Source organism: Dermacentor silvarum, chromosome 7, assembly GCF_013339745.2.
Source record: "Dermacentor silvarum isolate Dsil-2018 chromosome 7, BIME_Dsil_1.4, whole genome shotgun sequence".
NCBI lineage: Eukaryota > Metazoa > Arthropoda > Arachnida > Ixodida > Ixodidae > Dermacentor > Dermacentor silvarum.
The window spans coordinates 36,554,110-36,619,875 of NC_051160.1; the positions used below are offsets into that span (position 1 = coordinate 36,554,110).

At 43.4% G+C, this 65,766-nt stretch overlaps 3 protein-coding genes and 1 long non-coding RNA gene across 5 annotated transcripts; all 4 read left to right on the forward strand.

Moving 5' to 3' along the window:
- Window positions 1–3,665: 3,665 nt before the first annotated feature.
- On the forward strand, window positions 3,666–6,247 carry LOC125946681 (collagen alpha-2(IV) chain-like). Its single transcript, XM_049670527.1, has 2 exons — window positions 3,666–3,839; window positions 5,229–6,247. The coding sequence occupies exons 1-2, from the start codon at window positions 3,761–3,763 to the stop codon at window positions 6,245–6,247; spliced, it is 1,098 nt and encodes a 365-aa protein (XP_049526484.1). The 5' UTR covers window positions 3,666–3,760.
- A 1,258-nt stretch (window positions 6,248–7,505) lies between these two features.
- LOC119459459 (collagen alpha-2(IV) chain-like) lies at window positions 7,506–19,545 on the forward strand. Its single transcript, XM_049670526.1, has 6 exons — window positions 7,506–8,674; window positions 11,312–11,515; window positions 14,108–14,296; window positions 17,221–17,397; window positions 18,434–18,811; window positions 18,971–19,545. The coding sequence occupies exons 1-6, from the start codon at window positions 8,575–8,577 to the stop codon at window positions 19,531–19,533; spliced, it is 1,611 nt and encodes a 536-aa protein (XP_049526483.1). The 5' UTR covers window positions 7,506–8,574; the 3' UTR covers window positions 19,534–19,545.
- An 8,531-nt stretch (window positions 19,546–28,076) lies between these two features.
- Window positions 28,077–42,684, forward strand: LOC125946682 (kunitz-type serine protease inhibitor bitisilin-3-like). 2 transcript variants are annotated; one of them, XM_049670530.1, is made up of 5 exons: window positions 28,077–28,201; window positions 30,436–30,618; window positions 32,847–33,029; window positions 39,143–39,316; window positions 42,475–42,684. In XM_049670530.1, exons 1-5 carry the CDS (start codon window positions 28,147–28,149, stop codon window positions 42,585–42,587), a joined length of 708 nt encoding a protein of 235 aa, XP_049526487.1. In that variant the 5' UTR covers window positions 28,077–28,146; the 3' UTR covers window positions 42,588–42,684. The 2 variants fall into 2 exon arrangements, with proteins under 2 accessions (XP_049526487.1, XP_049526488.1); XM_049670531.1 differs by lacking the exon at window positions 30,436–30,618.
- Window positions 42,685–56,546: 13,862 nt separating this feature from the next.
- Window positions 56,547–59,389, forward strand: LOC125946684 (uncharacterized). The gene is made up of 3 exons (XR_007467774.1): window positions 56,547–56,602; window positions 56,898–57,080; window positions 59,234–59,389. It is a non-coding gene; the product is annotated as an uncharacterized LOC125946684 (long non-coding RNA).
- The last annotated feature ends 6,377 nt before the right edge of the window (window positions 59,390–65,766 follow it).

Consider the following 65,766-nt stretch of genomic DNA (forward strand, 5'->3'; position numbering starts at 1 on the left):
ATACACAGTCGAACACGTTGACAAAATTACGTACTCATCAAACATAGTTTCTAGTATATAACTGAACATCCAATGGAATCTCACTTGCTCTGAAATACAGCCATGTAAATATATTAGAGAAAAAGCACCTTCGGAAAAGCTTTATGCTATGAAAAGGCATATGCGTTAAACATGCAGCTATAGAAGGGGCTATAGAATTATCCACCACATTATGAAGCATGTAGAAGGCTACGATCATCTGTCAAACGTTAAAATTATTAAAAAAAAGGAACTGTCTTGTTTATCGTGGCAATGTTTGAAGGCCGCTAGTTCTCTCTAATTAGTACAAATAACGGCAAACACGGCCATTTTTTTCGTGCATGCAAATATTGGACTGAAATATGCGCAAATGGAACTACATTCGCGAACTCAAATGCAGTGTTACTATAAAAGCGATAATAAAAAATAACAGCCAAGTACACTGTCGGCACACTGTAAACTTTAAATTGATTAAGTGGCATTAGTTTAGGCAAGTAAACCGAAGCCGATATACTTTGATACCACAAAAATTTTAGACAATGACAGATGCAATTTCGTTCTGGTCTGCTAAAGAATTTCGTAAATTGAGCTTGTCCGCAATCTCTGTTTAAGGGTGCAAAATTCCAAAGACCGGCTTATGGAAGTGTACGCGAAGAGCCCAATGTCTAAGCGAGATGCAACAAAAATCTCAAATGGCCGAGTTTTATTGATATTAAAAGTTACATGTCAACGTAGATAAGGTTATAACCTTTTCCCATCATTTACATCAAGCTTAAAAAAGCCCCAAACTATCTCCTTTTTGATTGATCTCGTCAAACCATTAAGATATATCTTTATAGACAGCAGAATCGTCGGCAGCACGTTGGATTCAAGAAATCTCACCAACAGCTAAGAACAGCAGATTTGAGAGAAACAGCCTGGCTCCTAACTGATTCACTGTGAAAGAGAGTGCACAGAGTGTCGAGTCATTTTGTTAAGAAGTCGTGATTAGCGAGACTACAACGTCACGGCTGCGACATTTCATGGCACAGTTGCGAAGGGGATAGGCATAACTCCGTACATGTTGTGTTCTTTTCACTGTAGTTACAAGAATAACCGCTTTATTTTTCCTGGTAACAAATAATTTTATTCTGGCTTCAATAAACTAAGAATCAGCTGTTCCAACACACGGCGATTGACAGAATTCTCAGAATATATATTAAAACAACAGGTGCGTCGCTTCAGACAGCTTCTCAATTATTTCTCCCTGCTAAAAAATTACTACATTTAAGACGTCACAGTTTAGAACCTTAAGCCCCAAGATCATGTGAGATCAAAGAACCGAGCTTTCTTTATGCTATCACCTCAGCACTATTTGGGAACAGTGAGCTGTGAATAACATAACATAACATGGAACTCCTAGTTATTGTATGCTTGGGAATTTGCTATAAGAGGAAGTGTTAGCTTGGGGTCTCCTATGTGCATACATGAAAAAGAAATTGCTATTTCCCACCTACTACAGCAAATTTGTTGAAATTGGTTACATTTAAAAGAAAAGGTTAAAACCTAGTGACTGCGGGAATTGGATTTTCGATTGGGCCATCAATATTTCATAAACATTTTAAAAAGTGTAATATCTATCCAACAAAATGAGTCATGTTTACGACTTTGTGTCTCAGCAATAAAGAAAACGCCAAAGACATTCGGTAAACTGCATTTAGCAATACATCAAAACGGACGAAATATATATACTTCATACTCCTGGTAAAGATTACTAGTATCTTTAAATCGGATCTGTTAAGAGCACACCCCTGAGGATCGTGTCCGCGTCTAGAAAATAACTATCATCATCAGAATTGGCTTCAGCATCGTCGTCTTTTTGAGCCCACTCCCCCTCCTACCTCCCGGCCGGCGGAGCCCCCGCTATCTCTCTTGTTTTACGCCAGTCGACCTTCTCTTATGCTGCGTTGCCCCCCCCCCCCCCCCCCCGAGTAGAGTTGGGCCCGGCTGCGAGGCTAGTGCGGCAAGCCTGCTGGAAGCTGCTCCAGACTAGAGTTGAGCCCTGCTGGGAGGCGCTTCAACTCAGCTGCTGACGCGCGCGCTTTCCCTCGCCCGTCCGGCTGCACCGCGTGCGTCTATTGACAGGGCCGCTTATAAATGGAAGGAAGGCGAAGAGGGCGCGGCGCGGCGCTCCGATGGCGGGGGAGACAAATGACGGCTGCCCCGCATGACTGCGCGTGTGTGTGCCCGCTCACCGACTGATGCTCATGCGTGCAGCCCTGCCGGCCTCGGCCACCTGTGCCGCGGACTCTCTCCGGGGTCCCGCCGGTCTACTAAAAAAGTAGGTCAACGGAGGAGTGGGGTGTGAGAGGAGTTCACGTTAGCGTTGGTTGTGTATAGCTTTGTTTGATTGTACCAGGTCCCTTGTCTGGGAACCTGGTACAAGAGAATGAGGAACGTGCTAGGAACGCCGTCGCCCGTGGATGCCGAACCAGAGCTTTCAGAGCCAGTCATTGTATAGCCATCGTCTAGGTGTTAAAAAATACCCCATTGTGCTACTCGGAGCCGGCACCGAAGCCTCTTTCCCGAGTACGTAGCGAAGGGGACGGTTTACCATTCTATAGCCAAATTCAGCATAGCAAATTGCCAATATAGGTAAACCCCAGCACAGCAAATCCCAACAAAGCGCCAGCTTCGCTGGACTTCCCTCTTCACAGGGTGGATGGGCACTGACTTTTGTGACTATATTTTGCAAAATCCCTGTGACGATTTACATAATCATGTCAGCTTAAAACCGTATAACAACTTTGTTCATTTTATATGGTCTAACTGGTACATTTTACAGAACTGCAATATCTGTTTTTGGCGCAGAACGAGTCTAAACTTCGTTTTACTATTTCTCTCCAGTTTGCCGATTGTTGTTAATTTTTGTAAAACATTTGAACTGCTGTTTTGCTTCATACAGTCACTATAATTTATTTTGCCTCTAAAATGCAACAATTATCATTAAAATCGGTCCAGGCGTAACCTTAGAAAAACTTTTCTGCGTTTTATGGGTACGTCTATAGGCGGCATTGAAGCTGGGGCAGTGGTGAAGGTTACTCGTAAGATGACACCTTCACAAAGCAATCGCTATTCTTTATTATGTTAAATTTGAATCAATATTGCCACTAATTACGTAAGAGTGGGCGGTTGGAAATCAGGCTAACAGAAGATAGTTCTCGCATTACTTGATATTTCAAAAAAAGGAACTTTTACGCAAATGAATATTTGGAAGGACCGATATGCGGTATGTTGTGAAATGATGTGGTCACAAAACAAAAACAAAAAAAGAAAACTACTGGCAAGCTTTTACTCGAACAACAATATGTTCACCCACATAAACCAAATGTCTCCTTTTCCTCAAAAGACCAATAACAGCGCGTGGTATTTTTGAAACAAATGTATTCATGATGATATAATGCACGTTCTTACGTCGGAGTAGCGTCTCATATTTGTGAAAATTTGGGAAAGCTGTCTGCCAGATAAACATTAGTCTGTCTAAATAATTGACAATATTTCCGTGTATTACACACGAATATCATCTCTTGAACATACACCTTTGTTCAAATATTTAGGCTCTTTGCAGATTTGATATGTACCCACTATTTTCATATTTACAGCAAAAATGAAACCGGAACCCATTTGCAGCCAAGATCCAATACCTGATCGCTGTTTTCTCCGAAACAAGCGCTGGTTCTTTAATTTTAGAAATAACACGTGTATGGAGTTCCCGAAGAAAGGTTGTGGGAAAGGCCAAAACAGCTTCTCCACCTTGGAGAAGTGCATGAATACATGCAGCTGTAAGTGTGCACTTTTCACATATACTGCGTACCGGTGTCGCTACAGTCGAACGCGGATGCATCGAACTAACATATAGCGAATTATTGTGCATAACAAATGAAAGTAATATCCCCTTGAAAATTTTTATGAAATATTATTTCATATATCGAATGACCTATATATCGAACTTCTTTGTGATCCCCTTCACATTCGATATATCAGGGTTCGACTGTATATTAGGATACGCTACACATTAAATATGTAGCCTAATTTATTGTTACAACGAGTCAGGTACTTAGAGGATGCTTTTGGTTCGTTGCACTTGCCAGCAATTTTTACGGTATGGAAACTAATTGCCAGCAGATCACATACATATTGCAAATTTCACGTACAAGCTCTATGAATGGAATGGCGCCTAGCCTTTCAAACCTGGTCATATGCATTGACTCCTAACATTATTATCGTAGCTCTCCTGCTACCCGCAAATACCTTATGAATGACATTTACACTAAAATATCACCAGACAAACTAACTGGAAACAAACCACCATTCTAACTACACAAATATATAACTACTACTTTCGAATAAGGATATGGCTGCGCAGTTCTTCACAGATAACATTGCTTACAGCTCCATTTCGTTCATCTTCATTAACAAATTTTAGAGGTGCTGCAGGATAACGGCACCCTCCATCAACTTGAATCACCACTGTCTTGAGCCAGCTGACACCATATTTCCGAATTTTATTACACTGCCTATTTTTCGCCATCCTTGACGAAGCTGCGCTTTCCTGTGCAGCCATTCTGTACCTCAAATATACTATTGGTTACCTACCCTGCGCATTTGATAGCCTGGTAAACTTCATATCTTCCACCTCATCTAATTAGAAGTAGAGTATTAACTATCCCCGTCCGCTCAGTCCATATCGCTGTCTTACATGAGTACATGCAACTTGCTTATACACCGCGAAATTGCAACACTAGAATATAGAGAACCGCTGCAGCCCTATAAAAATAGAATTACAACATATATACAGAATTTTCAAAATTTGCCTAAATGTTGGATATACTAACGCTGACAGCTTCCTATTCGTCCAATCTCATGCACTAACGATGTGCGACACTTGCAAAGCAATCGCCGGCGCTTAAATGCTTGTCGCTACCAGGGCACTGTTTCTTCTGCCAACCAGCAGTTACTTTACGTGCTACGTCATGCCCACACTTCACACCTTTGTTCGCTTAGAACGCCAGCCGCAGAGTTTGAGCACAACTCTAAAACTTGCTGCCGATCTTATTAGTTTGCCCTTCGTGCGTACCTGCGAACTTTTTAAGGTAACTATCACTTTCGTTATTGCCTAGCTTTTCTAGCACTTCTAGCATAAGTTGAGGCATTTTTTATGTATTTTTCAGATAATCGAGTAACGGCAGCCTGCCCAACTTGCGAAGAAAAACTCCAAACCGAGCAACGGCCCTTGGGAAAACCAGGATTACCTAGCCAAATCGGTCAACTCAGCCCACCAGTCATTCCCGCCCAACCTAGCATGCCTGTACAACCCGGAAAACCAGGTCAATCTGGCATAGGCTTACCGGTCCAACCAGGCCAACCAAGCAGACCCGGTGTCGGCTTTCCCAGCCAACAAGGCCTACCCCCCATGAACGGTGGACTGGCTCAGCCTGTACAACCTGGCTTAATGGACCGACCCGGCCAAGTCAGCCCTAGTAATCCCGGCCAATACGGCCAACCCAGCGGACCCGGTGTCGGCTTTCCCAGCCGACAAGGCCTACCCCCCATGAACGGTGGACTGGTTCAGCCTGTACCTGGCTTAGTGGGACGACCCAGCCAAGTCAGCCCTAGTCTTCCCGCCCAATCCGGCAATCCCAGCGGAAACAGCGTCGGCTTACCTGGCCAGCCTGGCTTACCTCCCTTCAGTGGTGGACCTCGTCATCCACATAAACCTGACCAAATTGGACGGCCAAGCGATTCCAGTGCTAACTTGCTACCCAATAGATCCGCCCTATCCGGCCAGTCTAATGGGCACCGCGTCGGATTACCGAGCCACAACCTTCCATCCCTCCTCGCTACTCCTAACGCCAGACCTGGTCAGTTTAGTCGGCCGGCCTTACCGGTACGGCCAGGTTATGGCAGTTATGGTGTCCCGCCCAGTACAACCTCTCAATACGGTCAACGCAGCACGCCTCGCATCGACTCAACTGGCTTACCGGCCTTGCCCAGTGTTTCCGGTACAAGCGTACAAGCCACGCCAAACCCTCTTCCCAATTATCCCACCGCACCAACGCCATCCGTCAATCTCGGCATGCCCCTGCCACACGGAGTTCCTGCCCAGAACAACCAGCCATTATTTCCTGGCTCTACTGGACAACCTCCGGTAGAGAGGCAATATCGCCCTTACAGATCCACTAACCGTTAGCGCCCTGAAAAAGCCTACTGTATTTTTTCTTTCAAATTCGTGCTATTTCATCTTCATAAAAAATAAAATAAATGATTCTCGCGAAGAAAACTCCTAAATATTTGTGGCTAGCACACATATTCTTTTGGGTGTCCTGAAACTTTTTCTTCAAAATAGTAAAAAATTGATGCCAATCCGTTAACGAGACCCCTGTGAACAAGTTATCCAAATAATGTTGCACCGCGTGCAGCATAGAATTTACAATCTCGCGTCAAAAGCACCAACAAATCGCTTGCTGTATCGTTCGCAATGGCGTCATGCAGCGGTATCGCAAGTAGCGGAGTCCAGAACAGCTAGGTACTCATTTTGGGATAGCGAAAACAATCACTTTAATATAATCATTGCTTATTTGAGTTTAATTATTGAAAGCTGAATATGTCTGCAATTTGAAGTACACACAAAAATTCATCACATTTTCACACTTCCGTTCTACATACGAGTTGCTCGACGTTGGATCTGCTGCGCGTGGCATTCTAGACAAAAAGAGTAGCGTACATACTGCGGCCGCCACGGAGTGCCGCCACAAGCTGCCTCATCACCGCGACGTTCAAGCTTTGGCCGTTTCCAGCGGTCATTTCTCCTTTGGTGCCCTCTTGCCGCCTCTCCTTTGTACCTTCCAACGCGCTAGTCAAAATGAAATGACAAAGAAAGCTGCTCATTGGTCCTGTAACTACGTCTACCTTGCATTTCTGGTTAACATCCCTGCCTTCTCCTCCTCTCCTCCTCCTCCTCCTCCTCCTCCTCCTCCTCTACCTTCGCTTGTGGTTGAACGACTAGAAAAATTTTTACGGCAGGCGAATCGCGACGTGGCGTAACCTAATATAGATGTCATTCTGCGATTAGTGATATACATTTTTCAGGGCCCCTTAGAAACCTATTGTATCGACAACTACCCCTTTCTATTGCGCTGCCATTTCACCTCCCAATACATGTTCCTTAGTTATCTTCGAGTTGTACCCTACTCTCCGCTTTCCTCCTCGCGTCTTTCATCCCCAGCTGCACTGCGCGTTCGCTTTCATCTTTCGCTGTGCTCGTTCGCTCGGTTACGCCGCCGACGCCGACGCTCACCGGAGGAAGGGGTGCCTAAGAGCTGCACTCTAAAAAAAAGTCGCTAAATCCTTCTTATTTCTAAGTCCGTCGTCCTAGCGCGGTATTTTGTGCTCGGATCCATGAGCTTACTTCCTTGTTGCAATATAAGCCTACGTGATACAAAGTTGATCAAGGAAATAGTCAAGCTGAGTTTTATATGATAATCGCATGTTTCATCGCGAAAGTATACATCAGCAGATCTAACTGTTGGGTGACAAGGTTGTCAAAGTAAACAAATATTTAAGCATACTAAAAAACTCTAAAACAAATAGAGAAACGATGCAGTATTGATAAATTATGTTACTGCTTGTAAATTTAGAAGTATTTCTGGTGGACCACGTTTAAAGGTAGGAATTTTTTTATCATGTAAAAGCTGGAAATACAAATTTTACGATCGCACACCAGCGGTGTGCGTCTTAACGAGCAGCGCAGTATGACTTTATCAGTGTATTTTGTGGGATGCGAGTTTGTTATTTCGGCCTTTTCTCGTAATGCCTAGCGCGAAGGTAAAAGAAAAAGCGAGTTTCTGAAGAATACTAGCCTGCTAATAAATAGATGCCACGGTGCCCGCCTATTTACATTTTCCATGTTCCTGTTTTCGTTGCGAAAATTTTCTTTGCAATTATGACAAATCAATGAATAACGAAATCACCGCAAGGTTACAAGAAATCACCGCAAGGACACGGAAGTAAACAGAACGGATGCTAAATCATTCGTCCTGTTTACAACTTTGTTCTAGTCTTGTTTTGCGCTACCGTACTGATAATGGCGTATTCCTTGTGCGGTTTTCTCGGAACAAGGACTGATGTAAACAAGCCCTGGCAAGTCATTGTCTCTGCAACCTTCTTTAGAAATAGGCATGATGCTATATGTACCCTTGAGGTGCAGGTTATCACGTACCTTTCATAAGCTGTTCTCAAAACGTTCTTCGCAAAATACATGCCTTGATTGACATCCCAAGGATTGTAAAACCAAAGAATCTGTCATACAATTCATCGCACCCGTTAACACGGCAATACAAATGTATTCTTTTCAAGCGGCATTGACCTGACAATGGATTTAAAATGTTCGTCTTAGGTTTCGAACAGAGAATCGACTCCAGAAACGTAGAAAATCCTAGAAGGTCATCATTAAAAAAATGAACTATAGCGGAAGCAGTTCAACATATCTGCTAGGAAATATATTGTTTTTTTTTCTGGATGACATATTCAGTCTTTCAAACGGTCGGAAGCAGTCGCCTAGCAATGAGGCTCCTAAGCAGCTTCCTTCTTCTTTTCGTCTGCGTTACGACTGTACGTGGTAGGTCATGACGCTTGTCAATTTCTGTGGATTATATGCTGTGTGCATTCGATAACTATGTTTTGTGCGCGATTCATTGTGGGTGTGAATATATTTGGTTAGAAACGTCCTGAAGCTACTATGAAATAATTCAAAAAGATTTAGTTAGATGTTCTGAAAATTTTAGGTATACTTTTATTGATAGCTCTAATGAATAGTGACCGCTAATGATTAGTGGTACCTTTGTATAGCACCAAGTTCGTGCATAAAATATAATAAAGTGTCTAAAAAGGTAAGGGATACTTGTGGTTGTGGTGTGCCTCTTGTGGGTCCACGTATTTGGCGCTGTTTCCAAATTCAAGTTGTAAATAAAGTTGGCACTACTTTGTATTCATTGCGATGTCATTTGTTGCATGGTTTCTCTGAGTCGTTGAATGTAACTCTTATCACTCCTGCAGGCCCGAAGTAAATGTGCCAAATACTGCAGGCTCGAAGTTTGGCCTGTAGTATTTTATAAATAAATTAGGTAAATATTATCAAAAAGTATGCTAAGCTTGCGTCTTGCAAGCGCCACGAAGTGGGGCGTGCCTAACACCATAAGAAAACTCCGTGGCCCCTGATGTTTATGACTCGTATTTACGAGCGTCGTCAATCTGGAGCACGCGGGAGAACATTAGGCAATTACACGGCCTCCAAGATTTACGTAGCCGCGCTTTCTGATGTCTCGGTGCTCGAGTGCCCAACCTACCACGTATTTCAAGCGTACGTGCCAGTGCACGATCGTTTAAGTTGAAGTCCCCGATGAGAAGCTGGGGCTATCGCAATGCCGGCTGCTTGTAGCGTTCTTCGGCTATACTATTTTGGAGCGGTTTTTCTTTTGTACAACATCTGACTGGTTGGAGTAGAGAAGCACATATTCCTTGGTGTCAACGAAAACCCCAACCTCAACTTTGTTATCCGGTTAGAAGGACAAATTGACCACAGTTACTAAGGACTGTACATTCGTCTTCAAGAGAAGAATCGTCGTAAGCATTGATGCTGTAAACATTCGTTCCGTCGAATGACTTGCGTTGGTCGGCCTCTGGTAGGGGTGTATTGCATTGGAGCAAATTAAAATAATCATTCATTCGTGGCTAAAAAGCCTGAATGCTTTCTTATTGCACAGGTGGCCACTTTGACTCATTGAGACACTAGTTAAAGGATTACGCGCCTTATTGTTTATGAAAGAACACCAGATATATAAAAATAAAACGTGATAATATGACATTTCTACAAGAAAGATCAATATGCAAGTATATCACAATAAAGTGAGCAATGACTGCATGAATGAAAAGTGCTGCGACATAGATTCAATATTGTTAGTCCTTTCAGAAATCATTCCAGCAGTTCTATACTTCCCAGTTACTGGTGCTGGTAAAGCATTTATCGAACTGCTGTTTTAATTCACTGCAATGGTATTTTAAGGCCATATATGCATTCTGACAATGAGGAATATTTCCAACTTCTGGAGGCTTGGGTAAGTCATCCTCAAGGACGCACCGGTAATTTATCCCTGTTGAATATAACAGCTCACATATATACACGGGCCACGTCCGTTGTATTCTTCAAATAATAGTTACGTACTCAAATATTCATCAAAGTTACTATAATCTTTAGCCTTCGAAGCTAACATAAAAACTACGCTATTCACGCAAATGATGCTTTGTCAGGTTTTTTAAGCACCCCCTTTCGCTGAGACAAGTTTACAATTCTTTTTACGAAGAAATGCCGAATATGCTCAAGTGTATATAGTATGAAATTACTAAAAATCGTCTAAGAATCGTCTTTGCGAATTCACGAAAACTTTGGTCCATAATGTTTCTGTTCAATTTAGACACACTCCACGCTATTATTGCATTTATACGGGGCGGCTTCGAAAACGAAGAAAAACATCCTAACGTAACGAAGCACATTATAAATAAATAGCAAAAACATGTCGTGATATTGCCAGCCTGAATTGGAGCATAGTAGTAATGAGCTTTAGACAGATTTTCCTATATTTTCTATAATATTAAATGTAGCAAGACCGTACACAAAGTAAAACTTCCTTACCAATATGTCGGCAGGGAAGTGGTCTGCAAGCCTTGAAGAAATTAGAGTTGTGTTCGAATACGAATCTCTACAAGTTTATACGATACACGTATGCAAACCTGGCAAAAATAGAAATGCTAATTCAATTGGTCGTTACCTATATATTTGTTAATTTTGCGAGTGCGCAAAAATATTGTCCTCCAAAGCGGACACACGTTGTGTCCAAGCAGCATGTGCTTAACTTGCATAATGTTTTTACTAAAATACCGGCAGTCGTAACCACTGGGGAGCTTGGTGTAAACTTTTACAAATCTTCCTTCATTTATTCTGCGCTTAGCCGCAATTTAAGCGCACCTATTTTATGTATCTTTCTTGTGGCTGATGCTGGCTGTCTGTTCTTGTGATACCCACATATATTTAGCTTGTTGTAAATATATGTGGCGAGAGAAATGATGAGAAAAGCTTTTCTGTCAGCTACGTTCTAAGAATGGGTTATACACATAAATCTCAGTAGAGTTATCAATTCCAGTGAATAACGGCACTGAAAAACCGATGCATATATTTGACGAAACTCTGCCCCTTTTTCAGCCTGGGGCATTAAAGCTTCGAAGCCTAAACCAACAGCGCCAGAATTCTGTGCAAAACCACCATTTTCGGGTAGCTGCCAACCAATAACGAAACCTTGGCACTATGACGCTGCATCAAAGCATTGTCAGCAGATTAGTTCCGGCTTGTGCAGCGCAGGCAGCAACCGCTTTCTCTCGGAAGAAAAGTGCAAGACAGTTTGTGAACGTGAGTACATGCTCTATGAAGCTTTCTAATAAAGTATTTGCCAATTACCCGAGGAGTCACTTTTGCCGAGATTAGTATGTGAAATGTGTGAGAAGAGTGAGAATGCTGCACATTTAAAAATACGTCCTTACGAATTGCCTGAATGTATTTCTGTAATGCCTAGGCCAAGGCATACATTGTTTCGCGCTGTATATTTTCCCCCAGAAATGTAACCTTTGTGACAGAAAATGGAAAATTTCTCAAATGGAGGCTTTATTTGACTTCGTCAATATTCGACTGTGCTGTATTGTGGGTACCTGCTGGTACAAATATTAAGGAACTGCAACTGCCGAAGTACTAGTCTACTACCAACAAAAGAATGCCCGTGCATTTCAGAAATTACCAAATCCCACTCAAACTTTAACAAATTTGCATCTTTGTTGCTCATTTAAGAGATTTGTATCAATCATCCGTTTATGAGGACAACGGTGCTCCTATCATAGAGTTGGACCTGGCAATGACTGTCGCCCAATTAGCTTAAAATTTTGTAATACCGGCCAGAGGCGAAAACCAAATGTCAAGTAGGGATATATATATATATATATATATATATATGTGTGTGTGTTGTGTGTGTGGTGTGTGTGTGTGTGTGTGTGTGTGTGTGTGTGTGTGTGTGTGTGTGTGTGGTGTGTGTGTGTGTGTGTGTGTGTGTGTGTGTGTGTGTGTGTGTGTGTGGTGTGTGTGTGTGTGTGTGTGTGTGTGTGTGTGTGTGTGTGTGTGTGTGTGTGTGTGTGTGTGTGTGTGGTGTGTGTGTGTGTGTGTGTGTGTGTGTGGTGTGTGTGTGTGTGTGTGTGTGTGTGTGTGTGGTGTGTGTGTGTGTGTGTGTGTGTGTGTGTGTGTGTGTGTGTGTGTGTGTGTGTGTGTGTGTGTGTGTGTGTGTGTGTGTGTGTGTGTGTGTGTGTGTGTGTGTGTGTGTGTGTGTGTGTGTGTGTGTGTGTGTGTGTGTGTGTGTGTGTGTGTGTGTGTGTGTGTGTGTGTGTGTGTGTGTGTGTGTGTGTGTGTGTGTGTGTGTGTGTGTGTGTGTGTGGTGTGTGTGATAGCGCTGTGCACAACCGGACGCAGCTGGTCCGGAGCGAGGGCCATCTCCTGCGTAAGTACAGCGCTGTTATCCGGACGACCAGAAGGCGTAGCTAACTTTCCTTGTTTTATAGTTGGGCTTCCTAAAAGGGCCACTGCACAGAAGAATTCTCTGAGTTGTGTGTTAGTAAATTACCCATATGCAGTACCAAAAGGAATGCGACTCTTACAGTGAGGATTTATACATGCCACAACATACAAACGCGAAACACAGCTGACGGCTCATCGCTATCCACACGGCTGTGCGCGTGCAGCGCTCATGCCCTATTTTGAAAGCAATTTCCAACGGGTGTAAAGACTGCGCGAAACGAGACTGATGGGTGCTGCACCTGCGTGGTAGGTCGTGTAATATAAAATTTCGGCGATTTGCGGAAGAGAGCCAGCAGAAGCGTTCGGCCTCCTCTGTTACTGCTCTTCCTCAGGCCAGCGTTGTGACAGGGAGATCTCGCGGTCATCGATTGAGATCTGTTCACGTTTGCCTGTGCTCCCTTGCACCGTGCCTTTTTATTTATCATTTAGGCGAGTGTTTACTGCAAATACGCAATTTATTAACCGAAATTGAAAGTCTTCATAGTCGCGACTGAATATTCCACTGTGTACAGAGAACATGGTGAGCTTAAGTGTATTCAGAGATTGTCATGTACGCGCGTTTGCTCTGGGGTACCTCAAGCAATATTTACGGGGCCATTTTTTTTTCAAAATGAAATGCTCTGGCGCTCATCAATTTCCGACGCGTAATCTATGGTATGGTAATGGCACTTCATAAAAATTGAACATTAGAAAAAAGTAATTCGGTCTATTTTATGCGAGTGCAATAGTCCAATAGGATGTATTGCGACAAGATGCTTCTTGGGATTCTCGTATACCTTCTTCATCAATGCCAATAAATGCATATCCTGAAGAAAAAATCACCTGAAGTTTAACTCTTGTAAACCTAGTTATTACGAGCGAAAGATCTATTTGGCTTGGTTTTGCAAAGACTATGCACACAGTGTTTCATTATTGCAGGCTTCCGCGCTTGGTACGCTTCTCTATGACGTGCAAATCTGGCCTTCCCTGCTCCTGTGTTTCAGCAGCCAAATTGACCTTTGCTTGAGATTTCGCAGCCTGCAGTCTAGCTATATCTACTGGATGATTGGATTCAGCCTGTCGCTCACGCTGAAGCGCAAGCACAGACGGTCCAGCGGGTGCACCATCCATGGCGAGACTGAGCCCACTTAACGACCAAGCGCCGGCGAAGCAGCTGTTTAACCATCGCCTAATCAGGTGCTTCCGCAGTGGTGAGGCTCCGAACGAGTGCCGCTGAGGCACCTCTCTGGGCTCAAGGTCATTTTGCCGCGATGGCCTTGAAATATAACCGTGCGAGAATTGGAGTACTAGAGTCTAATAAATATACTCATGGCTTATTATAAACATTTGCAATAAGTACTTGTGCACCTGATAAATGGATACTAACGTAGTTTTATATATTTCCAGCACTGACTAAGAACATCCCAGGAATGTGCCTGAAACCACCTCTCATGGTCGCCTGTGGACAGGTGCGCCACGCTTGGTACTTTGACCGTAATAGCAATAGCTGCAAAATGCTCAGCTACACTGATCCCGCTTGCGATAGCGCTGGGAATCGCTTTCTGACAGAACTGAAGTGCCAGGGGGTTTGCCTGCGTGAGTATAAACCTTGATGATGATGCTGCCATAAAGCTTTTCCGGTATTTTAGATTTGTTACCAAATTGCCTGTCTTCCTACGTACAATCGATTACATGTATAATACAAGAAATATTAGTCGCAGAACATCATTACGAATTGAAAGATATTGTTCAGTGTTACACGGCTACTTACTTGGCCAATCTACAGCTTCTAAACCAAAGGTGCCTAACACAATGATGAACGCGAAGAAACGAAACCAAGGGCAGATTTTTATTAGTCATATTATAAGAAGCCAACAAACAACACAATTGTGTTCCTTGTGGACTGCGACACTCATGAATGCATAAATAAAATGCAATAGTCACCTATTTATAATGAGATACATTTGAACTTCCCGTTTGTTTCCATAGGCTCCTTATGACGTAAAATACTTCGATGCAACTGTATCTTGTACAATTGTGATGCGCGCGTAGTCATATCTGCGTTGGATGTTTCAAACAGTATTCTTAGAATGTCAGAAAAAATGTACCATTCAACTCGTCCGAAACTGAGAGTTGAAACCTACTTAGGCGTGTGTTATTGTAATGCAATTTTTTCTCAAGTGTTAAAAGCCGAAAAGATGCAGGACAAGAGAAACAAAAGAAGAATCGTAACAAATGATTGGACTCATCGGTAAACAAGTGTGTAGGTCCACGTTAGATGTTAAAGATGTACATAAATTGGTGGGTGGTGTAACACTTCAAAGATTACATAGGCTATGAAATTTTCCGTAGCGGGAGCTAGGGATTCTGCACACGGTTGTATGATGTGGGTTTTTGTAACAGCGTTTTCGTATTCAACCCCCAATGGAATGCGGCTGTGGCGGCCAGGAATTCAACCCGTGACATTGTACCCAGAATCAGAATGTCGTAGTGATTGCGCTACCGTGGTGGGTATCATGAGCCTCCAAATGACATTTCACCCATGAGTTGGCAATCACCAGCAAACAAAATCGCTTGCACGTCAGGCCTAAGGCCACCAAATATCTCCAACACCTATTAAAGCTTGTCTCAGTCTTAGCGAATCGCACATGGCTATAAAAAGGCAGCTTGCGCAACTAATAAAAGACTCACTAGCCGTTATTACCTATTATTCGTACGCAGTAAGCTTTTTTTAGTCATTTGTTTAGGCACGGTAAACTATTTTATACGTTTTAGAGATTGAATCGTTTTACAACTCAGCCTAATACCTAGTCATACTATTTCACGTCCATACAGAAGCATCCCGATGCTTCACTTTAACGTCAGCATCAATACACCTGCCCAAGTGAGCCTCTGGCTCAAACCAGCTTTCCACCGGCTAAGACATAAGAACTAAACACCCTCGACACTGGCGCAATCGCTATTAGGTTGTGTTCTTGATTTCTTTTTGTAACAGAGCAATTGAAATGAAGGGAGAGATTTGCAAGAATTATTATCTACTCAAATTAAGGTGGAACGTACAGAACCCAAACGGGTCGAAATTATTTGGAATCCTCCACTTAAACGTCACTCAACCGCGGAAAGTTATAGAATTGTAAGCCTTATGGATCACCAAAATCTCTTCTAAGTGACTTAAATTACCACTGTGATATCAACAAGCCGCCGCAAAATATTACACTGTAAAATTAGCGCTAGGAAGACAAAATGATCGAAACTTTGATTTCAGTGGAGAAAGAAATGTATCGAGAAGATAGAAAACTCTCGAAAAGAAATATATCTTCTGATTAGAGAGCGCTTCCAAATAGCACAGTTTAGCATTCGTCAGCTAGCGTATGTATAGTTTCGCTGACGTTGTAATATGTGGACGGCTTTTTCTCTGAAAACTACACTGTTGACTGCGTGTGACACCGCAGTCGATGACAGTCTCTCATAAATGCCTGCACAGGGTGCAATAAATATTACCACATGAAACCATCACAGACTCGCGTACTATGATAGCAAGCAGGACCCCAGCAATGACAAGAAATTGCGCTGAAGCAACAATTAAGATAAAGAGGGAAATCATTAACTGGTAATCCCTGTTACAAGACATGTCTTCGCTGCGAGTGCCATAATCTAATATTTTAATAACAGCCATTCAACCCAAATTGGCGAGCAGGAATGAATATATATAAAAATTATGCAAAATCATTTTTACCTTACATCGCTGTATCACGAAAATTGCTAGTATTTGACACAAAATTAGTGTTAATTCACGAGGGTCAAAAGTACCTGCCCTCATTTCATACAATCATTGGCCACTCTTGGTGATGACTGAGTCAGGTAGCGTTAATAATTCTCTGAACTCTTTATTTCTTGCATTTGTTGGGTTTTTCTAACAATTCTCAATGTGCTCTCTTTGTCCTGTTCATTAACACGGTAGCAAAATGTTGACAACTTCCCTGAAATGCATTGCCGCGTGCGTGATGGTTGCACAAATTTGTGACGACCTGTAATAAGCACACCAAAATTGCTACTCTACTATATTTGAGTAATTCTGCGTCAAAACGTCCAATAGCTCTTACTGACAGAAACTATTGTGTCAAAACAGCATTTAGTGTTTGAGAAAGCGAATAACAAAAAGGCATGTATGCTCGTATGGGAAACCGTGACCATGCAAAAAAGAAATGCCGCCTTTGTTGAAAATATATAATTGCTGTAACAAATAGCATTTTTAATGATACCATTATCATCAAGCACAATAAAAATACCGAATCAGGTACATAAAAATTGGCACACAATGGTTGATTACCGAGGTGCATTTATTCCAAATTATCGGAAAGGTAGCGTGCATTTCTCAAGAAGCTGTTCTTATGCAATAGTCACTCAAAGTATAACCTTCGTATTATGTAATCATTTTCTCTTTTAATTGTTTTTGATATGGAATAATTTACATGTTTATGTTATTCATTGCGCAATCACTATTTTCAAATTATTTACAGCAAACGCAACGCCAAAACCAATCTGCAGTCGAGATCCCGAACCAGACACGTGTTTATTAAGCAGAAAGAAATGGTTCTTTAATTTTAGCAACAATACGTGCATGATATTCAAGAATGGTTGCGGAAAAGGTCCCAACAGCTTCGCCTCGTACGGGAAGTGCATGTCGAAATGCAGCTGTAAGTATTTCTTATTTCTGCATATATTCACATTTTAACCACTCCGTTGTGATCTTTGTCAATAAAACACCATTGTGGCAACACTGGCGTCTACATATATGCTAATCAATTTATATGGCGTTTGCATTAAGAATATGAGAAAGTGAGTGACGGTAAGATACCTCGAACCGTTTTAATTTTTCACGAAAGTCCTTACTAGACTATGGACGCATGTCGTCACGTAATTTAGTAACTTATCTTACGCGAAGGTAAAATAAAATTACTCGGGGTGAGACAGCCTTGGAACCTTGCCATGCGTAGTGGCTTACATAGTACACATATTCATTATATCCTAATAATGGCCTTCTCCGTGTTGCTGCATCCCCGTATCGCGAAATAGAATTACGCTACTTGAAATAACTACAAATACTTTCATGGGACGCATTGCTTGCTCAAGTGAAACCAAGAACAAAAAATTCCGAAGGAGCAGCTTTCAAAGAACTGTTTCGCCCATGGGAACACGCGAGAAATATTCGCCAATAAAAGCGAAACTTGTTTCCAGTCCTCCCACTAGAAATGTGTGGTTTTTGCCTCGGTGAAAATTATATGCAACCCGCGATGCTCTTCGCTGCTTCGATGGTTGTAGAACGTATATTGAAGCTTTTGCTCTTTTTCAAGAGTATGTGCAGTCAATATTTGCGCCTGAGCGCTCTATTCTCGTCGGTGTGCCTTATGAGGATATTCTGCACATTCATGCATAAATGTTCACGCGTAATTTTATGGAAGCTTCATCTGATAATATCAGTACAATTTCGTAGACAACTGCGTATGGAGTACAACTAATTCCTATCAGATCAATGATAGGAATATTCCCTGAGATGATAAAATATTTTGAGCCAGAGTACCAAGCCACTGAGATTTTCAGCTGTGAGTACGTCGCCCATATGCGCGCGCTCAAGTAGGCAAAATCTTTTGAGTCACAGATGTAATCAGTATTACATAACTTTTCTAGCAATTGTATGATAAATTTACCGAAATTTTAAAATGCTTTCTCCAGATAACCAAGTCACGGCGGCCTCCCCAACTGGAAAACAAGAACTCCAAAATGAGCACCCACCCCTAGGTAAACCCGGTGTGCCGAACCAGGTTGGCACACTCAGCCCAACAACCCCGCCCGTTCAGCCTAGCATACCTGTACAACCTGGCCAACCAAGTAAACCCGGTTTAGCCTTGCCCAACCAGCCCGGTCATTCCGGCCTGCCTCTGCAAAGCGTCGGATCAGGTCAGCCTGGTCAACCTAGCTTAACATGGCGTCCCGGTCAAGCCAGTTCTACCTTGCCACCCAGTATACCAGCGCAATCTGGTCAATCTAGCAGCAGACCCGGCACCGGCTTACCCGGTCAACAAGGCATATCCACCCAAAGTAGGGGACCAGGTCATCTTGATCAACCTGGCATGATGAGAAAGCCCGGTCAAGTAAGCCATGTCACCCCACCCAGTACACTAGCCCAATCCGGACAATCTAGTAGACCCGGCGTGAGCTTACCCACTCATCCCGCTCAAGCAGGCCTATCCCATCAAAGCAGTGTACCAGGTCAGCCTAATCAAATTGGCTTGATGGGAAAGCCCGGTCAAGTAAACCACATCTTCCCACCCAGCACCTCCGCCCAATCCGCTCATTCTAGTGGAGCGGGCGTGGGCCTGCCCAGCCATCTTGGTCAACAAGGCCGGCCAAGTACGCGTACACCTTCCCTCTCCGGGCAACCAAGTGGTCACGGATTCAGATTACCAGGTCCCGCTGGCCCGCCCCTATTGCCTGGTCCCACCGGCAAAGCCGGTGTATCCATTGGGCCCGGCTCACGGGTACAGCCAGGTTTTGGCGGCAGTACCATTGCACCCAGTACACCCGCCGTATCTGGACCATCGATTACGCACGGTGTAGGAAAGACTGGCCTGCCCGGTGTTTCCGGTACAATCACACAAGCCTCGCCAAACACCCTTCCCAGTTCTCCCATCGCACCAAACCAGTCAGTCAGTACCGGAGTGTCCCTGTCACCCGGAGTGGCTTTCCAGAACAACCAGTCATCGTTGTCTAGCACTGCTAGACAACCTCGGGTAGAGAAGCAATTTCGCCCTTACAGATCCACGAACCGTTAGCGGACTGAAAAAAGCCTGCTGTTTTTTTTTCTTTCGAACACATGGCAGTTTATCTTTATAAAAATGAAATAAGTGTTCTCATCAAGAAAATTCTAAATATATGTGGCTTCTAAACATTTCTGGTGCACCCACTGCGACCTCGGCTGTTCCTGTTCAGAATGACATACCCACCTCAGCTGGTTCTGGTGTACAACGTCGTACAGAAAGAAATCCCGGCATTTTTTCTCCATGTTGGACATTATCACTCTGGAAACGTCACCTGCAACATTGTTTTCGAAGGAAAGTTCCAGCTCATATGTCAAAGCAATAAAGTCAGTGATCCCTGTATGGAGAATTATTTGTACATTGTGTAGCTGCACGAAGATTCTCAATAAATTCTACTGTTCATTCCAACGTTTTTCCTTTCTAAATTATTCTGTTTTTTTATGCGTTAATTTCTTGGAAATGATTCCTCTTACGTCAAAGACGGACGAACGGGTTTCCAAGTCGGGTAGGCATAAAAAGGCTTACGCATTTAATATAGCATGTGTTCACACAGAGAAACCACCCCTCATCACGGATTATTGGATAGACAAACAGACAATTTTTCTCGGTGAGTCGACATAGAAATGCTTACGCATTTAAAAAGCATGGAAGAGAATGATACGATCGGATCCGTTACTGTAAGATCACCGTTATTGTTGCTGTACAAGGAAGATGAATAAGTTTTGAGTAAGAGAAAGGAGATCGAGGTAGTGTAAACAAAAATGCTAGAATGAAAAGCATGTGTAGCATACCTGTATATCTCAAGTAGGCCAGGTGACCATTTGTCAACGCTCCGTTTCAAAGGGGATGTTAATAAATTGTCATCATCATCATCATCATCGAAGCAAGACGGAGGAGCCTGGTTGCCGCATGACGTGTTTCTCAGAGTTCGCACGCACTGGCCCGCGTGCATTTAGAAAGCCACGAGCAAGCGTCGCTGCTGTGGCTCTACAAATCACTGAGTGTTATTAGGGATTTGTGAAAAAAGGAATACCGCTGCAGTACACGCCTCATACATAACTCGTTTTGGCGGTGGGAAAACATTGTGCCGCTCTCTTGATTCAATGCTAAGCGCATTACCATCTACAGTTATTATGAGATGGATTGCGTTCAATTTTTGTGTGTATTCATATAAAGGAAACTGACACGCCATCGTGGCCCTGAGAAAGTGGGTGAAAGCCACCACTCGACCCGCCATGGTTGCTCAGTGGTTACGGTGTTGGGCTGGTGGGCACAAGGTCGCGGCATCAAATCGCAGCCAAGGAGGCCGCATTTCGATGAGGGCTAAATTCAGAAAACACTCGTCTAATTAGATTTGATGCATCTAAAAAACACCAGGTGGTCCAAATTAATCCGGAGTCCCCTTCTGGCGTGCTTCGTGATCAGATGGTGGTTATGGCAGGTAAAACCCAATAATTTAATTTAAAACCACCAATAAAACTGCTGAGGGGGATATGCGATTTATTGCTTTATTGCTTTAGAGTAATGGTAGTAATGGGAGTAATTATGATTTTGGCAGGACGCCACCGCTGGTCGTATTGCTGCTCCTCGTATTAACGCCGCTCCTCGGGAGTCCTAACTATGCGTTCCCTACTCGCAGCGGTGCTGCAACAACAATGAAATCAGTTGCTGGGCAGGTTCTTTTATAGATGAAAGGCTAGTGTAGTTACTCCCCACATCGCAAGCTGCCGTCGCCGCGGTAGCTTGCGCAACAGTATTCGTTACTGGGAAACGTATGTGGGGAGCACTACGTGCTTCGCATTGTTATCAGGAGCGCCTTATCATCAGTGATGTGGTTTGTATGCTTCTTTTGTGCTTGTCCCTTACACAAACGAATGTTGTGCTGTATGATGTATGCCTGATACCAAAGACTTGGGTGGGCAACCTTCTCGGCCCACGCTGATGGCAAGCGCGTGTAGGCCGAGAAGGTTAGGCATTCGGCGCAGTGGCTGGCTTGGGTGTTGATTGCCCAGCTGTGAGAGTAGCTGTTGTATTCGTGAGCGTTCCGGTGTAGCTGTACGACCCAGTATAGTGGCCTTGATTGAGTTTGCGAACGAAAGGGGAAGGTTAGTGATCTCGTCGACGACGGCCGCTGGAAGCGCGTCGACCACAAGGAGGTACTTGCTGGTATGTGACGTTATCCGCGAGAGTTCCTAACTGTCCTCTGCTTGAATAAACCATGCAATGTGGTGCCGTCCCCGAAAATCGGGCAGGCGGATGACGTTCGAGACAACCGCAGCGGTTGAAGCGGGCTCAGCGGCCTCTCGGGTGGTCGAGGCTTGCTGGCGTTCGTTGTCAGTGGTCGGCATAGCAGTACTTACTTTTAGTGTGGCACGTTATTACCAGGCAGAAATTGCGCGTTAACACAGACGTCCGCAGTCACCAATTGTAGAGCGCATGAGAGAGAGAGAGACGAGACGTTCTTGTTGTTGTTGTTGTTGTTGCCTCAAAACATGGCTCGTACCCACGAGGGGGATTGGCCACACTGGATAAAATAAAACATGCACCTAACAGACGTTCTTCCAGCGGCAGAACTCAAACTCAAGTGATCTTTTATTTCTTCGGTTCCCAGCCAACTAGGCTCCCGCGCCGCTCGAGGCATTGCCTGATCTCATCTTCTTTGCTAGGACGATCGCGTCAATGTCGCTGGCGCTAAAAATGTATGCACTTTTCCTTTCTATCCCTCAAGGTTTTTTTGGAACCGCTTAATGTACTCTTGTTTTTTTTTTCGTGATGGCGCGCCGCGAAAAATCCCGACTTACTAGAGGTTAACATCTTCGCATCAAAGCATGCGTGAGCTATCTGTTTATTAGAGGAAACCTGGTCTCGCTTACGGGGCCCTTTCCGGGCCCCATAACACGGGTTTGTCCTTTTGACCGTGGTCCTAGGATTCCCGCTGTTTCTTCGGCGCTGGGTGCACCGTCTGACTAGAGGTAGTGTCCATTTCATCTTACGAGGCGTTCGACGCCCGCCACCTGAACTGGCATGGTAGCCGTGACGTGGGTGACAAGAAGAGACAAAACCCTGGACACCACCAGTCCGGAGGTCAATGGGTCCTTCTTTGAGGAACGACGCTAGTAGCGCTAGCTGCTGTTGCCAATGGGGCTGGTGGTACAACCACGGCCACAATGTTTATGGACCAGGAAGATGCTGGAGTCTCTCATGACGTTGCCCTATTACGCACCTCATCTGCCTACCTTGCGTTATTGAAAAAAAAAAAGAAACACGTTTGCGCAATTCTTAAAACAAGATGTTTTCCTGTTTGAGAGTGATCATGTCTTTCGGTTTTTCCATGGGTCAAGTGCAAAAAACCGCTGTGGGCCCAACTCCAAAGTAGGGAAAGTGGAGCATGCCACTAGCGTTGTCTGAGGCATGTTAGTGCTCACCACATTTGTCGCAGGTTAATAAGCCTCGCCAGCTTTGCAGAACGATGGCAATATCCTTGACACTTGAAATTGCGCTGAAACTTGAAAAAGACAAACACATCGATATTGGGACCGAGCAGACCCCGTCAGCTAAATCAGTTTTCCTCTACTAAATTGTTTACATCTGATGGTTTGGAGTAGAAAGTCTTCCTCGATTTTTTAGGTATATTTGTGTGAAAACTATGTGTGCTGTCAAACGATCCTCGACCAAAGATAACCAAATCAAAGAAATTGAGACTCGCTGTTAATGCTATATCTGCCCTTGTCTACATCCCAGGCAAAACATAAGTATTTACGGAAAAAATTTACATTTCCATACATCCTTTACGGTGACCTGTTAGAACTTTGTTGTGTGCTGTAATCTTACGAAGCAATTTTGTGAGATAACGAACACGACAAAGAAAAGTTTTTCTTGCTCATTTGACTTTTCAGAACTTTAGGGGCGCGATTTTAACCACAAAGAAAGTTGTTTTCTACATTGAGAGGTTATCTTTATTGTGAGCCTTTAAACCTTTTCAGTGAACTTAATTTAAGCCTGTATAACACCACCATTCTTGAAAGCCTAATCATTGCTGCGGTGCTGTAAACCGGTTCCACAGACGTTGGGTTCTCGTTTCAAAGCCACGTAAATGTATTTTTTTTTTCCTTTTTGTCGTGGCTTCGTGCTTGGCAGTAGCCATTATATGTTATAATTATCTCGCAAAACCAGATAGAAATTTATAAGCGCAGTAATCGGACCAGCAAGCAAGATTGGTAAGCCGTGCTGCTGATTGTTTAATTAAGAAATGCATGTGATGGATGGTTGTAGAGGAAACGAGTTCTTGCATAATATACTAGCTTACAATGGAACGGCTTTCCCCAAAAATAGCACGCTTACATGCTGTAGAATGATAAGACCATCACGTACGAGCTAGGTATTTCTTTAACATCGGCGGAGTGTGGATTCTTGGGTGCTTTTGCGCGATGTACGTGTGTGTTTGTGGCTCCAGCTGAAGATTTTTGAGGCAAGAAAAATGATTAAGGTGAGCTGCGATTGCGTGTGTTTCTTTCTTTTATTGCGCTAATTCAATGGCGGCATATACGGGTGGGAAAAACAGTAAAGTCTGATTGCTCGAAGCATTGGCCGCAATTTTGTAGGTATTTTATTACTTTTTTACATCGAAGCTGTTAAGGGCTAGTTCCCCCAGGATCGCGTCCGCGTGTAGAATAAAAAATATCGCCATCATAATTTCTGCCCCATGTGCGTGGTGGTCCTGACGGATCCAGACACTGCCGTGCAGTGTCCCGCGCCTATCAACGCTGTGGCTCATACGTTAGTCTATGACGATGGGGCTGACTTGGCGCAGCAAACGCAGTACTTGGCCATCGCGTGCGGCAGAAAAAGAAACGCCTGTGTCCTTGCTCTTTGACGAACATGCTGAAGACGCTCAATGTAATGAATAACGATAATATATAAATTCACTATAGCAATATGCACTACAGCAGACCCACCATATAGTCACGCTTCGCCGGCTTCCATCTTCACAGTAGTGGAAGAGCTCTGAATTTTTTATGCCTCTTGCCGCCATTACCCCGCTGCATTGGTAGAAAATGTCCTGGCCGTGCCCAATTTGTCTCTCAATCACGCGACGTCAGGAACCCGCAAAAATTGGAAACGTCAATGTGACCTTGACGCATTCATTTAGCGGAGCATAAAGCATTTTTTTTGTCCTCGTCGGAAACAGGGTCATTTCAGGAGGCATAAAGATGGCTTTTCAATGGCATTGGCATTTCAGGAGCTGGCATATGTACTGCAAGATGAACTGCAGCATAATAACTGGCAAATGCGCTTTCTGACTTTCAGAGTCTGTGACCTTTGAAAGTAATGGTAGAAGTGGTAGAGTAGTCATAATAATTGTAGCTGTACAAGTGCTAAAATGCCTTCACAATTGTATATATTTGTTGAGTATTGTGACATACTGTTGCTCATTAAGATGCACTTATGTGTTTCTGGGATTCTGGAGGTTCCAAACGCTAATGGGGGGCACAGAGACAGTGTAGTCAAAACACTTGGTGCCGCAAAAACGAACTAAATTTTCGTTTTTATTACGACGCTACTAGATGCAAAACTAAGTGACGTGCTTCTTCAATTTCAGTACTGTCATCTTAGCGGGAAAGTTACGAGCGCATATTTGTTTCAGTCACTTTCGCACGTGCCATGACGTAACATTGCCCGATTACAGAAAATATACGCGTTTATGTCTGTTCTTCAGATGACCAAGCTGCGGCTGCCGGCTCAACGTATGAACAAAAACATGAAAATGAGCCGCCATCCGCTGGAAAATATGGCGTGCCCGGTCAGTTCGGACAAGTCGTCCAACCTGGCCAGCCAGTGGTACCCACTTCGCCTGGCCGGCCTGGTGAACCCAGGAAACAGGGAAAAGTCAGCCCAGTCGCTCCATCTGGCCAGCCTGGCCATTCTGACCAACCAATCCAATCCGGCAAATGCCAAGTACACCGACCACTCAGCCCAGTCGGCTCATATGGCCAGCCTACCGAATCCCCCACATCAAACCAACCTAGGTTATCGCCAACACAAGGTCAAGGCAGCCCATTTGGCTTACCTGGCCAGTCTGCCCCTGTTGGTCCACCTATCCAATCTGCCCCAAATAAATGGACAATTCAGCTTAGTCGGTTCACGTAGCCAACGCTAAGTCCTGGCCCATCTACACAATCCGGTGACGTGAAGTACGGGGACTGGTAAGCCCATCTGGCCATGCTATACCCCATCCCCACTTCTAATCAACAGGTATTACCCCCAACACACGAAGAAGTCAGCCCCATTGGCTTACCAGGCAATCCTGCCCCTCTTAGTCCACCCGTACAATATGGCTTGCCTCAAATACCCGGCGGGGTCAGCCCAGCTGGGCCAGCTGGCCACCCTACGATGCCTACCACATCCGTGTAGCCTGATCTACCTTCAAAACGTGGAGAAGTTACACCGGTTAAACCCTCCGGTAAGCCTGCTTCTCCTGGCGCACACTTCATGTGCGGCATACCACAAGGTCCGATACAAGTCACCCCAGACGGCCAACCTATCAAGCCTACCCTACATAGCTCACCTTATAAACCCGGCCAACCCAGCAAACCGGGCTTTGGCTTCCCCGGCACAGCTGCCCCCCTCCCCTCCGCCTTAGCAACAAACCCGCTCAGTCCGGCCTATCAGTACAACCTCGCCAACCCGCTGCACTTGCCCTATTCGACAAATTCACCCCACCCAATTCAGTGTTATCTCGCGAACTCACTCTGTCCAATTTCACTGGCGTATCAGCCAGAGCCACGCAACCCATTTTATTTCGCAATCCCGTCCTACCTAACCTGGCTCTCCAAGCTGGCATTTCTGTCTCATGCCAAACGACAAAAAAATATTCTCAGCTACAACGCCGGGTGTACAATGTAAATCCAGATCCTACGGCTAATTTGGCGGTTAGGGCTCTGGGCAAAACAAGATTTTCCTGCGTTGCAAGAAAATTCTCACCTACTTTAAAAAAAAATAGTATGAATGATTGATAGATATAACAACTAAAGCGACGGGGTCAATCAATGAGTGAAATGCATAAAACTCAGGATTATTACGCCGATACTCGGTCCTCTTTCACTAGGCGCGATAGCGAGAAAGCCACTTTAAAATTATATGTCGAGCAGCCAAAAGTTGAACCATGGAGTGGTTTCACTTTCCCGATTGTGTCACTACGACAGCACGCTGAGAGTCGGGTGACGAAGCTAGAATGATGACGATGGAATCGACCACGAAGTTATCACAACAGTGTGACAACCAATGCATGACGTCGACGCAATGATAGCGATCGCATGACGACGATGGGATGACGTGTGTCGGATGAGGAAGATAAGAGTGACGATAAAAGAGCGACCACTACTACATCGCGATCATGGTAGGACAGCGAGTGTATGGCCACTGTGCGACGGCGTGACGACGATGACATGACGAGAGTCAGATGACATAGATGGAACTACGACGGTGTAACGGCTTAAATTGCATCACGACCGCGTGCACATACCTAGTTGGCGACGCTATAAGAGCAATTGAACACTCGGTCGGCGTAGTAAGCGCGATGACAACGACGTGACCAGAGTCAGATGACGGACATTAAAGCTGGAATGACGGACATTAAACTGCCACGACGGCATCAGGACGGTGATCACATGTACAGTGCCAATAGCTGCTGTTTTGGCGTACGAGGCTAGATAGACTGACAGATAGATAGATAGATAGATAGATAGATAGATAGATAGATAGATAGATAGATAGATAGATAGATAGATAGATAGAAATTCATAGATAGGCTCAAAGCACCTGAAGTAGGCAAATACTGCTAATCGGAATAATGAAACATGGTATACGGCAACCGCGCTTCATGGTAAGGATGATATACTGCTTCATGCCCTAGATACAAGCGGGAAATGGCACAATAAATACATGAAAATCCGTTGGCTCCCATGATTTGATCGATTTCCGCAGTCTTTGAAAAAATATATTTGCAGACGCGAATACGGTATATGTCGTTCGTAGCACACGTTTTTGCTCCTTGCTTTAGATCGGAGCATGTGGGCATTTGACAGGACAAACGCAAGTATCCTTTTACAAGCGCTTTCACAGCTGCTTGCCAATATATTTTCGCTCTGCAGCTGCAGACTTCGTTGCTCGCGGGACATGCAACACTCTTTCGCAAAGAATTTGTATATTTTTTCGTAATTCATTCTTGAGGTCTTATTATTTTTCATAGGTCAGCTGAGAACCGCATCTTATCTAGTTTTTCCTGTCATTGGCCTAACACTAGTTGTCAGACCGCTTAAATACTGCCGACGTGTCCAAAGCGGCGGTTGCACCACGTCTTCCCTTGTGCCACGTCCTGTCGATCAATTAAAGGGAGCCAAGCAACATAAACATTGACGAAGCAATAGAACAAGTAGAAACGCTTGAAAAAACAGTATTTTTATGTGAACGCACATACAGTGTTTCCGAAAATAGTGATGTCTAGAAGGTTATGAAACGAAACACATTTGTTGAACAATAGCTGCAATTGCTGAAGTCACTGCATGCAAGATTAGAAACGATGTACAATCGGGCTGTGCTACTCAGGGCATATTTCAGCGTCGCAGAGCGATGAACTGGCTGACGATCTTTGTGGTTCCTGCCATCTGTTTCCCCTACTTGTCTGGTACGTCATCACATTTCTCAGAAACGGTATTGTGGATGCAGTTTATCAGGCAGTGCTAATTATATTCACCTACAAGCTCGGGAAACGTACAATAGAACAAAACCTGTTTCAGTCCAGCGTTTTATAATTTAGAGATTTTATTATTTTGTGCACAAGCTCCAAATTTCATTCTACACATTCTAGGCAGTTCCTAGAGTAAGTATGTGAAGAACGCACCAGTGTTTAGTACTGTATTTTCCTGCTGATGAACCACGTGAGAAATAATTGTGATTTTACTGACCCTGGCATCCAACCGGAACTGAACCGAAATCCGATCTAAGAACGTTATTTTAGCTTGCACCAGAATGTGGAACATGAGCGCTATAATTTTGTTTCACTACGGGGCGAAATCGAAAGAAAGAAATAACGGTTTTCGATTGAGATTGGCCACCTTTTCGAGATAACTTTTCTAGGCAACGCCCACGCGTTGCCTGCACTTGCGGCTGAGCTATTCTACCTCGTTTGCTAATTAATACACAGCACCCTCCCGTGGTCGTGAATGCAGCAGTACCGTTAGTAGGGTATTCAGCGTATCTAGTAAGGGGGCACACTAGGTGTTTTGTTAACAGGAAAATATATGCATCCCATCCGAAGTGTGGACTCACCAGTGTGAGAAGCGTGTAAAGTACTTGAATCAGTGGAGATCATGTACTTGTTGCTTGTCCCCAGTATTATTCCGAACGGCAGACATTGATATCTACGTTAGCGTGAAATAAGAGGATGTTCAAAGACAAGCGATCTATCAAGGCTCTCATAAAATGTTTAGTACACAGGCCCAGATTCAAGGCATTCAACGGGCCCTCTGAACGTGAACATGTATACGTATACATTCGCATCATACTCTATGGATGAATCATTACTCCTCACCTCAGTGCCCTAATTTTTACCTTTTCCTTGAGCAGAGTAGCATGCCAGAGAAAACTCAGGTTAAGAAAATTCGTTTCCCTTTAACAATAGTGCTCGTTCCGGGTGCCAGTATCTGCTATTGTCCTGTCTTGAAACTGCGCTTACCAGTATTTTTTTATGAGAGAAAACTATGTTTCCTCAACGTATTTTCATATCCGTCCTCTCAACAAGGCATCGCTTCACAGAAATCACATCAATCTTTTGTAACGAAGAGAGGCCTCAAGAACACGTGCAATCTTTCAGTGCAGCACAGCAGCGGCACGGAGATTTTGTACAAAGTGAATGTCTGCTAGTTTTTTTCGCTCCGGAGTGGAACCGGATCTCAACCGTTTCCGGTAAACCGCAATGAAAACCTGGACAAAAAAATCTGTGTCATTCCATTCGCGGAAGGTGGATTATCAGCGAAGCTGTGAATGTGGTTATGTACCGTTGCTCCGGTGAATTGTTCGGTGAAAAACTTCTACATGCATTTGCAGTAAAGCTAACAATTATTTTAGCATCAACCAGTCACTATAGCGCGTGTATTAATCAGCTTAGGCTCCGTAAACTCTCGGCTTAGCAATAGCTAGTGCCCTAAATCAGCCGCAGATTTACTTGAATAAGAATTGTCATTCTGCAGTCAGCAATGTAGTATTTTCACATTCCCTTTTTTGGCGCATTGACTAAATTTATAAACATGAGATCAGCAGAAAATAGTGCATACAATTACCCCTCACCAAACCGGCCACCTACGACGTCAGCTCACTCAGGATACGGATAAAGAACTCGCTCAATATGTCTAGTAGGTTAACAATGCACAATGAGATTAAAGGTCTTGAATTTTTTTAAAATATTTCTAATATCGCAGCGCAGACTTCCGATGTGCCTGAACTTCATTTTACCAATCTTTTGTAAATAAAATGGATGCTTACACACAAAATTTATTCAATTCACTTATTTTTTTTACTTTTTCATTCAAAAACTAGGCTTAGAATATGAATGTATATGAATTTATCTACATACATCTCTGTATTTATATATGACTAGTCTTGCACGTAACTATGTCTGCCCGTCCTCCAAGGACCACAATGCGGTCTACAGTATGTACTAAATAAATACATAAATTGCAATGAAAATATTGATAGTGATGCCCAGTCCATGCTTTTCTTTATAATGCCATTTACTAAGATTATGATGACTCTGTTGGCTGAGTGTTCAACAAAGTGAATAGCGCTGACGAAATAATTTATAGTTAACTTTTTTGTTGTTAGGAATAGTGCTTGAACCACCTAATTATGATGCCTTTTCAGCTCATATTAAGGATATTCCAAAAAGGTGCAAGGAATTACCTGTAATTGGCACTTGTCATTCATTGAAAGCAACCTGGTTCCACGACCCTCGCATTCAGCGCTGTAAAATGCTCGAACCTGGTGTTTGTGCTAAAGGCCACAACCTGTTCTCCACGGAGAATGAATGCATAAAAGCGTGCATCCGTGAGTACGAGCTGTGCTGGGAATATTGCCTCTGTGACACTTTTGTTAGTTCGACACAGCATCTTCATGTGAAATACGTATTTCTAATAAAACAAGGCACTAATCTTACCAAGAGAGAAGAACGACTAATACAAATCGATTTATTATATAGGTAAAACAGATCTGAGCAACCTGTTTTTTCAACTCTCTGATATTTATTCTGCAGATATGCATGTTTTATCGGGCATATTTCACCTATGTTTATAAAAAGTACATATTTTCTTTCAAATGCAGCAAACATGAACCGCTAGATTTTTACCCTAGTTCCCGAAACTGACCGATTTCTCATATTCAGTGTCCCGATGCTTGATGTTTTTAATTAGGCGTCACACTCCAAATCTGCTAGTGTGCTGCTCCGCCTAGGTGCTACTAAGCTATGACGCCAAAAACGCAACTTACGTTTTCAAATGCTCGATGTTTATTTTTTTAGCCTAATTAGGTGTGTCAGAAAAACATTTTAGAGCTAAGAATACGCTTCTGCGTTGCCTTTTAAAAAGATATAGCAAAACTTGTCAGCCCACCTCATGTCTTTGAAACCGAGACAGTACCGGCTAGATATGCAGCCTACAAATGCTCGAGTTTTGTATTCTACTCTTCATTATAACGTTAATAATGTGTTCAAAGAAGTAAACAGGCTTGAAAAGTATTTATAGCATGTTTCCATCTGTTATAAACATAAATTCTCAGAAGGTGGATGCATGACGTTTAAGACGTGTTCATCACACTATACGGGCTTTTTTTGTGGTGAGTAAATAGGAAATTGCCTGACTTTGTTGTGTTTATACATTACAGTTTCAGGTTTCTCCACTGTTCGTTACATTATAACAATCCGCCTTCTCACAACTAGTATGCCTGGACGAAAATAATCGCTCCCGGCTTCTTACAGCTCACTACCTTGAAGCGGTGTTCGGGTACGATATCAATAACAAAATGTTATGCAGCATTGCGCCAAATGCGCGCAATATACATATGGCTAAGTGGTATTCTACTCTTTAATTTATAAATTATTACCCGTTTACTGCTGTCATCTGTTGACGCACAGATGTGGATGCAATCTTGTTATTGTGGCATAGTTAGGGCTTGTATGGCAAACTTGAAAATCGTTCAGTTCATTTTTTATATGCATCAGATATCTTCAAATCTTATTGGCTACATTTTTACTAAAGCAGAACCACGGACACCATGGTTCTGCCAATAAGCTCAAACAACTCTTCTAACTTGATCCACTCAAAGCAACGCTTCCTCATAGAAAAACAAGAAAAAAGAAGGAAGTCGCTGGTATTTAGACACTGTGACATGAAAATTCAAGATATGGACACTCGTATCCGCCCGCACAATGGGAGAATAAAGTTAGCCATTTCTACAAACAAGTAGCTGATATGATTCTGCCCTACTGACACAGGTCATTCTAACACATGTCATTGTAATGGACAATGTAATTGTTTTCTCAAGTAAGCAACTGTCAAATATATTTTAGCACTTTGTACAGCTATAGTTATTATCCCTCCTCTACCACTTCTAACATTACTTTCAAACGTCGTAGACTCTAAAGGTCAGAAGGCGCATTTGCCAGTTCTTATGCTATAGTTCATGCTACAGTACATATGCCAGGCCTTATGCTACAGCACAAGGATCAAAATGGTATTATATCGTTGGTTCTCGAGACCACACCAAAAAGACAAACCATACCATAAGTGTTCCGGCAGCTTCCAGCAGGATTGTGCCTTACCGCTAAAAAAGTCATTATAAAAACTCATTATAAATCATTATAAAACAGGCGGCCTTATGAAGCAGTGTAGCGCGTCAGTATATTTTTTCAAAGTATGAGTGACGCACCCTAAAGAAAAAGGAATTGCCCCTAGGCGATGATTCCCTGCCAAAGTGGACGCCTAAAATGTTAACAGCATTATCTCCAGCCACATTCACAAAGTTAATGGCATTCACATCATCAAGGACGCCGCGCAACTAGAAGCACGGACAAGTAAATACAATCCCTCATGTACGTTCAGTGTAGCACACTGATTATATATCATACAACCTATAGAAATTACCACTTCGAGGATTTCAATAACAAACAAAAAACATAGAAATACAGCCTAATCGCTAGAATGTAAAAAATATATTTTTTGCTGTTTTAGTTCTACTATGCTATATCATGTGTTCTGTAACGTCAATGTATACTTTTTCAGCTTTGAATCTAAAGAGCGCAAAAATGTGCCTCAAGCTCCCAGTTCACGGCCCATGCGGACCAGTAATTGTTGCTTACTACTTTGATCACCTCGAAAACCATTGCAAAGTGTTCAACCGTACGATCTGCGCCGATGGTGAGAACAATTTTGTGAGCGAACTGAAGTGCCAGGCGACGTGTCTCCGTGAGTACGTTTGGGATATAAAAAGGGTGTTGAAAAGAAAGTTGCTTTCTATTGCGACACTCAGTGGCTTTTTTTTAGGTACGACTAAAATCCAGACCTAACAAAGTGAGATATAGGTACTTGAATACTTAGCACCAGTATTATACAGATACTTTCATGGCATAATTTTACGCACGCAGATGGATGCCATCCCGCTAAACTGCCGCTAAACAAACATCTAGATTCGTGACCGGCAGATTGTTTAAACTTCCCGCGTTTCATGGCCTGCCGCCCATGTCATTTGATGTCTTGGCAAACATTAAATTTTATTTCACGCTCCGATGTTATTTAGCCATACCCAGTATTTTTTATTAAAGTGTTGCTAATCAAAGTGTGTGACCTATCAGGCCAATAAATATTTTGTGTTCTGTACATGCAAAAAAGCCTGATATGCTTGGTGGAAGTAAGAGCCTGAGAGTAAGAAATGTTTGTGTTCTATTTCATGTGTACACGAATGTTATTCAATATGGGTGCTGATAAGTGTCTTGTCCACTGGCTACGTAATTGAGCACATATAATATATAAAGTATACACCTCCGTATAGCTTAACTGAAAAGAGAACAGAGCTGAAAGTCGGAAGTGATTGTTGGCTAATAGTAACAGTGCTTGCGTGGTATCGCTCGCCTACGTCTTCCACTCACTGTTGTAATTAGTCGCGCTTCAATACCTATTCATAATCATCAGCGTATTTATGCCCACTGCAGGATGAACGCCTCTCCCTGTGATCTCCAATTACCCCGGTCTTCCGCTATCTGATTACAGTTTGCGCCTGCAAATTTCCTAACTTCATCACCCCACCTAGTTTTCTGCCGTCCTCGACTGCGCTTCCCTTCATTTGGTATCCATTCTGTGACTCTGATGGTCCACCGGTTATCTGTCCTACGCATTACATGCCCTGCTCAGCTCCATTTCTTCCGCTTAATGACAACTAGAATATCGGGTATCCCCATCTGTTCTCTGATCCACACCGCTCTCTTCCAGTCTCTTAACGTTAGGCCTAACATTTTTCGTTCCATCGCTCTTTGTGCGGTCCTTAACTTGTTCTCGAGCTTCTTTGTTAACCTCCAAGTTTCTGCCCCATATGTTAGGACCGGTATAATGCAATGGTTGTACACTTTTCTTTTCAACGACAGTGGTAAGCTCCCATTCAGGATTTGGCAATGCCTGCCGTATGCACTGCAACCCAATTTTATTCTGTAAATTTCTTTCTCATGATATGGGTTCCCTGTGAGTAATTGACCTAGATAAACGTACTCCATTACAGACTCTACAGGCTAACTGGCGATCCTCAATTCTTGTTCCCTTGCCAGGCTATTTAACATTACCTTTGTCTTCTGCATATTAATCTTCAACCCCACTCTTACACTTTCTCGGTTCAGGTCCTCAATCATTTGCTGTAATTAGGCCCCATTATTGCTGAATAGGACGATGTCATCTGCAAAGCGAAGGTTGCTGAGGTATTCGCCGTTGATCCTCACTCCTAAGCTTTCCCAGTCTAAGAGCTTGAATACTTCTTCTAAGCATGCAGTTACTGTTCGAAAAAAGTTTGAGGGAACTGAAGCGTCCTGGATGCGTTTGGACTATGCCTATATACTGCATACGTAGTGGCTTCTACAGCTGTGCTGCTATACGCAAATGGGTTGTACGGTGCATCACATTAACCAACAGAAGATGTTATTTGGGTGTGCCTCAGTGCTTTCGTCTACCCTGCAGCTTCCACGATAGTACCCCGCACTGTCTGCACCACCATGCGGTACCAAGCAGCACAAAAATATATTCACTACAAATTTATCTCACAGTAATGTGATCCCTTCCCGGGATGTTCAAGGCGGAAAAATGCGGAACATTGCAAAACAGGGCATGAAATTAAGAAAAACACAGACGTAAATCTTAAATAATCCGCCCCACTAGCAATGCAGCACTCGAGTAGCACTGAGAGATGCTATGGGCTCCCGGCGGTAACAGTTTCAAGGTACTTCTTAAGCGAAACTTTATAGACTCACAAGTTTCGGCAGTGGTGGTGGTGGTGTCACGCTGAAAAGTGGGCCGATCCTGATAATAGTGCGGAAAGGGTCCAAGCTCAATGGCTCATACCCTTGTCGTGTGGGCTGATCCTGGTGATAGTGCAGAAAGGTTCCAAGTTGAATGGCACATAGACCTGTAGTCTCGGGGACCTGTAACGCGCCCTTGAACTACCCTTGTCACACGTGGGACGAAAAGACACAATATCACCGGCCCTTCCCTGTTTGAAAAAAGGGCGGTAAGCGAAGCTTGTCGCCCGATTCTAATGGGAAAGGCTTCCGAAGCCCTGGCGAAACGTCAGCGAAGATACTCGGGCCCCGAGTTGCGGGAGCGCGATGTTCAGGCCAAACGTCAGCGAAGAGCCGCCTACCCTGAGTTTATAGGGCAAAAGCAGCGGAACGCCTCCGACAGTGTCGTCTTGCCACAAGATTCACTTACTCCCATTTTCTCGGCAGGCGAAGGGCTTTGAATTTTTTCTTGTACTCATAATTTACTGATTCCGGTCAACTTATTGCGATGTATACCAGACTGCTGTCATTGACTGCTTATTTGCCGCTGTAGAGCTTGTAGCGTCCTCTTCCGACAGCGTAGGAAGGCTTGCAGATTTAGTAAACATAACAAGGAGAAGATAATAAAGAGGCGGTTCGTGGTGTGCACACGACAACGACGTGGCTGGCAGTTAGGTTTTGGAGGTAGACGTCTTGTCCTGGTGTGCCGTTCCTACAGTGGTGACTCCGGACACAGACATAAGCTCACCTGACTGCACCAGCAGGCGACCTTCCAACCGCTTCCCTCAATAACCAGGCGGACGCGGCGATGGTTCAACGCCGCATGCAGCCGTTTTGCCGAAACACGGGTGTTCGCTCAGCTGGAGGAGAACTTCTATTTTCATCAGATTACTTCGACACCACACGGTACTCTCACTTCATTTCATCTCTGCCATCAGATGTGGCTCAGAAATTGGGCGATGTTAATGCGGAGCCGCTGGGTGAAACATCCGGTCAATGAGTGAATCAGACGGTACTAGAACGCACCTTGCCAACGAAGCAGTACCAGTACTCTCCGTGCCGAAGCCGTCGTTCTCAGCACAATGAATCTTCGCGTAATTCGAGTACATCTTCGATCTGCTTTTACGACAGGATGTTACAGCACAACACAAGAAAATTAATTTCGTCTTCCAATGGCCTGTAACCTTGCTCTTCAACCTCGCCGCCACTTCAGGGTTATGGAATTAATCTCCGGGACGAAGTTCCAAGTAGACATGGGAGAAGAAGAAAGCCTGCTACCACCTACCAACGTGATCGCCGGTCCAGATCCACAGAACGAACGCTACATGCCGCGAACTCTTCGGTGGTAGCCACGTGTGACCTGCATTCAATAAATATTCGGGTAGGTCGGCGTCGTACGTTTTGGTGGGTGTTCGTTTTGGTGGGTGTTGCCCCTCCCATCATTGAATGCGAGTTTCTGCCACACTACAACTTGGACATTACCATGCGACGTAATCACCTTACCGACATCAATAACACATTTGAAACGAGTCAGCTTCTATGTATGGCACTCTGTACTACCACTATAGAGGTGGGCCGATGACTAGCTATGTTGTCTACTGAAATGCGTGTTGAAAGAAACCTTCACAGCGACAACTATATTTATTCAAGTGCACAGTGCATTGGTGTCAGCGAATCGCTTTCTTTGGATCCTTCTCCCGTTTCTGTAGTTCCTATTTTGCGCGAAACCACAAAAACCAAACCCGCCGCGGTTGCCTAGTCGCTATGGTGTTGGGCAGCTAAGGACGAGGTCGCGGGATCGGATCCCGGCCACGGCGCCCGCATTTCATTGGGGGCAAAATGCGAAAACACCCATGCACAGGTGCACGTTAAAGAACCCCAGGTGGTCCAACTTCTTGCGGAGTCCCCCACTACGGCGTGCCTCATAATCATATCGTAGCTTTGGCACGTAAAAACCCATATTTTTTTTACTATGACTGTTGTATTTCTCTTTGTTCTTTTTTGTTCGTTTTTAGCGCAGTTCCGGGAATATATATAGTATTTACCGCTTATGTATGATACTTTCGCTATTTTTTTGTATAAGACTGCTAATTATTGCAATACATTTTTCTGTATTGGACCCATCACTAGCCGCTTTAGGCTATGGGACCAAATATCTTTGTACGCATTTTTTATATTATTGTGTAATAAAATTCCCCCTTTTGATTGATGATGTCAGAGCGTGTGTATGCCTTGAATAAGTTCAGATGGTAGTGCGCCTTAACGTGTTCGGTCTTGCTCTTCACCTTGTGTGTTTTGCTCAATTCGGAATTACGCATCCAAACCAAGTTCTGCGTTTTAATATACATGTTGCCCTACATTACATGGTTATAATAACGTGATAGCCAAATTTTCAAACTCACAACTGTGATTAGCACTGAATCTGATTCGAATTTTACACGTGTCGCAATATAAAATATTAGGCTATGCATGCACCTCGTGCGAAATTTTGAACAGAGTGTTTATCGAACATCTGTTCTTTCTTGCAATAGAACTTGGTCTTCATTCTTACATAGATGTCAATTCCTCAAGAGAGATCCTCAAGAACGCCACTATTCAATGTTGAAATGCAATGAGACTAATGATTCCTCTGCTGCTGCCACCTCTGCATGAATTTAATTGTTGTGCGGTATGTGATAGGACGGCCGCGCCTGGAAGAGTCAGTGTTCCGTGTTACAAAATGAAGATGCATTACATACCTTGGTTTAGTACATTGTAGGAAGGGCTGTATTGAGTGCATAGTCTCATTATGCTATTTCTGCATTCGAGGAATCAGTACAATACGTAATAAAAATTTTCAGAGCCCTTCCCCTGTCGAGAAAATGGCGGTAAGCAAAGCTTGTGGCAAGGCGACACTGTAGCAGGCATTCCGCTTCGTTTGACCTAAACTCAGGGTCTGCTGCTCTTCGCTGACGTTTCGCCTAGTTTTCGGAAGCCTTCACGCTAGAATCGGATGACATGCTTCGCTTACCCCCATTTCTCGACATAAGAGCTGGTGATTTTGTCTCGCCGGGTCCCACGTGGGACAAGGGTAGTTCAAGGGCGCGTTACAGGTCCCCGAGCCCACAGAGGTATATGCCACTCAGTTTGGACCCTTTCTGCACAAGAGAGAGAGAGAGAGAAGTGACTTTATTTGCACCCTTCAAATAGATGACGGGGTAGAGGCTTCAGCCTAAACCCACACTCATCCTCCCTAACCGTCGACCGGGATCCCTTGGGACGCGGCGGCGGTCAGGGCAAGACCGATGACTTGCCGTTGAGCATTTTCTTTTTGTTGAGTAGCAAGGACTCCCAGGATTCTCTGGATCTACCTGGCTCATCAAAGTTAGGACAGGTCCAAACCATGTTGACTAAGTCTGCTATACCATCACAATGCCTACACCGAGGGCTATACACCGAGGTATGCCATTTGCTCAACAGTTGTGCGTTCGGAAATACCCCCGTTTGCAGCTTCCTCTACATAACTTCCTCGCTTTTGGTAAGGTTCTTATCCGCTCTCGGGTAAGCCTTACGCCCCAGCTTATAATGGTTAAGAATTTCTTGAAAAGTGTTCTACTGACCGCTGACGAACTGAACACTTTTTGCTCAATCACCATGATCGGCCCACATGACAGGGGTATGTGCCATTGCACTTTGACCCTTTCTGCACTATCACCACGATCAGCCCGCTATTCAGCGTGACACAACCACCACCACCACCACCCCACCCCCACCACCGCTGCCGAAGCTTATGAGCCTATAAAGCTTGGCTTAAAAACACATCAACGTCACGCAGAAGGTCCGGTAAGTTGGAACGGTAGTTGTTGTTCGGGCTATGCAGTTCATTCTGTTGTCTTTCTCAGAAATGCAGGACCTAATAGAAACCATGCTCACTAAATAAATTATAAAAAATGTTCGATAAACTTGAAGGTAACATTTAGGTTTATTTCATTGGGGAGATCTACATTGCACAAAAGTCAGAGTTTCCTCCTAATTTGACCTTGTTCGTTTTATACACTTTTACAGACAAACACAAACCGTTGTGCAGCTTGCCACCAACACCTGGACATTGCTACGGCAGGAAATCCCACTGGCACTTTCTGGAGACAAGTAATACGTGTCGACTTTTTCCAAAAGATCAATGCGGTGCTAATCCCAATGCTTTTACATCGATGAAAAAATGCTTGGATAGATGCAGTTGTAAGTACCACGTTTTGTTTGTATTACCTACCATGAACAGCGTCGATGGCTTAGTGAGAATCGCTTGCTAATGCAGAACACAATCCTATGTGTTCACTTGCCCGCGGAGGCGGTGGTATTCCAGCAGGCCAAAGATGTAGCAAAGCGTTCTTTCTTGGTCTCACGTTGAGGCATCTGAAAAGATCACATGATTCTGAAACCGCCTGCCACCCGGTCTGGGTTTGCGTCCAAGAATTGAAATGGCCGCAATTCACTTAAAGCCTTACATTATGACGGCACCTATAGCCCGCTGGGCAGATCAAGCCCATTAAAGCCACCATTTAAGGTGTAAGAGGTCTATCCCGAAAGGTATTGCCGTAAATGAGCAAATAAATGGGAGTAGATGTATACGCGCCGCTCTCTCGCTCTGTCCACTAAAATGCACCAGGTTGACCTCTAGTACGAACGAGTACGCTGTATGAGAAGGAATAATTTTATTCAGTGCACGTTATATGCAGCACATTGTTAGTCTTAGTGGGAATGTAAATCGTCTAACAGACGCAACAGCGGATCAATATCAAATTGTTTGTAAAATTGTGCAAATAATGATGCAGATATCAATTATTATTTGCAAAAGGCATACGGAAAGAATATCCTAAAGGAAAGAACTGTCTTATTGTGGGAACAACGCTTTTCGAGAAGCCGTGAAGACCCGAAGGACGATGCAAGATCAAGGGGCACCTCTACCTCGGGAAAATAAGAACAGATCAGGTCGTGTGCGTTATCTTGATCACATCAACCGTCTAACGACTGTTAGAATTATATCAGGAGTACATAATATATATTATTAGAAAGTCAGCCGTCACAGCATTTGAACTGAAGATGCGGAAATGAAAAAAAAAAAACGTGAGCCATTCCACAATGTGATTGTGAATGACCAGCGAAGCTGTATAGGAAACAAAGCGAAGCTGTATAGGAAACAAAGCGAACCTGTATAGGAAACAAAGTGAAGCTGTGTAGGAAACAAAGTGAACCTGTATAGGAAACAAATTTTTTCCACCCAGTGCACGAACTTTAAGACCAACTTCGTACAAAACCTCAAGAACTTTCCTTTATATAACCTACGGATCAATGAGTCACCAACCAATGTGGCGTAAGTATGACCCCTATCAGACTGCTAAAAGCCAGCACTCAGAATGGCTTAGTTCAATTGGGCATCGCAGACACGTCAGGAAATACCCAGAAACACGTTTTATAATGCATTACAGGGCACGCGTGCAAGCACTGCACATAAGAAGCACAAAACGGCACAGCAGAAACGCTGACTCTTAATTTAATGTTATAACAGTTACTAAAAGACAGGGAAACAGAACGTACCTTCGCCCTGCCTAGGTACGTTCTGGCAGGGTACGTAGCCAGGCATGGTACGTACCCTGCCAGGGTACGTGGTTTCCTCTGCCTTCGAATCGAAGGCAGGTCAAACCGGTCACTCATCGACACGTGCGAGTGCTCGCAAAATATAACTGTTCAGGCGACGTACGCCATTCAGTTGTCCATCTAGCAGCGTTACAAGTCTCAATCCATTGCAGTTTTTTTTTTTTACAATTTCTGAGGGTATCTGCGCTCCATCGTTTCAAAAATGCTCGCGTGACACCTGTATCATGGTTTCATCGCGTACTGATGAACGATGAACGTCGGTCATATTTCGTGCACCGTGATGGTACGGCACCTGAACCACCACCACCGACATTCCGGATTCCGCGTTGCGCAACGTCATAATTTGCATACTTTCTGGCAACGGGCGGTTCCTTTATCTCATGAGTGGTTATTTCACGCGCTGCGTCGCTTCGCGTCGTCTCCGGGTACTGTTATAACCTCGTGTGAGCAGCTTAAATGCAATGCTTAATCTGGCTAAACTTTCACTGCATCCAATTTTGGTGAAACTGCAAATTTAAAGCGAAGCATAGTTTTTGAGATCCTCCTAGACTTTCCTTGTATCTGCTGCTGCGTGCCGCTGTTTTGTTGAATAGCTGATATCTGGTGGGATCTAATCTCAGTTCTCAAGCAAAGCAGTCTGATGCTCTAACCATAAGGTCTGAGTCGCACGTATCGTTCTTGAGAATCAACTATCTCTTTGAGATCATCCTCATGTGTGTCCCATTGCGCAGCAGGGCTGCGTGATGGCACATCCACGTGCGTCAGTTTCCTTTACATCAAAGCCGCAGGAATAAAATCGGCGAATTTACAGCATTTGATTAGCCGCTTCACCGAAGCGTCTCTTCACATAGATTCTAAGACGTTCCTTAGATCTTCATACTTTCTTAACTAATAATTTTTATTTTTGGGTAAGAGAGTTTTGAATCAAAGCTACAAATTACAATGGAGTTATGGGCTCTCTAAAAATTTAAACAACGCACTAAATACCTCACATGCTTCTTCTCTTCGCCATGTTTTTGTGCTTAGGGCCGGCTCTTCACTTGACCAACATCTCCTTCAATGGTCACAAGCGCTACCTTCAATGATATTTTCAATTAATCTTTTTTTCAATATATAACGCTTTCTCTACAAATTAGCAGTTTTTTGTCTACTAAGGTAGTCACACCAACTCTAAAAATAATTACAGATGCACCTGCGAAACATTCATTCAAGGGAAGTGAACAAGATTCGTACAGCGAATTACTTTGAAAGCGTAATTCTTTTCGTAACAGCTGCATAACCCAAATGTCAATATTGTGAAACGCAGTAAACAAAGGAAGTTAATGAACTCCTTAAGTGCACTTACTCGTGCGTAAGATAACGCATTTAATCAAATACACAACAGCCCACATCAGGCACTAATTTTGGCTGGCTGATAATGGACTTAATAAATGTGAGTCTGTTGCGCTCTAAGGAAATGACACCTGTACCAAGACAATGAGACTACATAACCTACATGGTTTCTAGCATCATTTGTGCTATCGATGTGTTCGTATAGAGAGACGCGGGAATTGTTGCAGTAGATTTCTAAGAGATGCTTTAGTGGAAGGAAGTATGTAGCACAATGCAAAAGTATTTTTAGGAAGTCTACCTTGCTATCATTTTGGTGATCCTTTTCTGTATATAATCAGTCAGCATAGGGTTATCAAATATAATGTTGAAAATCAATAACTTCGTGAATATTTAGTATGTTTTTTCCACAGATCGCAAGGCTGCTGTGGGCTCTACTCTTCATGCACAAATAAACCAGAATCCGCAGCTGGTGCGGAGCAAATCCGTGCGTTCCAGCTTCAGAAAGCTCATCAGTCGTTCGTAATCAATCTTCTCATAAAGAACACAGTTGTCTTTCGTATGCATGACTGTATGAGTGTTCATAAATAAATGCTATGTTTTGCAAGATCACATTAAAAGTCAGCTTCGGTAAGTTTACTCGTTCACTGTTTCAATTTTATTGTACCAATTTAATCTAATACGGGCGATTAAAAATCTACTCTCTTATTCAATACAAGCTTAAAACAACGCACGTGACGCTGTAAGTAGATAAAAAATTCGAAGCTTATAAATGGCTCACTGCAAGTGGCCCACTGCCTATGCGTCCGATTATTACGTGGCCTATTTTACGCGGTCCGCATTGAAACGGCCCCATTCGTTGCAAAGTAAGGCCGCTTTGAAAACGGCCCGTCAAACGCCCAATTTTCTGCCGTAATTTAAAAGCAAATCTATCCTGTCTATAAGGTGCTCAATTTAGACAGCTCAATGGGACCTTTTTATCGCGAAAGCTGTATATGGCTAGGCGAAACGAAAAACAGTTCATGCCATGTTTCGCTAAACGTCTCCATTGGCTGCGCCAGCAGTTACGTCGTTCGCTACGTCGCACCCAAGCGCGCGCGCCATTGGCAGCGCCGTTATAGTGACGTCGTTAGCGAACGCGTTCCCGCCATTGCCACTTGACGCTGCTCTGCCCGCAAAGCCTCCTCCTCGGCTCACTGTTGTTGCATGCGTTCGATGTCTCAAGTTAGCTCGGCGTCGTGGTTAGCAGCATCCGTCCACCATTGGCGCTTGCATTCCACTAGAAACACAAACATGTAACCAATAATTGAGAAATGCTTCAATACAGGGTCGGGATTAACACTGCTAAACACCGGGGCCGCACGTTTCAGCTTCGCTGGTTAACCATCTGTACGGAGTGCTTGGGCGGTGCTTCTTATCAAATAAAAAATGATTTATTATGGAGATATGTCTATTATGGAGAGGTGCCCCCACTCCCCAGAATAATTTTCAGTGCGGTTTCATACACGAAGCACATAACCACATTATGAGGAAATCGATAACACACAAACACTGGAAATCGAACCCGGCTACATCGCCTGACAACCTAACACTGTCACCACTAAACCTGATCAACTCGCTTGCACGCAGAACTCATATAGCTCTTTGTACACACATTCGTGCTTCTGGGGCTATCGTTTCTATGCGATTGTTCATCGTACGCGATCGTGTGGGGTAGACGTAGTTCGTGTAACTGTCGCCGATGCTGATGGCGTTGGCAGTAGTAATTATGTATTAACAGGAGTATCAACATACGACAACCGCTTTCGACAGGTGTCATGTGGGGCGGAAAGGGTAAAAGAGGCAAGTATACAGAGAGACCAAGGGCGCTGCTCAGAAATACAAACTGCTTAGCGAGGCGAATGTTATTCTTCAATGTTAGCTCTTTTTAATAGCGAAGCTGTTCAAGCTAGCCGCAAAAAGCATGGTGTTTCACAGAAAGCAAGCCGCACCGTAGCCATGGCAACCAGCGACGCCTTAGCTGCTAGAACACCTGGCGCAACCTACCGCCTGTGTACTGCGCATGCGCCGACAGCGACCAACGGTTACGTAAGCCGGTGCGCGGCGGCGCTCTATCAGATTCAGCCATGGGACGTATAAAGATAGTAGTACTCCCGAAGAAGAAGCGGCGATTCGAGAAGCGAGGCTTGCCGCTGTACGAGAGCGGCAACGACCGCGACGAGAAGATGCAGAATACGCGGCCAGGGAAAGGGGAAGGAAAGGGAGCGCCATCACATCGGCCAGCTTCTCTGTGTCTTAAGCCTTGCGCGGCCGAGTGCAAGCTTTCTCCTTTTTATACTGCGGATTGTTCACTGCAGCCGTTGCTTGACCGGTAATTTGGCTTTGTCTGAAGAACTTTCAACCGCGTTCATAATGTTCAGTTATGATTTTCCACCAGCATGCACGCCTGCAACTGTAAGTAACCGCAAATGCTGCCATGTTGCGCTGCCTCGACGGTATTAGCAATAGGGCTGCGCTGTCCTGTGACGTCGAATAAGCGGGTGGGATTTGGCCTGCACGTCGAAGTTTCTTGAACCGACAAATAATTCTATAAACATCCCCTGGCAGCACCAGGGATGCCTTATCCGTAAGATGGACATATAAGATATGGCGAGTACGAGTACATGAGTGGAAAAATGCTCTGGAAACGCGGCTTTTATACTGCTGAGTTGTTAGTGGTTCGGTGTTTATTTTAGAGCAGCAAGCGCGTCGGTATCACCGTTCGTGAGCCGTAGCAGGAACTTGTATTCCAAATATCGGAAGCTTCACTGCTTCGCACACCCTAGGTAGTTTTCACTTCGCAGGCGTGACGTGGCGACCAGCTAGTGAGCCATTCCTGCTGAGGTGTCGAGGTAAAGGCAGGAAGGGTGAAAAAAAAATAAAGGCGAGGTTAAAAAATCATTTTGTGGGAATTCACGTCCCGAAATAGCAGTGGAATATGAAGGACGGTGTAGTGGAGAGCTTTGTATTAATCTTGACCACCTGGAGTTCCTTATCGCGCACCCAAAGAGTGACACAAGCGTTTTTACAGTCTGTTTCTGTCGGAACGCGACAGGCGATGCGGAAACGCCAAACCTACCATGTTACCGCGGTGATCGTGGTCGAAAGAGCAATGATTCAGTTATTACATCGGAGCTGCTATGGCAAGGTTCTGGCGGTTTGTGCATGGAGAAAGAAATTCAACAAGAGGGGACACTCGGCGAAATCTGGCAACAGGAAACACGTCACGCTAGTATTCACGCTGTCCGATAGCTGCCGCGAGCATCGAAAAAAAAGTGAAATTAAGTTAAGAGACATTGTTTTATTTTTTGTAAGTTCTTTTCCGCGAAAAGTAAAAATTTTTGCGTGTAAATGAACTTATACATTGCGACTTATTTTTTTGCGTTATTTAGTGACAGGCCAATGAAAGTCCAGATGCATGCGTAATGCGCCAGACACGCCACCGAAGCGAGCTAAGACTGCTGCGCGTGTGAGTGCTCGCCTGATCGGCGACCCGTATGTCTCTTTTTTAATGTAGCCTGGTTTCTTGGGATCCCGGCGTATTCTTGCCTTCCTTCTGCACTTGGACATGGCACCACTGCACTATTAGACTACGTCAAGGTGAGAAATTTTGTTTCACAGTCTCCGACGCAATTAGGCTTATGGCACGGGACCGAGACTTATGACGCAGTTAGCTAAAAACAGCTCAGCTGTCCTGGCGGTGGTAATTTGAGTTAATGAATCATGCTGGAACATGTTTCCGACACTTCCTAGGGGATTATTGTAACTTATTTCGGTACTGTTGAAGCAAACTGGCCGCACATGGCGCTGTGACGCAGTTAGCGAGAACCAAGCCGGCCGTGGTGCGTAGTGTGTGCATCTTACTAGGAGAAATTTGTGCCACTTTCTCTGACGCCAGACATTACTGAAAAGTAATTTCGTAACTTTTTGGTGTACTTTTGAGGCACGCACAAGGCGCTGTGATGCAGTTAGCGATAAGAAGTTCGGACGTGGTGACAAAGTTAGCTTGGCGTGTAATGAATCTTATTGCGACAAACTTGTGACGTTTTTTGTGGCCCCGCAATAACAGTATACCTACTTTCGGTACTCAGGCTTGTCGAAATGCGATGAGTGATTGCCAAGAGTGATAACATGGGAGTGTGTTGCTTGCGCCGGCAGAACGCGCAAAAGATAACGCCGAGGAACAAAACAGAAACTTGTAATTCGAAAATTCTGTCTTCTTAAGGACTCAAAACGGGCTTTGCACCCACGCATTTGTCTTGAGTGCGAGTAGAAGTCATTCTGCGAGCGTCTAGCATGGTCCGGCTGGGAGCCTCTGTTGCGTCCATCTGTGTACGTAGCGTACCATCGCGTACCCTGAGCCAAGTTTCGGAAACGCGAAGTCGCCCGTGTATTTTTGTTATTAAAGTGCAGGAAATAAAGCCCGGGAATGGGGTAATGCTTGGAAATAAGCTGTTTTCATATTTTATGGTATTGTTTGGTATGAGTCGGATATTTTCTACGCCATGTATGTAAAAGAGAATTCCTTATGTTTGTAATGCCGCCCATACACCACTTTTGCACGTTCCGCCTCTACACGCAGTTTTCCTATGTCTAAATACCAAATTCACACATGCTTGTAATTTATTTTTTTTCAGCTGATACCATCCGGTGAAGCTTCGTACGGAAGCTTACCTGGCGCCGCAACGTTGGATGAATGCGCAAAAAGCCCGCACCGAGTATAATTATATGCAGCAAAATTAAACATTTCCTACTTTTGTGTTGCATAGAACCCACAAAAAAAATTATTTTGAATGTGCGCAGAGCCTAACAACAAGTAATTGTTTGTCCCCCTGCAGGGACACTGGGTCTATCCTTAGGCATTGCTAGAAATACGTATGCATTTTTGTGTATTTGGAAAGGGCCGCAAATAACTGTTTCGAGGATGAACTTTAGAGAAAGAAAGATTAAATTGATTTTTGTTAGTTCTGGTGACACATTTAGAGCACAACAAAATCACTTTTGGGACGTTCTTAACCCCACACACCAGTGAGTCAAGCTATCAGCGCAATTCCTTTATATGCAGCAAAATAAACATTTCCTCATACTACAAGGCATTTTGCGTCTACTTTGTGAAATTGCACGTGGCACGCATTCGATGGGGCTTGTTAAGATCGTTCGCAATAATTTTTGCCAAATAATAAAACGATTCCGCACCAATACCACGCGCGGTTGAGCAATAAAAAAAACAGATAGGCGCAGCCCGCGTAACGCGTGCCAGCTAGCGTTCAAAACACCAGCGTCCAAAACAGTGGGAGTGTCCGCTGTTGTTGAATTTATTTCTCTATGGTTTGTGTGCGTAGGCAAAAAAAGATGGCAGCCACCCCAGAGCTTCTCGACCGGCCGATCCCGGCGATACAAACGGTGATAAAAGCTTATCGCCGGGTATGCTCCAGCTGCGTTTAATCGCGAGAAGTGTCAAAACGTATTGTGATAAGAAATATATCGTAATAAAAAAGTGAAAACCGGAATAGACGTTGCTTAGTATGGGTTGCGGTTTGACGTCACACGCTCTGCAGGCAAACACGTAACATTATCTCAGTTCCCTTCATCCGTGCAATGAGTAGGCCTCATGCGGTGAGGACTGCGGAACAACCGCCCACCTATACGAAGAACACCGTCGTGAACAGAAGCGGGAACATGCACGGCGATGGCTGGTGGCACGGAATACTGACGACGATCGTGCCGCAAACGCCAAGCGTATGCACCTTTGGTTGGAACACCCCTGCCGACTCCACTCCCATATGGCCAGACGGAAAGTTGTTTGTGGCGTTTCTCTTGTAAAGGTTCGGAATTCACTGTAACATAAACATCAGTGTGCCCACGACGCGTCATCGGTCGTGTATAGGCCTAGCGTACAACTCTGCTAGCCATCCACCTTCACAGAGTGGAATGGCTGTGAATTTTCTTGCAAATGTTGTATGGGCACCGTTCACTGTTCAGATTGCTCTACGACATTTCATGTTTCGCCCCAGTATTGCCGACGCCGGCCGCTAGAGAGGCGATGAAAATGATACGCCATTCCAAACGACAACGGCTTCCTTATCGTCGCTCGTTTGAGAGGTATGCCCTGCGCTTTGACGATATCAAGCTCACAATTGTTCCCGCTGCTCATATCGATTGCGAACGCGTGCTATCATATGCAGAGCATGCGCACTTTGATATTTTCACAACTCGGACAGTCTTCTTTCGTGATAAGCGATCGAAAGTATCACGGCGAATGTATACAGCGTCTCTCCAGTTTTGCTGGTTTTGATACTGGCCGTCCCAAAGCTTCACTTGTAGTGGCGCACAGATCGCGCGCAAACTGCAATGCACGGTGCCTATAGCCACGCGGGATTTTGCAGCCTGTCGAAGCGGGCAATGGCTCCATTTCTCGCCTTTTAAGTCGCCGGCTCTGTCGTAACATGAACCTGGAAAAACGGTGATTTTTCTCATTCTGCCTCGTGTTTCGTTTCTATGGTGAGCATTGTCGCACTGCACCCTTTTTGATATCTGGAACGCAAGAAATAGTATATGCAAAAGACAAGCCGTTTTCATGCAGAAAATATCATGAAAGCGAAGCTTTTCTTCGGGAACATCACCGGGTTTTTTTACCTTGGCTATGGCGTTCCTGTTCTCTTGCCGAATAGTCCAAACAATCACAGCGGACACACGCGCCGTGCGCACGGGTGGGTTCTTTGCACCACCACCAGGTGGCTCTCTCCTTGCGTCGTTTCTACATATGTAGTGCTGCTTTTGGAAAACATTAAACTGTACGTGAGATACCACGCAGTCAAAATTTCGCCAGTGACCTAGAACGTCAGCCCTTGCACATTTAAGGAGTGAACTGCTCATCTCAAAGAAATAACGTGGGGAAATTCTGCTTCTGGAGCTGCTGTGTCGTCGGAGTTAAATGAATATTTCAGCTTCAGGCTAACTTCGAGCCATACTCGGCTTGAATTCTAGTGAACTTAACGTTTTGGACACGAAAGCCAGGAACCTACGCAAATCCGCACACTACACATAAATACGTAAATTGCACGAGAACAACATTGTCCCAAATATTACTTTCCTTCAGCAATCTTCAAGTACTAAATGCTAGGAACTCAGTTCTCAAAGTTCAAGGTGATAAATAACACGCAGGATGACTTGGGTAGAAAGCTACACGGTCTTGCTAGCAGCGCCATAGAATGCAAGCGCTAATGAAACTTCGCATATGATGTTTTGATGACTACGACACCTAGCTACGGAAGAAAAAGTATCACCAGCAATAATGCAATTGGACAATGCTTATAGCCCACAAGCGTGTAGCGTATGGCCCACAGGCGGGTCTTTATGAATGGCAGGATAGTCACCCTCTCGGCAATGCCTTTCGTTAACTTCAGGAACTCCGTCTATCTTCATTGTACCCAGATTCCCCCGCAGTTCAAATAATTGCAACATATGCGCGTGTAGATCGAATACTACTATTCGCGGTTATTTATTCCATTTTGTGAGGAATGCTGCAGAATCAATTTTAATTTCCCAACCTGCAAGCACAATCGCTATAGGTGGATGTGTGGTTTGCACAACGGCGTAAATAACGAAGACCAACACCTTGATGGCCTGAAGCATTCACGTTTTCTAGAAGCCTAAAGAAAACGCTACAATAATAGCCTAGATAAGCCACGCTCTTCTCTTTGCAAAGCCACTTCGGCTTTGATGTTATAGCTGCAGTGAATCATTGACGCGTATTTCGTGAGCTTCTAGGTACTGGTGGATTAGTCAACAACGCGGCTTTGTTAATTTTAATCATATCGACAGTTTCATCCCAATTATACAAAATGATCGAATAGAATTTACGGCTGCCTTCTCATAAATATGTTGACTGGAAATTTTAGCGTGAAAAAATTACAGATAGCTTACGCTTGTCCTCATCTGTTCCATGTGCTTTTGTGTCACTCTTTCGCGCTTAGTTTTCCAGTCAACATATAAGACCGAGCCCAGCGGTTATTCCTTCTGGAGTATATTTCTCGTGAACAATTATCACAGATGAAAACAGTAACACTAATTTTCATATAAACAATCAGGATCGACTATTACTACACCACTAAAGCTTGTCCCAATGAACGAAGGACAAATGCAATTTTGAAGCACCGAACCGTCAGTTATGCAGGCGCAGTCCCCTCCTCCCCGCAATAAAATCGACAATATTACAGGAAAGGGAGTGAAACAATCTAAATCGTTCGCAAATAAAACGCATTCATGCAGAACTTCTGGAAAGAAGAGCATTTTATGTCAGACTGAATGTTCTCTTTTTGAACATATTTCAACCGACAGGGACATACGCGACAATACTTTTTTATCAAACAATACCTGCAATAGCTGAACAGAAGGTTTGACAGTACGTGCGTCACATCTCACCATCTTGCAGCTATGAAACTTCGGACCAGCTTCATTTTTGTTGCCCTCTGCTTTACCTGCGCACTGGGTAGGTAAACAGTTTTTTGCCACACTAAGCAATTTTTGCGATAGAACGTTTCATGCGGCTTCCATCTTTCTTCTTTTTTTTTTCATTCGTAGAACATACATTAAACAAACAAAGACCGAAGGTTTCATCGATTCGGTCGGCTCTGAATTCATTCACTGCACAGCATTCTCCCTCAGCAGAAACTGTTACCCTAATTTTGCTTACCTGCTTTTTAGTGAAATAATTGCGTTCAGGCCTCTGTGGGGAAATAGGGAAGAACACAGCGGTAATAGCATAAACATGTAATACATAAATTTGCCGCCTGTTAAAATATTACTATTTATTAAATATTTAGGTGGTAATAATTTTCTGATAGTAAGAAAGCATTGTTTAGAATAAATAAATAAATTCTGACTTTTTCTTTTACAAGATGTGCGCAATTTATTTTCTTTATGATACAGTAATAGATGTTATACCTTCATAGTCTACGTGTCTCTCCATGTCTGGAAGTGGGTTCACGATTTTAGTGTTTAGATATCTTTCAATAGGGTGATCTTGGGGCACAATTTTCATTTCCGTTTCTTTTATGTGTTATCAAGGAGAGCTGGCGTTGTGGTCAGTGTAATAGGTTTTGAGATCTTGTGTAAGACAGTCACAGTTTTTATGTTGCCGTCGATTGAGTAGGGCCATCATTCAAACACATGCCTGACCAGCGTGTAGGTAGAGCGACATTTGATATGGTCTTCAAATTTGAAATTCTCTTACACCATTTTTTTAATTTCAGTGTTTGTGTAGACCAATATTTAAGCCGCATATGGTGTGGTATATGCTGTGTTATAGGCCTCTTGCTTTTGAGGTTTCGTGAATTGTTTCAACTATAAGGCCACAACTTCTACTGCAGCTGATGTCGCGAATGAAGTGACGCACTTTCACCTACTATATTTAGGCGCCTTTAAAGCTGAGCTTCATTTGCTAAGATTCATTTGCCTACCCTCCTCACTTCTGCGTGGCTGTCTACTGGCTTGCTCACTATGTCTGCGGATATATTTGTGGATATATATACGACGGTGTTGCATGATTGACTGATATTGCATGTAGTGCAAATGTACTGGACACCATGCAAACTGAGGTGGCGCGGGAAAGCAGGTGAAATGCGTAAGCGCAGACATGAGCTCCGACACATGTACGCCTCCGGCCCGCCGTCTTTGTGTTGTAATCGTCATTTCATTGCCCAAACTTCGTTGTGATCTTTGCTTCGTTTCATGCTGTCGTCATCGTTCTGCCTTCTTCATTGTATCGCTGTCCTTGCGTTGTCATTTCGTCGTGATCCCGCCTGCGTCGCCACGCTGTCATCACAAGGGTGTCGCCGTCCTTCCATGATCATTATGCCGGCATTTCATTTCGTCATCGCCATACATTCATAATTTCGCTGCCGTAATTATGCCTTCATCATAATTCCATGGTTCGTCTTTAGCGTCGTCATCAAACAGTCGTCGTCGTACGTTTGTTGTTATCCCATGTCGTAATCCTCTCGATCGTTGTCTTTGCAACTTTTTCACTGTTATGTCACCATCCCATCTTCATTGCGCCATCGTCATCCCACAGTCGCCGTCATGCTGCCATATTTGTTCGATTGTTGTATTTTGTCAGATATTCCAGCGTCGGCTTCCCCCTGTAACACCGACATTGTCATTCCATCACCCTCATGTCATTTTCGAAATGGCGTGCAGTCGTATTCATGAATTCGTGTTCGTTCCATCGTCGCCACTGCAGTGTCCACATCCTGTTGTCCTCATCGCGTCGTCATCATACAGTCATCACGTGTTCGTGGTCATACAGACTTCTTGATGCAGTCGACATTGTGTCATTGTCATATCTTCATACTGGTGCCATTGTTACCACAGTGTCTTCATACTGTTATCATCTTGTCTCAGTGGTCATGCCATCGTCACCATGTCATCAGGGTAATGCCGTCGGGGCCGCCCCATTGTCGATGCCTTCGCTTTCGTTCAAGCGTCGTCATTTCGTGGTTATCATGCCTTCGTATTAGCAACGTCTTCATCCTACAGTTGACGTCATGTCATTCCGGCGCCGTCATACCATAGTCATCATTCCAGCATTGTTATCCCATTATCGTCTTGCCATTATGGTCACGACGTCCTCGTGATACAGTGAGCATTATTGTAACGTCGTCATCACGTTTTCACCATGCCATCTTGGTCATACCACAGTTGTCGTTCCATCTTTATTATGTGAATGTTACTACTACGTGTTCGTGCAGTTGTAGCTTTGGGGTCATTATTCTAACGTTATCACGTCACTGCCATTTCGTCGTCTTCATGTAGTTGTCATTATAGAGTCATGTTCATGCCACCATTGTCAAGCTGTCAGGGTCCTTTATTCATCATTTATTAGTCTCAGACTGGACATGCACCTGATATGGTGTTTATATTTCGCCATAGGTTGTTAAATGTGCAGCGCTATAATAAACATTGCATACATTGAAGTTGGGAGGTCGATTGAAGTTGTAAAGGAAAAATTGCACGAGATTACAAGCTGTCCAGGAACAACTTTACGCATCGCTGCTAGTTTCATAGCATTTCATTAACCACTTCACAAAAGGTTCGACTCATATAGATTCCACCATGTGGATTGCACTTGCATAATTTTGTTCCCTGTACATTTGGAGTGCTACTATATGATGCAGGACGCTTAGCAGCGGGAAATCATGTGAGCTATTCCGTAAGCTGCGTGACATTGTCACTCTGGCGCCGCTGTTGGCATTTACTTTATTAGTTTTGACATTTGCTTTCCATGCAACCACCCTAATGTTAAGCGTATTCTCTATTCTGGGTATGCGCTAGGTTTGAGGGTTACCATTATTGTCTAGTGAGCCTTCTATTGCGCTTTTTGGACGAGCATGACAAGGAAGAATAGGACGCAATATCCCCCCACCATCTTGTGAAGAAAAATATCTGTGGGATAATGTCAACCTTGTTAACTATTTGTTGCTTGATTTTAACTCCAAAATGCATGCACAGACGCCACTGCTCTCACATTCTGCGTGGAGTGTAAGGTCCGAGATGCTCTAATTGCCCAGCACGGTTGGTTCACGGTAGCTCTACTGAACTATGCATATTTGAGGAATGCTTTATTGTGTGACTGTGTCAGCCAATAACGTCAAAGTTTGTTAATCAGGAGCAGTGGCTTTTACATGCTGCTGTAATTAATAGTATGAAAGAGAGAAAAAAATACTCGGTGACTCTGTGTTTAGCACGTAAGTCCTCTAAATGCACACTTATTCCCAGGCATAGGTTTGAATCCAAGTGAACGTGGTTGCGGATAAGTTTTTTTTTGTCTTTCTCCACGCTGGGGCTTTCTCGAAGATGAATGGATTGACGGACAAGCAAACCAAAATTTTAGCACGTAACCTCGGTCCCAGTGAAACGTCTTTTCAATCATGTCATGTTTATTGAGACATTTTTTTTTTTGGGGGGGGGGGGGTGCAAGCTTATTTGGAACAGTGTGTGTGACCATCGTTTTTAGACAACGTATACTAAAATTTCAAGTCACTTCTGATGGTTTCCGCACTCGTATATTTATGCCTTGTAATGTTTCTATTTTTTGCAGGAATCAAGCCGTTTCAAAAGGGTATGATAATCCTTCCATCTCCATTACCTTTCCATAAAAAAACTATCAGGCCAAGCTAAGCGACATCCCCTCATTTAACAGTACTGGAGAAGGCATGCTAAGATGAATGTGAATATGATGTAGTGATAACAATAATTACAAAGTTACCAGGCATGTAGATTATCTTTCTCATCTGGTTAATCAGATGAGAAGCTGAAATGACAGAATACTAGCAACACCACAAGAAATTGAAGAAAGCGGATTAAATGTAACGGCTTCCTAAACAACAAAATAAAATGTACACTCAATGGAGTAGGTGTTGGGATTTAACTATTAGGACACATTTCTGAAGGCAAATGTAACTCATAAGTTAGCCGTTCTAGTGAAAAAATGAAACGAGTAATAAAGCACACTTCATGGAAGCACACGTTTCGTGGTAGCGTGATGAGGAGTAATCCTTAAGATGCTTCTAAACCAGAATACAATGCACTTTTCTCGAATGATGCTCATAGTCTCAGCAGTTTGATGTGCGATAACAACTAGAAGTCTTCTATTGTTGGTTTAGAATCAAGCGGAACAATTGTGCGAAACACAGCTGAGATCAAAACTGGCGTGCTATTTAGTTTTGAGTAGCAGCAAATTTCTCCTGAGGTCTGTGAAATCTGCTTACAAACAATTTTGTAAACGGCTTTCGAGGGAAACAAATCAGAAAAGTAATAGTGCAAGTGTACACTCGTAATATTTGTGCTACTGTACCTACATTCAGGCAGTGATTTATAGCAATCGTAACTCTTGCCGTATATATTTAAAGACGACTGCAAATATCTGGTTTCTCAAACAAACTGAGAAATTTACTGCGCAGTAGCACTATGAGAAAACACACCTATGGTTTCCAGTGGCCGGCCATGGTGGCTTACAGAAGAAATAAATTCTCGTAAAATAAAGCTGTTGAACGGACGATGGCTTAGAACAAATAATTGTGGAGGACGAATGTTGCTAAACGGTTGTATGCGTCTAATTATTTCTAAAGTAAGCGCTACATCGTGTGCAAGAATTATGCACGAAAGTTTCAAGCAGAAGGATTGCTTTCAAATTTGTAGTCTGGAAAGTATAATACTGAGATCATGTTGGAGAGTGTGCAATTGAGACGTTCACTTAAGCCATTCCTATGTAGATGGTAGCTGTAAGCTGTCAAATGAATTGTGCTGAAGGCACGGAAAATGTCAATACAAATAGCAAAAAGAAAGGTATGGCTTCGGACGCTAACGAAAACACATCAAGTTACATGACAAAGCCGGTGCCGCAGAAGCAAGTCAATGACCTGGGAACAGTGGCAGACTGGGGAGAAACTCTCTCGACATAGCGAATGTGACGGCCAGTGCAAGTCACAAGCTCATATTCGAGACATTGTCGTTGGAAGCGAGAGGAAAATAAATGTACAAGTTTACTCCTACAACTTCGAACGGCGAATTAAAACTATCGCGGATGAAGAAATTTGCAGGGTCAATAAAGGAGCGCAGAAATAGGTCATTTGCGCTGTTAGGGCTGAGCGCAAGAGGCACTTCTGAACGCCGGGAGAGAGGCCACACAGAGAAAGCGAATTTAGTGCTTTATTGTAGGACTAATGCTAGCTCAGATGAGCAGCCATCGAATCGTCGTAAAAGGCTCCCAAAGCCTCGCCGTATAGAAAACGTGGCGCTTGTTTTGATGACATATTGAGAGCGCCACTACACATCTAAACTAGGAAATTAGAGCAGCTAGGTGGATGTAGAAAAGGGGCGTTTGGTGTGTGCAGGAACCTCAACCAGTAGAAAGAACTACATGGCTGTCATAGCCCAGCCGGTCTGGTACTGTTTCATGTAGAGATAATAAAAACGGCTGACGCGTACGCCTGCGCATGAAGCCGTTGCTGAACGATTAGCAAAGCAATAGTTAGAGGGCAGTGGCGCAGAGCATCAGCGTCCTGATTCATTTGGTTCAGTCCTGCAGGTGATATCGAAGTATTTATACTGTATTGATAGGCCGCGGTGACCACCCGATAAGTTTATTTTTTTGCGAGGAAAGAATGCATCTTGGTGAGCAACAACCACAATGTGGCCACAGAGTAAATGTGGGTGAGCGTCCCCACAGCAAAAGCAATAGCAAGGTACTGGAGCTCCGAAACCGCGTAATTCCTTACAAAAAAAATTTAGGGAATGACATAATTAACGTTACAGACAGGTTCTCGTTTTGGTGCAAACACATTCTACGAAGTATGTGTGCGCTTCTGTCCAATTATTCTTAAGCAAGCGAAAGCCCGCTTTGAATGTCGCCGTGACGGTTTCTGCGCAAGTGTTTAAGTTTCAAGATGTTTCCTTTTTTTCCAGTCATCAGTCTGTTCAAAAAAGAAAAGGCACAAAAGGGTAAGAATCTTTATCTAGCTCTATTCTATTTAACAAAAAAGCGCCTAAGTAGTCTACAACATTTCGATTGACTGAAAAGTGCTGTAAGAACGTGTTAAGATCGAAGAATTAAATTAAACCGCCAGGATAACAAACATTACCCAAGGTAAATGGTGTTTTTTTCCAAAAAGTAATGCTGCTGTGATCACAGCAATTTCGCATGTCTACCGAATATGCTTGTATTTATGAATACTCATGTGCATGTCCGAAAAAACTGATCCTTCATTAATAATTATACGCGAAAATTTATTTGCAGGTGGACTTCACGAGACACCAGAAAAGTGCAAGCAGCCACCAGATTTTGGAAGTTGTGGTCCCAGATATGAGGCTTGGTACTTTAACACTACAACAGCCACCTGCAAATTGTTACCTGTCGGTGCCTGCACCGAAGGAGGAAACTATTTTCCTACGTTTCATCAATGCAAGGAAAAGTGTCAGCGTGAGTACAAATTCGCAAGGAAACAAAACTTGGACTTTGATTTGGACAAGTTGGTTCATAGTTATTTGGGGAATGCAGCGCAAGGAAGACAGGTACAAAGAAAACAAGGATCCCTGGACAGCGCTCGTCTAGTGTCCCGTTTTTTGTGCGCTGCATTGCCGAAATAAAAATAACAACGTTTTCTACATGCAAAAAAAACTCTCTATGAAATCACACTTTTTACACCGTTTCCTTCTAGTGGGGTTTTGCGATCTAGCTCAACTAAGACAACCGCACAAATAGCTGAAACAAATAAAGTGGCAAACTTCAGTATATAGAAAACCTCAGTCATTTAAATATATGTTCAGCTCCCCAAGATTTGCGAAAAGAAACGCAAGATTTTGCAAAAGACGTGAATACGAAAGCGATCGGAAAGAGTAAAACAATGACGTGCGAGTTTTACATTGCTTTCCCTGGCAGGCCACCTAGTCGTGCGACAGCGCGCTAAACTTTTTTACATGTACCAGGATTCTTTCTTTGTCAAGTTGTTCATTGTGCATCTATGTATTCATATATAAGATTTAAGCTGGGAATCAGCTCTTGGAGGTGCAGTAACATTTATTCCGCCTTCTTCTGTTTTAGGACTCTTTTGTGAAACATGAATGTTTAGCATCAAGTTTAAGTTTGTCTGCTACTTTTGTAGAGTGGCTGTACGATCCACTTCGCAAGCAGAGAGCGCCCATAGTGCCTCTTGTATAGTGAGCACATGCGACGACCGAACAACAATTGAAACGCGCACAATCTCCTATTTCATGGGGGAAAATGGACGCAGCCTGACATAAGACCTTTTTACTAAGAATGCAAACACAATCGCACAACCCTCAAAAACGAAGGGCTGAGTTTGTTTCTTTTTCGTTTACGTGTCTCCGCTTTCATCGATATGCTCATTTTCTGAGAGTTGACGCCTACCACAATAGTAGGGCCAGCACCACTGTTTCCACATCAGTGGTTCGCTTCTTTGCACCCATGCCGCGACCACAGAAGAAACGTGGTTGAAAGGTTTGAGCACGAGGTTCATACGTGGAAAGTCTAGAATTTCAACGCCGCTCAGAGGTGAGGTCCTCTTTGTGTGCTCCTAGGCACTTTCATGAGAAACAGCCAGGCAGACTGTTTGTGTGACTGAGTAACCCAAGAAGGAAGTCACAGTCAATTATTCACTCAATAAGATGTAGTCTGATCACAAGGATGGTAAATAACTTATATAGTCTGAAGATCGTCATATATTGCGATTGGCATGGGCTTTTGAACCATTGCTTGCGCACACCTTAGGCCACAAAGGAATATAATATATGTGCAAAGGTTGGATGTAATGCAGTGGCGATAGCACAGTTATGCTTATTCTGTGTAAAACATGTGTTCTCCATTTTGTTTCCGGGAAGAATGCTCAAACAGGGCTAACGTGCAATATCTGCTAACCCCCCAAAGCCCAAACACCTTTCCACGTCAAAGACCATTAAAACAGCGTGTTCACATTTGTTTCTGGTCATGGAGATATGTTTATTGGTACAAGGAAAACAATGAAATGTTATTGAGTAAACATTAATTAGTATGGTAATTACTTAATCTATAATTTATTTGCTTTGCTATCACGACTGTAAACTTACTCCAGCACATCAAAAACCCTAGTATGGGCTGTAGTTTAGGTCATTAGCACATAAATTTGAATTTTAGGCATCTAATTCAGCATATCAAAAATGACACGTTGGGCTTTGTGGGGCTAAGCAGCTCACACTTCTAAAGCTGCTGCAGTAAGATACTGCAAAAAAATGTAGGCCATCTGTGTTAGTAATGGACCAAGAAAGCGCCACACACTAATCATTGTTGCATTGAATCCCATTGCGAAGCCGCTGCTACCACCAGAAGTAAACTTCCAACCGCATGCTGAGCAACAGAATGCCTTAGCCATTGGGTCAACCCGGTGGTATTTACCAAGTCTGCTGACTGAATTCACAAGAATTTCGGTGTACATTTCTGTGTATATTTATATAAAGCGGTGCTGTGCTGTTGCCGGAAAATAAATGCGATATTGGACGGATTTCTAAAACAGTGATGCTGCTGTACCAGTGTCCCATGTTCTTGAATATGGAAATTTAGAATGATTTCGCTTTTCACAGCAACCAAAGGAATGAGATCAGCTCTATGCCTCACTCCACCCAACATCCGTGCCTGTGAGGGACACAATTCTGTGTGGGTTTTTGATTATATGGATGGATATTGTAAGATGCTCAACCACACTGCTTGGTGTACAGGGAACAATATATTTACCTCAGAAACCAAATGTCAGACCACATGCATACGTGAGTATGACTTTTTTCGAAATACTGGAGCCATTCCTTACGGACTAGAAATATCTTCAGTATCTGTGATTCAGAAGATTTATACTTTAGGGCATGTACATGTACACCCGTGAGCAAAAGTATACGGACCAGGGTTTGCGCGATAAAGCTGATTTTTTCCTCTGCCTTTGAACGCAACTTGAAATTGAGGATTACCGTCCAAACTTGGCATTGCCAACTTTTCTGTGCACTCGTCAATTCCAGTTTATGCTTGTTAATTACGAAGAAATTAAGTTTTTTTGAGACCCTGTGGTCCGTATACTTTTGCTCACGGGTGTACATGTCTTCCATCTCAACGAAGTGCGCTGTAAAGTACGTGTTAGTCCTGGATCCACAGCAAGCGTCGATGTATTCTCTAGCACCATCTGACAGGCACCCGACCTGTTTTACCACTGTGATCATGCTTCGTCCTTTTAAGTGTGCGTTCTTCAATATGAGAAGCAATCCACAACAGTGTGAATTGAAAATTGTGCACCACTCGACGATGATGCAAAGTTATGAAAGAACACCATACGGATTCCTCAGAAAAAACTATCATGGATGAAGAAAATTTGTCCTAGACCGGAGATTGAACCCAGGTCTAATGCCACTTTAGGGTGGTCGATGTAAGATCGGAGCTAACCAGGGAGCCATCAGATTGCAGAGCGATCTCTGATCAATCGGAAACTCAACGCCAAGTGATACAAATATGCTAAAAAAACTTGCGAGGAAGCTCTCAAAGAGGACAAACTTCTTTTAGCCACATTCACTGGAACATGTGGAATATATTGGGCTGCCACTCACTGTACACCATTTTTTATTATATACATAATCTTCCACAAAACGTAACATACATTTTAAAATCAAAAGCGCTTTCTACAGTAAAACAGCTGATCTTCCTACTCCACATGCGATTACATACTTATGTATATATATAAGTGATCAATTTAACTCAAGCATGCAGCCAAATTCCTTAGCACAATCATCCTCGACGTTGTTTTACTAAGAAGGTTGTATACGCCATGAAGCACTACATGTAATATTTCCGTTCAGCGATGACTTTTTTGCCTGGAATGTTGGGAACTAAAGCAGAGAATTTTGCAATAGCCAGAGTACGTGAAGCTGCTACAGTTGGCGTTTGGCTTTTCCGTCACAATTACGCAATCCTCAGGTTACGTATAAATGAACTCCATTTTGTGTATTTCGAAGGTCCTAAAAACGCGGCAGGCATCGAGAATCGGTTCTCTGAAAAGAACGGAACTGAATTTAGGTTTTAAGTTCTCTTCAAGGTCTTATTCAAAACGTGGCAAAAGAAACATTTATTAACAGCTTATTGTTTAATTGTTAAGCTGGTTAATCACAAGACAAATAAATCTACAGTTGTAAAAGCTGATTGCGAACACCACTGAACCCTGCTTGTGCACGTAATATGCACAACTGTTTTGCAAGACTTTGCTAACGTTGGCTTAAAAACTGTGTAAGCTTTCAAGATACTCCAAATAAACCGAATTAACACCAGCTCAGATTTTGTGCAAGCTCTTTCAAGTATTGTTCCGTAAATGTTTGACTCGTTCACCTATACACTCTTAGCACGGTAACGTTTATGTTAACCTATAATTGCGAGTAACTTATAAAATAAAGGTTACGGGGTGACTAAAAAAATTTGATCTTTGTGTTTTCGTGAATTTCCGTCGCGGCTAGAGGTTACATGTGCCGAAGCGTCTATTTTAAAGGTTACTGCAACGCCAAATGTCTTGTAACCTTTAGGTTGTAACCTCTAAACGAGTTGGCATTCGTGGCTTAGGGGACCTACAGTATGGATTGGAAGTTTACTTATTATTGTGTCGTATTGCGATCCTGATGTGGTGTTTTTAGCCGGGACTAACCTATACGATATGTTGTGCGGCCGAGGGAATGAGGCAGGCTGGACTAAATTAATATTTTATTGACGCCAGTGGGGATCTTTGGTTTCACAATGTAAAAAAGAAATTTAAATCTTGCACGAGCGTACGCTCAAGAGAGACCGCAGCAATTCATTCGTCACTGATCTCTACTGCATACGTGCCATTATAATCTAAAAGGAAGCAACAGGAACTGAACATACATCGGAGAATATTGTGGCAAACGATGTTGTGGCTGGAATTATCACTACGGTTCAATGTGATGGAAAGCTCCCCGCTGCCGCTGCACGCACTTTAGGCTGTGGTATAAAACATAGACTTGTGTACCTGCACAAAAACTAAAAGCGGATGCATTATGGTGATTGAGTGTATACTTGTACCCAATATTTTTTTTATTATTTCCTTGTGTATCAATGTTCCCTATATTCGCGTTTGTTTTATATTCTCCTGAAACGCGACACCCACTAACAGCGGGCGCACACTGAAGGTCGCACGTGGGCGCACGCTAGAGTACTGTAAAATCTCGACGACCGACAGAATCAAAGCGTAGAGCAGGGCGAATAACTAATCCGCAGGGCGAGAAAGATGCTTCGTAATCAGACTTACTTGTACACTGCAACTGAGGCCACAGCGCTTTCTTTTTCTTCTTTTCTTTCTTTTTGTATTTTTGACGTATTAGAGGGAGTGGTTCCTAAATTACAGCAAATGTTGGGTTCATTAGAGAACGCCAGACACGCACCAATTTTGCCCGATCACTAACACGCGAGAAAGACGCCGTTTCATTCACATGACAGCGGCCGACAGCCGCTCCAGTAAGGTCTCGTAGAGAGATGAACGTGCGCTCGCGGTGGGAGGCCACAATGGCGGCCGGCCAAATGAGCAGGGAGAAAACATACAAATACACACGAACAGCAACATCCTGAAACATTAGAATACTGGCGTCTTGATATATATATGGTCCTGTGATACTTTGACGGAACTATAGTTTGATTATTATTTTTAGTTGCCCTAGATGCGGGGCGTAATCAAACGCGCTTCAGCTTCAGCCAAACATGAGCGCTGTCATATCTCCTTCGCATTGCGCAGTTCTCGCAATGCATGCCGGGAAGAGTATCGCCGGTGGTGTCATTTTGAAACGGTCGTGTCGCGCTTTGTTTCATCGCTTTAAGCACGTTTTTTCGCTCTCGGATTTGGTGGCGTGCGCTTACCAAGCGTGTTGTGTGTCTGAGTCACTCGTGACGGGTGGTACAGTTACTAAAAAGACTCCTAAAGGCGCGCGCGTCGCTGAAAAGAAGCCATGACGCCGGGCGTGGAGCAGGGACATGTTTGGCGTGCTGCGTGGCCGCTGCGACGAGACGCATTGCCGATGGCCAATGGTAAAAGTTCTTCGCTTACCTGAGAGTGGTGAGCATCGTTTGTGTTGTGACTGCTGTAATGAATGCCGAAGACAGCAATAACTGTGACCTAGGTAAGCAATGCTTCCTGTTCAACTATTTATTTGCTGGTGTGTGTCTGTCGTAAATTTCACCGTCAATTCATACTCATGCTCGCACTGTTCAGTTTTATTTAAGTAAACTACTTGCTCGTTTCATAAACACTGTTGTTTAATATTTTTTATCACTATCAGTCACCGTGTTGGTTATTCTTAAATTCTAAGTTTATGTGGCACTCTTGTGCGGCCGCACAACATTGACCTCATGCACGGAACTGGTGTTTTGTGCTGATATTCAGTTTGTAATCACTTGACATTGCGTTTTGACTGTGAAACTGTCACATTATTGTGGTGTTGTCTTTTGTACTTGTACTGGAGGGGAGTACGAACTGACTTGAGAATTCATTTTTGTTCAGTTTTTTATTCTTAAATTTTTATTGTTACCGACATTTCCTAGACAGAAGAGTATATTCACCTTAGGCGTGTTTAATTATTTGTTCTGTGGTAGTTTTTCATCTGTTTGTGGTTTATTTATGTCTCTTTCATTACATGGTAATAGCTGTTGTTTGCAGGGGACGCTAACAAGTAACTATGAGATTGTAAGATTACTTTTTTGTCGTTGTAGGCTCCACTACACAGCAAGGAGATCGGAGAATTAGCAACTGACATAGAAGCACCAAAGAGACATGATTGTGCTCGCAACAGGGATGAGATCGTCCTCCTCGTGGAAGTCTAAAACTTATATGTATTTGTATTTGAACATATTGTACACGAACCTTCAACATTTCTCTTTTTTTGCCCCATTCCTCGTGATGCCGTTGAAATTTGTGTTGCCAGGGAGCGCGGTACTCAGAGGTTTTTTCATTATTGCTTCATGGCCGTGAAGAAGAAAACAGACCAAGGCAAAATGTAATTTTGCTTGTGAAGGGAAAGCTTTGAGTTACCTTGTTTTGTATATGCAAATAAAGTAATCATGACATTTTCACTAAATGTTTTGTGTCAGCTTTCCTTCTCACAGCTGCTACTCACATCATTACCAGAATGTGGGTGCTGCTCTATAATTGAAATGTGCCGCCTTTTCAGATGTACTTTGCACGTGTGCGAAATATAATTATTAGAAATCTCACTATCATGGGATGACGACATGATACTTTTTGCAAAAAAATTTCAACATGGCCCGCAGGAAAAAATTATGCTGTGGGACGAACCTGTATACGATGCATTCACCTATACAAAAGCAACATACTGTGTATTTCATTAATTATTTTGTGTCTTGCACATTTAATCCAAAATTACCAAGTATGTGCCAGCTTATTTAAATAGGTACAACTGTCTTGATGCATCGTGCATTATACTAATTCCTGGAAGCTGCCTTGTGTAAATGACCTGCGCTGTAAAATAGCAAGGTGGCAAAGGTTTACACGTTGTTAACCAGTCTGTCCTTGAATATTAAAAAAAAGAGAATTTGAGACGAAATGTTGATTTCTGCGGAACAAGTTTTATAGTCATCGCAACGGAATTTCAGCAATAATCATTAGTACGAATATTACCAATGTTTGACTGATTAGCATGTAAATAAACAATCGTGGTTAACGGCAGAGCTGGTCAATCAGCACTCCATATCCGGTTGCTGGAAGCATTCTGCCACAGAATAGTCTCAAAAACACATACTTCGAACATGCCATAAAATGCATTGGTGTTCCAGTTGAGATATTTACAGAATTTTGCAGCAAACATGCCATAAAATGCATTGCTGTTCTAGCTGAGATATTTACATAATTTTGCTGCAGGTTGTGCAGAAAGAATAACTGAAACAGCAACGCACTTCATTGCAGATTCAATTTCTCTAAATTGGTGCCAGGTACAATTATGGCAAATTGGTATTCTTTCAGTACTGGCTGCCTTGAATATGCAATTACATGTCCCCAAAGAAATGAAAAAAGCTAATTAGTAAAATGTTGTCTCCAAGTGTATTGATTATCGTGCAAATGCTGTCTGTCGCCGCTATGAAGTTTTCACAGCAATAAAATGTCATTTTGTCTCTAGTCCTGAATATTTTTTAGTTTTCGACAATGAGTCATGTCCAAGAAATTAGGGCATAACCCCTGCGGCCATTTTTAGGAACCTTTTTTTGTAATCTTTCGTATAGGCATCCAGTCTTGCACGTTGTCACCCGCGCGTCCTTCTGCGCATGCACATGAATTTTGCACATTGCTCTTTTGGCCACCCATTGAACTTCACTGCAGGGCACTAGCGTAACTCACTGAGCAGCGTTTTCAGAAAAATTGTATTTCGGAAGATCAGCCGAAGTTCAACAACTTTCCGTTAGCTACGTCGAAAGGATACATTTTTCCGATAACATAAGCTTTTATAACACTTAGTCGTAATTTCCCTGCTGAGTTATAGCAGTGCTTTAACCTTGACCAAAGCGCTAATATAACGCAGCAGAGAAGTTATGACTAAGTGCCTTAAATGCCTATATTTTCAGAAGCGAGTATCCTCCTGACGTTGGCAACCGAAAGTTGTAAAAATTCGGCCGATCACTTGAAATAGAATTTTTATGAAGTTCTGCTCAGTGAGTTACGCTAGTGCATTGCGGTGAAATTTGGTGGTTGGCCGAAGAACCAATGTCCTAAATTCATGGACATGCGCCGAAGGACGCACGTGTGAAGCCTTGCAAGACTGTATGTCTACAATAAAGGTTACATACATAAAGGCTACGTGTACCTATACTAAAGGTTACTATATAGTAACCTTTAGTATAGGACACGTAGTCTTTTATTTTATAGGTGCACAAAATTGTGAGAATATGCCCCTTTATTAAACGTTACTTAAGTAAAGGTTACAATTTTATGTCCAACTTATAGGTTACAAATTTGTGAGAGTATGCCCTTTATTAAAGGTTACTTAAATAAAGGTTACTGTGTAACTTTTCTTTATAGGTGCACAAATTTGTGAGAATATACCCCTTTAGTAAACGTTACCGTGCTAAGAGTGTA

What these genes read in the sequence shown, in the direction of transcription:
- LOC125946681 (XM_049670527.1), top strand. Translation starts at nt 3,761, where the DNA reads ATGGAGTTCCCGAAGAAAGGTTGTGGGAAAGGCCAAAACAGCTTCTCC. An exon ending in GTGCATGAATACATGCAGCT is followed by an intron (nt 3,840 to 5,228) that starts GTAAGTGTGCAC and finishes TGTATTTTTCAG; the next exon opens with ATAATCGAGTAACGGCAGCC.
- LOC119459459 (XM_049670526.1), top strand. Translation starts at nt 8,575, where the DNA reads ATGACATATTCAGTCTTTCAAACGGTCGGAAGCAGTCGCCTAGCAATG. An exon ending in GTGCAAGACAGTTTGTGAAC is followed by an intron (nt 11,516 to 14,107) that starts GTGAGTACATGC and finishes ATATATTTCCAG; the next exon opens with CACTGACTAAGAACATCCCA. An exon ending in GTGCATGTCGAAATGCAGCT is followed by an intron (nt 17,398 to 18,433) that starts GTAAGTATTTCT and finishes TGCTTTCTCCAG; the next exon opens with ATAACCAAGTCACGGCGGCC.
- LOC125946682 (XM_049670530.1), top strand. Translation starts at nt 28,147, where the DNA reads ATGAACTGGCTGACGATCTTTGTGGTTCCTGCCATCTGTTTCCCCTAC. An exon ending in GTGCCAGGCGACGTGTCTCC is followed by an intron (nt 33,030 to 39,142) that starts GTGAGTACGTTT and finishes ACACTTTTACAG; the next exon opens with ACAAACACAAACCGTTGTGC. An exon ending in ATGCTTGGATAGATGCAGTT is followed by an intron (nt 39,317 to 42,474) that starts GTAAGTACCACG and finishes TTTTTTCCACAG; the next exon opens with ATCGCAAGGCTGCTGTGGGC.